The following is a 72,089-nucleotide window of genomic DNA, read 5'->3' on the forward strand; positions in this document are numbered from 1 at the left end:
CATACGGTGTCCGATTTCAATTATTTTTGGATTTTTGGGGTTTTTGCACCCAAAGGCCAAATGGGTTTTAATTTTTTTTTCAAAATTTGAGGTTTTTGCCTTGTTTTGCGTGCTGCCCTATTTTCTCGAGTTTTCTTGGCACAATGTGAGTTGTGGATTTGGATGATTAGTTTGGATATCCATCACACCACTTTTGCACTTTAGTTGCATTAAGATGCATGTAGCATCCATCATCTCAATTATGTTTTCAATTGATTGACTTCTATTTGTGTTCTCATCTTGTCCTCGTGTATGATCTTCGTGATGGTGGTGCGCCACACACATGTACATCTGTCGGGTGACCTGTGGGGCCCGATCTTCTGTGGTACTTCTAGAAGTTGTGATCATTGGGGTTGGGTTGGGAGTTTGCATGCCTATGGGCACTCTGGATGAGCATGGGTAGGGTAGGGTAGCATATGGAGGGGGCTTCTATCATGCAGTCTGGTGTCCATTTCCCATTTGACTGAAGAAGTTCTTAGTTAAGTGATAACTAAAGAAAATATTGGGTGGTAATAAAACCAAAGATAATAAAATGCTTGTGCCGAGCCATTCCATTGAGGGATGATGAATTCACACGATCTAAGCTTAGGATTTTTGATTCCAAGTGACTCTCCATGATGTCAACCCCTACTTAGTAGCCTTTGAGATGTCTAACCAGGACTTGTAGTTTATGCATTGTCTTTGTCTCAAGTTTAGTCATCATACTGCTTGGCATGTGTGTTAGCCATGGATGTTGTTTTGCATGTGTTTGTGGTTGGATCATTATCTCCATCAGCACAGTGGGTGTGGACCTACAGGTATCATGTGGTTGGGAGGCATAGCTACCTTCACCACTATTAGGGACCGATGTACAATGACGATCTTATATCCTAGTGTGACTATTGTTGGATGTATTCTCTTGGTACTTTGAGTTTCGAAGTACGCTTTCTTGTGATTTATGCCTTCATGTTTGTTTATCATGTTAGATAATCTTAGTTTTGACGCATTTCTTATTATGATGTTTAGCATATGATAGATGATGCATCTACCAACAGGATTATCTTATGCTCTTTTACTAGCATGTTAGATTTCATTTGCTTTTGTAGCATGTTTAGTAGTGACATTTTCGTTATGATAGTACCGTCAATCTGATCAGTAGCTTGGGAATGTTATGCATGGGGGGATGGTTAGGGCCCACAATGGTCTGATGATGCTATTATGGTTGGGAGGAACCGTGTACATAGTTTGGTTATTTTTCTCTTTGCAATGTTATTTATGTTTTAATGCAATGTTGCTTTCAGTATACTGCGATGTTTCTTTCTGTTGTTTCCTTTGATGTTGATTAGATGGTTAGGTTCTAGCTTTTTGTTTTTCTATTTATGATGAGCATTATTGCTTTGAAATGTGGATCTGGTACTCCCCGGTGTGGAGGAACTTTGTTTCGTAGTTTCCTTAGCTTTCTATTGTGTTTTGTGTTTGCGTGATGATTTAAGATCTCGCGTAAGATTGCATTTTCTTGTGCGAGAATGCAAATCTTTAAGTGACACGGTAGGGTTTCTTCACATAGCTTTGCACTTCTTCACATGAGAAGGCACTTCTTTGCATGAAAGTTGGCATCAGTTTATGTTGTTGGAAATGCACTTCTTCATGTAGCACTATGCACTTCTTTGCATGAGAATTTACTATTTTTTTCCTTCACGCAAAAAATAGGGGCTATTTAGGGTTGTCAAAGAAAAGTTTGGAAATCATTTTTGGACACCCTTTTAGGTTTTACACCTTCCTAGTTCAAAATAGATTTCCTAGGGGTTTAAAATATATCATTTAAGTATAAGTTGACGTATATTTAATTTCATATACTTAAGATATATTTTAATGTATGTGACGATTCATTTGAGATAGGTTCCAGACCTCTACGGGCTAAGATAAAGATTCTAGGAAATTTCAGGGCTTCAGAAATTCAAACTTAGCCAAATTTCAAGGCTTCAGGATTTTAGTCTTAACCAATTTTTAGGAATCCACTTTTGTCTTTCAGCTCGGTTGATCTCTTATGTTTTATTGGTTATGTTTTAGTCAATGGGGACTTTTGGAGATCCGTTGGTGTTGGATGTTTGTTAGTCTTCTGTTGTAATCTTTTGATCTATCTAGGTTGTTACCATTTAGTAAAAAAAATAAAAATTCTTGCTATATTTCATCCTTGTTCCAACGATCTCCGAGCAGGGCATTACAATGCTAGTCATTTTTGCATACAATGTCCGAACCCAAATATTATTAGAATTTTGGGGGTTTTGTGCCCAAAGACCAAATGGGTTTTAATTTCAAAGTTTTCTAGTTTTTGGGGGTTTTACCTCATTTTACATGTTGCCCTATTTTCTTAAGTTTTCTTGGCATGAGTTTGGTCGTGGACTTGGATCATCTGTTTAGATGTTGATTGGACCTTTATTGCTTTTTTATGTTGCATTAGGATGCATGCCACATCCATCCTCCCGAGTCTATTTTTGGTTGAGTGACTTTCTACTTTGTGTTCTCATCTAGTCCTTGTGTTATGATCTTCATGATGGTGGTGTGCCACACATGAGTATGTGTGCATACATTTTTTGGGTGCTTTGCGAGGCTCGATCTTCTGTGGTACTTTCAAAAGTTATGATCATTGGGGTTGGGTTGGGAGTTTGCATGCCTACAGGCACTCATCGTTGGATGAGCATGGGTAGGGTAGGGTAGCATATGGAGGGGGCTTCTATTTCCCTAGCCCAGTGCCTATTTCTTGAGGGTTGGTGTGTAGAAGCTTTGTAAACAAGTGATTACTAAATAAAACATTGGGTAGTAATAAAACTTAAAAATAATAAAAAGGATTCAGGATGTGCTCCTTCCATTGGGAAGTGGAGAGCTACCAGTGCCAGCTTGGGCTTGTCAATGCCAAGTGACTCTCCATGATGTCAGCCCCTATTGAGTAGCCCATTGAGTGTATGACCAAGACTTGTAGTTTATGCATTGTCTATGTTCTTGGTCTCAGTTATCATACTATCTGACATGTGTATTAGCCATGGACATTGTGCTCTATGTGTTTGTGGTTGGATCATTATCTTGATCAACATGGTGGGAGTGGGCCTACGGGTTCCACATGGTTGGTAGGCATAGCTACCTATACCACTACTAGGGATCGATGTACATAGATAGTCTATTATCCTAGTGCGACCATTGCTGGATTTTTTCACTTGGTACTTTGGATTTCGAAGTATGCTTTCTTGTGATTTATGCTTTCATTAGAATGTTTTTATATCATGTTTAGATGATGTTAGTTGTTGACGCATTTCCTTATTATGATGATTAGCATGTGATAGATGATGTTATCTGTTTTGTAGGAGTATCTTATGCTTTACTTCTAGCATGTTAAATTTCTTTATGATTATGTTGTAGCACATTTTATTAGTGATGTCCTCATATGATAGTACTAGTGATCTAATCAATAGCTAGGGATGTTACGCGCAGGGGATGGCTAGGGCCCACAATGGTCTTATGATGCTATTATAGTTGGGAGGAATCACATACTTAGTTTGGTTGTACTGTCCATTGCGATGTTATTCTGTTTATTGTGATGTTTTTTTAGTTCATTGCGATGTTACCTTTTGTACTTTCCCTTCACTGCTATGTTTACTCATTAGGTTCAGATTCTGAGTTTCTGTCTTTTAGTTATTGTTTGAGTGTCCTTTCCTCAAGATGTGGATTTGATACTCCCCGATATGGAGGAACTTTATTTCTTAGCTTTCTACCTTTTTGTTTTCTAGCTTTCTACCTTGGAATCTCATGTGAAATTGTACTTTTTCGTGTGAGAATGCAAGATCTCGCATGGTGTGTTGGGTTTCCTCGCATGGCCTTTGGCATTTTCTTGTGTGAAACTCGACACCAGTTTTGGTTGTCTTGGCTGTTTGTCCAAGTACATTCTCATGTTATTTTGTGCACATCCTTGTGTAGAAGGCATGTTCTCATGTGGCATGTTGCACATCCTCACATGAGAATCTATCTTCTATTGGTCCTCACACAAAAAATAGGGGGCATCTCCATTGGTTTTTGGGGATCAATTTTTGATGATTCTAGTACCCTTTGGGTTTACTTAATTTTCCATGCTCTAATAGATCTTAGATTCTTCGTGTAGTTGTCATTTTGCTTTTATGTTTCATGTTGTGTGTATGTCAGTTCGGGTAGTGGCATTTGGAGATTCGTTGGTTTTCGGGATGGTGGTTAAGACTTTTGTTGCGATCCATGTGATATGTGTATGATGTTGTCATGTGCACTTATACTTGTTCAATTTTTTTTAAATCTTGGCTTGTATTTTATCCTTGTTCCAAAGATCTCTGAGGAGGGCATTACAAGAGAACCTTATTAAGTCTTGAGAGAAGAGGAAAAAATCAACATTACGATTATTCATATACTTGGATTTTAGGATAGAAATCCAATCTTAATCACTTACCATAATATTCCATCCAACTTTAGATATAAGATATTTGTTCATATTTTTAACACTCCTAAACCTAAGGCTACCCATATATTTAGGCATGCAAACCTTTTCCCAACTAACCTATGCATTTCTCATATCCTGACCAAAAAAATATCTCTAGATTTTTTCAATGGAATTTCTTATCAAAGTTGGGATATAGAAGAGGTACTAGAAAAAAATTGGAATACTTTATAGGTATTTGTCTTCTTTTAAATATTCTATTCAATTGACCTTATCACCCTTTTGAAGATAATATAAGTTCACAATAGTTGGGTACACATATTTTTATTACTTCTCTCTAAATTGCATAAGGTACAAATCCTTTGTTGGATTTATAATGAATCCCTGTTCTAAATAAACATGTATACTTTTAACCTAAAATTATAAAGGCAACCTAACTTATTCTTAGATAAGTGACTTCAATAAATTTAATCTCAATCCAATCATAAGAACTTAGAGAAAGAACAAAGTTTTTCAGATTCTCATGAAAATCATTAAAATGTGCCACTAAAAGATGTTAGTTGAACTTCAACCATAAACATATTCACAACAATGAGATAGTTCAATAAATGAAGGTGAATATTCTCAAAAGAAATATCCTATTCATCGATATGAACACAAAAGGTTAAGATCACAACACTATATTCTATTATTATCAAAGTTCAAAAGTTTAAGATAATTTAATTCATAGCATGTAGATTGTATTAGGTTCAACTTGTCCAAGTAAATAGAAATTAAAATTTCTAACTAAAAACCCATATATTATTTTTCCTCAAATATACTTCTAACCATAACTACTTTTAGTTCTCCTTATATATAGTTTTAGATCGTCAGTAGGTCTCCCCGCAAACTCAACTTCCTGGGATAGTTAAGAAAATATTTAAAACTAACAATGTATGAAGGACAATTGTCCTCATAGTTCAAATATGTCAAGAAGCATAAAATAGAGCTAAATTAAACATGTGAATCACCCCTTTCTTCTTTACTTTTCTCATCCTCTCTATTGGCTCCACATGTCAGCTTCCAACTCTGGTATGCATTAACCAATTCTTGAATGCCATGTATGTGTTTGGGTGCTTCAAGCTCAATATTCTCATTTTCTAGGTGTCCCTATCCCATCTCATCTTTGGGATCTAGTCCACATAATTGGAAAGTTGAGTTGTACATAGACTCAACATAGACTCAATATGTGTGCCCTTTGTAAAATTTATCATGGTTAGGTTTACCTCTACTTTGATTAGTTTCATGGTGTCTTCAAAGGCTTTTACCACTATCTCATAGTCTAGATTACCTTTTCATAATGTGGAAGACTAACTAGATTAATAATTTCATATCTTTAATCAGATTGTCATACATATTTTTTATTTCATTTTTTATAACCTGAGCATGAGCTATCGTAGATCCATACATGGAACATTTCCATCCCATGTTTTTTCTTTAGGACATAGAGCATTCTTGCATCCATTATCTTCATGGGGTTCTTGGCTAGGAACTTAGTGACTCCATATTGTTCTATATTGGAAATTTGAGTAACTATTTCCTTCCATTTTGCTTTATTTTCCTCTTAGAGTGGTATTTGGGTTCGATCTTCTCCCAGCAAGGCCTCTGCATAATTAAAGACCATGATGGATTCCTAAATGAACTTTACCCCATCTTTAATTATCTCATCAACCTAGTTATCCATCATAACAATGATGATTTTCCCTATGTACAATTATTTCAATAATTTTTTTCTATTAGGAGAATTTGTGTCAAAAGCATGTGGTGCCTATGCTAGGGGTAATGCTCCAAAACCACCAAAAGAATCTATGTACTCAACAAGTGCTTTGATAATATGTTTAAGTTCCAAACAATGTTCTTTGGTTTCTCTATTGAGCAGCCCTAAATCTACTCTAGTTATTTCAAAATCACTAGTACTTAAGTCAACATAATCTCCTTTTGGTTTATATTGAGCAATATCAATAGTGACCTCCCCTATTTTTGAGTCAATGAACATTTGGTCGCATTTATGGTTCTCTTAGTTCTATGAGTCTTGAAAGTGTAGTTGCTCATAATATCCTTAATTAGAATAGACACTGGCACCAAGCTATATTTTTTAGTTATTTAATTAGATACTAGTTTGGTACCACTTTGAAGGTTTCTTTTATTGATGTGTCCTTAACTGAGATGACCAGGGTGTCAATCATTTGAGAAATGGTATCCATATTCCTTGAACCTAGATTTCATTGTCCATGGATCCATCGTCATGTTCCTTACCTTGATCCAAATCCACTATGAAAAAGTCCTAAGATGTCATTCATGTGTGCTTCTTAACTTTAGTATGGGACTAGGTTTTGTGAAGTACAAGCTGGTTACTAGTTTATTTACGGTTTGTCCCACTTGAACCTTCTTTCTCACCTATATAATCATCTAAGGGAATTTTATTAGCTAAAGGGGTAGGTTATGAGATTTTATTTAGTTCTTTAATTGTATGTTGGCTTCTTTCTCTTTTATCCTTTACTTCAGTCAAGAACTTGTGCGCTCAATAATAGGCTTGATCCTGTGGGTGATATCAACCTCTTCATCCTTTGTCCAATCTACAACAATAAAATTCACTTCTTCTTGGTTCAAATACTTTGGTTCAATGACCTATGAACCATCTTCCTGTAACCTGTGTATGTTCCTCTTCAATTGGAAAAATACAATTTGAGATAGTGGTAATCTCAAGTGATCTCGTTTATCAAATTCTCTCTCATTGAGGCAATCTTCCCAAAAACCTTCAATGTGAGCGGAAGATGATATATGTCCTTCCAATTCGTCCTTGTGAATCCTTTATTATCAAAACATTCCTTTCCCTCATAGAACTTAAAATCAGAATTACATAAATCACAACCAATAGTGATTGCATCTTTCATTGATTCACATGAGAGTCTACCCAGTTTGACATGGAAAATAGTCTCCCATTATTCCTTAGGAAGGTATCTATTTACTAAAAAATCCAAGTGTCCACATACCTTTGCTAGTACAAAACCATCTGCAAAGTACCTAGGTAGCCTTGTGGGTTCATCATCAAAACCTCCTACTCTAATATAGGTGAACCTGGGGAATTGAATGTATACACTACCATAGGTTCAACCAGTTAATGAGCTTCAGGGGAAATCCTCATTGACATACCAACTAACTCAAAATATAGTTTTCCCATGAATACATCATTTACCCTTGTATAATTAGTAAGGACATGATCATTTTGTAACAAGGGATAGTAATCATAGATAATAAAGTCACTAGTCCAAGGTTCATGTGGGATTTCTTTCAAGTTGTGTGTAGGTTAGGTAGTACACTAGATATGAAGGCATGAAGAAGTATTTCTTAATTATTTAAGTAAGCTTTAGTTGTTCCCTTAGTGATCTGGAAATCAATTCATCTTATTCCATGTATTTTTTCCATCCAATATAATATCTACATATCCATACAACCTATCTTAAAAAAGATAAGCTTTGACAGACTCCTTAACCCTGGGAAAGAGCACCACCAAGTCATGTATATAGGGATTCATGTGATCCTTTTTCAAACTCCTAGGTAGTCACAAACCTCCCTTATAGAATTTCTCTATCCAAATCATAGCTATGAAACTACGATTCTTCTTAGAGGCTTCATTAAATACAACTAGGGATTAAGTAGGAGTATAATCTGAGAAGGTCTCATTATGGATTTTGAAAATTGATATGATAGTTTCCTAATTTACCTAGAGAAATCATTTGAAATCATTTCCCCTACTACATTTGGAATTTATATCATATTTCCTTATGCATTCCAAAATTAGTTAAGGGCTTACAATGGCTAGCAAGAAGGTTGCATCTGACAATAAACCACTATCAAGAATTTCACCAAAATAGGGTTTATCTACCCGATTCCACAACTTGTTTAGGATAACTTCTACATCTACTCATTTTTAGTCTAGATACATAATCAAGGGCCCATTACACTTCATATCATGACCACTACCAAATGAATGCAAAGATGACCTCATATCTTTTTTAACAGAGAATAAACACCTGGCTTCTATACAAAGGAAACAATAAGAAAAAAAGAGTAGAGATATAGAAAAATTACCTTGAATTAGTCAAAAAAGTCCAAAGGAAACTCCCTTAAACCTCTGTACTTCACTCTTTAGTCAACACCTTTGAAATTTAGAAAGTTGTTACCTTGGAGATGCAACTTTTAAACTAAAGAGGCAATTTATAGCAAATCTCGACAACAAAAAGGAAAGATTTGCATGCCATGAAATTTTAGTAGATTTGACATCTTACTGTTAGAAATAGAGAATATTGAGAAGGGTGGAGGGGGGTGAATCAGTGATCCATAAACTTTTGCCCAACTATGGATATTATTAACAATATTTAAAATTGCATAAATGATCAAACTGTAAAGTAAGTATAACCATAACACAATACAACTCATAACACCATTATTTATTAACTAGGAAAACCCGATCCAAGGTAAAACCTTGGTGGGGATGGTACCCACAATATGATCCACTATTCATAAGTATCTTGTGAAAGATACTAACCTTGTTAGGAGTCTATTACATCTGTATAGTGAATCTATCCTTTTTAGAGAACCAGACCTTATTAGAAGCCTCAACCCTATTATGATTTGGTATTACAACAAAATTAGCAAGATGATCCCATTACTCAAGAATGCATATACAATAGTACACCATGTATACAAAAGGTATAGATGAAAAAACCTTTTTGAGTGCATTGATATCTATAATATCTAATTTTTCCTTTGTAGCTCTCTCCACAAAAATGATTATGCATCCATACTGTACTATGGTATCATCAAGTTTGCATCAATATTGATCATACAAAGTGTATATGACAACATTATAGCATTACATTACAATGTCACACTTATTACAAACAAAAAGTGTCTTCCTTTATACCAAACTTCTTGACCAATTGGTCTTCAATACCTTGCACATTTCCCAAAAATTAGAATTATTTTTTGCTAAGTGAGGGTTAACATATAAGATGTCATATCATCCTTTTTAATTCATTATTTTGGTAAACCAAAATTATTCGTACACCAAAATACCTTTTCTTTGTTATCTTCATTGTTCTACTTTTATAACCAGTATCTAGAAAATTATCCATAACTCTATTCGTACGTTGAATATTCTTAAGTTCTCTTGACCATGTTTTAATTACATTACATACTTCCTTCCCTTAATTGTGCATAAGGTCAAGCGCTTCTAGTAAACCACACGAAAGAAAATACTTTGATTGTTCACCATTTTCTTGAATAATACGTAGACAATTTTCTAAGTCCAAGTATCCAAAACTTTGTATTATGTTTTTCCTTCTTCATAGAAGGTATATGTTACCATAAATGAAAACCCTATATCATTCAATATCCCCCTTTGGCATTAATGAAAACATGTGAGAAAATTGGCTAAGTTACAAGATTCTTTAAAATTGTGACCTTGTGAAAATTTCAAAATTTGCGAATCATCTTCAAAAATGTGTACCATCGTATACTCATATTTAATCCCTCTTTTAATACATTTTATCCTACTTATAACTACTTAAAATAAAGTATACATAATAGTTTACAATTTTCCTTAGTACTCTCCCCTTTTAACATCAATGGAAAAGGTGCGTAAAACTTATACACGTCAAAATTTTGGCACCTTCCTTCCTTCATCAAGCTTTTTGATTGTTAATGAGTGTCATGCACTCTCCAAATTTTTGCTTCAAGTTTGTGAACTCTTTCTTCCAATTATCCTTGACTACTCTTGATACGTTTATCAATGCACATAATCCATAGGATGATAATCCAATTACATTAAGATTAGAATAAAAAAATCTAGTAAAGGAGCCTTTTGTGTTTGTACACTCCTTAAGCTACCTTTGTACATGATCAATTTTCAATGTAAGGTGTTTCCTTAAAAGTGAAAATTTCTTTATTGTCCTTTCCTTTCTTAACTGGTTGAACTTCTATAATAGATGGTATAGAACTAATAGGTTTTACAAGGGTAGGTGTTGCTGGAGGTGGACTAATAGGTGCAATAGATAAAGGTTTCACTAGCAATATATTACTTTGACCTACTAGTTTCATTTCAACTGCTATTTGTTTAGGCTTAGTGTACTCTTCCTTAGTCATCCATGTGTCCTTCAACATTTTCGTTACCAAATGCTCAACTTTTTTCTTAGCTGCTTTGGATATCTCTAATTGATGTGCTTTATCTATCCTTTCTTATGATGTGCCTCATCTCTCACTATCATCATCCATATCTTCCTTCAATAATTCCTTAGCATATTCATTATTTTTCCACTTTTGTAACCTCATAACCCAAGGGGTCAACAAACATAACTCTTATGTCAACTGCTTCCATACATGTTTTATCAATTCCCATCGTAAAATATATTATTTCTTTATACTTTTCAATAATTGTTCTATGAATTCTCATTCTTTTCTACAAATTCTCATTATGTTCTTCATCTCAAACTAGAAATTTCATGTTAGATTATTTATGTTCATAATAATATAGTCCTCAAATTTTTTTCTATAATAATAACTGACCAATTCTATTATACACATGTTTAATTTCAATTATGATTGTGGCATGTTTGGGAATCTTTTCATGACATGAAAGAATAGGTATGTGATTAGAGACCCAAATCTAAAAGTTCTATATTTATTCTTCTTAATTCTCTCAAGATTTTCTGCAAGTTGTTGTCTTATAATCTCACACAAATTGACTTTATTTCTATCAATACACATCTTATATGCAACATTTATGAAGCTTGTAGAGACTTCATCTTCTGTAGAGTTAGAATTCATCTTGTATGATAAGATTTTTCTAATAAATCTTATATCGTCTTGTTTTATCAAACTCATCATCATGCCTCTACCATTCCACTTTGTGTTATTGTTAGCTTGCACTAATTTCTTCTTACTTTTCTCATTGATAGGAATTTTTCCCTTGTTGCATAAACCAATCACTTCATTAATTAGGTCACATGTAATTTCAACTACTTGATCTCCTCACCAAAATTTGTTGTCATGAATTCTAGTTAGGATAACTCTAGCCCATTCTTCATTATTAAATTCATGGTGAAGTATGTATTGCACAATCTTCAATTGCCCTAAATGGTTGAATTCATCTTTGAAGCTCATGTATTGTTTGTAAACCTTCTCAAATTCCTTGGAAATATCTTAATATCCTAGGGTTTCAAACTTATAATTGATGTATGAATGTACATATTCTACAATTCCTACTTTGTCTAGAATTTGCAAGAATGCCCTAGCAGGGTCATATCCCAAATGTGCAATTGATGTTATCTTTAAATTATACCTAGGTTTTTCCATAATTTTATGAAAAAAAGAGTGATCCATCTTAAAAATTTAAAATGACTTCACATTTTTTCTTTATCAATGTAGATAAATACCTTGAAATTGTAAAATTAGGAATTTTGCATAAACCTTGTTTAATTTGCTTCTCAAAAACTTCAAATTTCCTTTAAATCACTCTTCCATTTCCTCCATAAACTTCTCTTGACTCCAAATTCTCTAATGATGTCTTCAAATTCTATGATCCCAATTGTTAGAAATAGGTGATACTTTTGGGGGGGGGGGGGGGGGGGGGGGTGGCGGCGGTGAATCAATGTTCTACAAATGTTTTCCCAACTATGGATATTATTATTAATCTTTAAACTTGCATAAATGATCAAACTGAAAAGTAAATATAACCATAACAAAATACAACTCATAAAACAACTATTTGTTAACTAGGGAAACCTTGGCCAAGTGAAAACCTGGGTGGGGCTGGTACCCACAAAATGATCAACTTATCAAAACATCTTGTGAAGATATTGACCCTTTTAGGATTCTATTATATTTGTATACTGTATATTTCTTTCTTATAAGATTAGGCCTTGTTAGAAGCCTCAACCCTTTTAGGAGTTGGTATTACAACATAAGTAGCAAGCTGACTGCCTACTCAAACATGCATATACAATAGTACAATCTATATACAAAAAGATATAGATACAAATGCCTTTTTGATGTGCTAATATCTATAATATTTGATTTGTCCTTTGTAGCTTTCTCCACAAAACTGATTATGCATTTGTACTATACTATGCTATCATCAAGTTCACATCAAGTTCACATCACTAAATGAATAGACAAGTATTTATTTCACCATACATATGTATTGTAAATTTGGTTAGGAGGATATGTAGCGATGACATAGGGTTTTCATTTATGGCAACATAAACTTGCTATGAAAAAGGAAAAAGATAATACTAAGTTTTGAATACTTGGATTTAGAAAATTGTCTAAGTATTACTCAGGGAAATAGTGAACAGTTAGAGTATTTTATTTAGCACAATTTACTAGAAGTACTTGAGCTTATGCACAATTAAGAAAAGGAATTACATAATGTAATGAGCATGTGGTTAAGAGAACTTAATAATATTTGATGTACGGATAGAGTTATGGACAATTTTCTAGATACAAGTCATATAGGCATAATAGAGAAGATAATAGAGAAAAGACATTTTGGTTAAGAGATTATTTTGGTTTACCAAAACAATGACTTAACAAGGTTGAGACAACATCCTAGATGTTAAGCCTCACTTAATAAAAAGTAATTTCAAGTTTTGGGAAACATGCAAGGTATTGAAGACCAACTGGTTAAGCAGTTTGGTATAAAGGAAGACAGTTTTTGTTTGTAATAAGTGTGGTATTGTAATGTAATGTTATAATGTTGTAATTTGGACTTTGTGTGATGCATTTTGATGTGAACTTGATGATAGCATAGTATAGTATGAATGCATAATCAATTTTGTGGAGAGAGCTACAAAGGAAAAATTAGATATTATAGATATTAGCACATTAGAAAGGCATTTGTATCTGTACCTTTTTGTATATAGATTGTACTATTGTATATGCATGTTTGAGCAGGTGGCTCAGCTTGCTACTTATGTTGTAATACCAACTCCTAAAAGGGTCGGGGCTTCTAACAAGGCCTAATCTTCTAAGAAGGAAATATACACTATACAGATATAATAGAATCCTAAAAGGGTCAATATCTTTCACAAGATGTTTTGATAAGTTGATCATTTTGTGGGTACTATCCCCACCCGGGTTTTCACTTGGCTAAGGTTTCTCTAGTTAACAAATAATGGTGTTATGAGTTGTATTTTTCTATGGTTATATTCACTTTTCAGTTTTATCATTTATGCAAGTTTAAAGATTAATAATAATATCCATAGTTGGGAAAACATTTGTAGAACATTGAGTCACCATTACCCCACCCACACCGCACAAACACACCCCCCCCCCCCCCCCACCCCCAAGTATTACCTATTTCTAACAATTGGTATCATAGAATTTGGAGACATCATTAGAGAATTGGGAGTCAAGAGAAGTTTATGGAGGAAATGGAAGAGTAATTTAAAGGAAATTTGAAGTTTTTGAGAAGCAAATTAAACAAGGTTTATGCAAAAGTCCTAATTTTACAATTTCAAGGTATTTATCTACATTGATAAAGAAAAAATGTGAAGTCATTTTAAATTTGTAAGATGGATCACTCTTTGTTTCATAAAATTATGGAAAAACCTAGGTATAATTTAAAGATAACATCAATTGCACATTTGGGAGATGACCCTGTTGGGGCATTCTCACAAATTCTGGACAAAGTAGGAATTGTAGAATATGTACATTCATACATCCATTGTAAGTTTGAAACCCTGGGATATTAAGATATTTCCAAGGAATTTGAGAAGGTTTACAAAAAATACATGAGCTTTAAAGATGAATTCAACCATTTAGGGCAATTGAAGATTGTGCAATACATACTTCACCATGAATTTAATAATGAAGAATGGGCTAGAGTTATCCTAACTAGAAATCATGACAAAAAATTTGTGTGAGGAGATCAAGTAGTTGAAATTACATGTGACCTAATTTATGAAGTGAAAATTTTATGCAACAAGGGAAAAATTCCTATCAATGAGAAAAATAAGAAGAAATTAGTGCAAGCTAATACTAACACAAGGTGGAATGGTAAGGGCATGATGATGAGTTTGATAAAAACAAGATGATGTAAGATTTATCAGAAAAATATTATCATACAAGATGAATTCTAACTCTAGAGAAGATGAAGTCTCTGTAGGCTTCATAAATGTTGCATATAATATGTGTATTGATACAACTGAAGTTAATTTGTGTGAGATTATAAGACAACAACTTGCAAAAAATCTTGAGAGAATTAAGAAGAATAAATATAGAACTTTTAGATTTGGGTCTCTAGTCACATACCTATTCTTTCATGTCATGAAAAGATTCCCAAACATGCCACAATCATAATGGAAATTAGACATGTGTATAATAGAATTGGTCAGTTATTATTATAGAAAATTTTTTGAGGACTATATGATTATGAACATAAATAATCTAATACAAAATTTCTAGTTTGAGATGAAGAACATAATGAGAATTTGTAGAAAAGAATGAGAATTCGTAGAAAAATTATTGAAAAGTATAAAGAAATAATATATTTTATGATGGAAATTGATAAAACATGTATGGAAGCAGTTGACATAAGAGTTATGTTTGTTGACCCCTTGGGTTATGAGGTTACAGAAGTGGAAAATAATGAATACGTTGAGGAATTATTGAAGGAAGATATGGATGATGATAGTGAGAGATGAGGCACATCATAAGAAAGGATAGATGAAGCACATCAATTAGAGATATCCAAAGTAGCTAAGAAAAAAGTTGAGCATGTGGTAACAAAAATGATGAAGGACACATGGATGTCTAAGGAAGAGTGCACTAAGCCTAAACAAATAGCAGTTGAAATGAAAGTAGTAGGTCAAAGTAATATATTGCTAGCGAAACCTTTATCTATTACACCTATTAGTCCACCTCCAGCAACACCTACCCTTGTAAAACCTATTAGTTATATACCATCTATTGTAGAAGTTTAACCAGTTAAGAAAGGAAAGGACCATAAAGAAATTTTCACTATTAAGGGAACACCTTACGTTGAAAATTGATCATGTACAAAGGTAACTTAAGGAGTGTACAAACACAAAAGGCTCCTTTACTAGATTTTTTTATTCTAATCTTAATGTAATTGGATTATCATCCTATGGATTATGTGCATTGATAAACATATTAGGAGTAGTCAAGGATAATTGGAAGAAAGAGTTCACAAACTTGAAGCAAAAATTTGGAGAGTGCACGACACTCATTAAAAATCAAAAAGCTTGATGAAGGAAGGAAGGTACCAAAATTTTGATGTTGTACATCAAATATTCTTAAGTTCTCTTAAACACATTCTCATTACATTATGTAATTCCTTTCCTTAATTGTGCATAAGCTCAAATACTTCTAGTAAATTGTGCTAAATAAAATACTCTGATTGTTCACTATTTCCCTGAGTAATACTTAGAACAATTTTCTAAATCCAAGTATTCAAAACTTAGTATTATCTTTTTCCTTTTTCATAGCAGGTTTATGTTGCCATAAATGAAAACCCTATGTCATTGTTACATATCCTCCTAGCCAAATTTACAACACATATGTTTGGTGAAATAAATACTTGTCCATTCATTTAATTGCTTCCTAACATTATTTCTTTTAACCTAGATGTGAGAAGCCCTTTTTATGACTTGAACCACCTGAAATGCATTAATTATCCATTACCTCTCAAATTAATTTTTACCCTTAAAGGCTATCATCATCTAAAATGTCATATTTTTTTATGAGATTTTACCATGTCATTGTACTCTGTCACACATTGCCCTGAGCTTTTGACCACTTCATCTCATGATAATGTCATACTTGAGAATTCAACTTAGATTACGGTGTCCACCACCATCAACAATTTGAAACATTCTTGTACCACTTGAATCCATTTGAACCATTTTGAACCCAATTTAAAGTGGTTCAAATAGTTCAAAGAGGTTTGAAGGTTTAAGGCCTTTTAAAAGATAACTCAAAGTACCAAAGGTTCAATATGAAAGGAAAAGACCGAATCAAAGGGAAGGTTCAACAATAACCAAAAATGAGGAGTGACTAATCTAAAGGGTATTGTAAGATCATGAATTAGGTGAGTGGTTCCAAACTATGAGTTATGAAGAAATTAAAAGGTGACTAATAATAGTGAGACTAACAATAGGAAAGACTTCAATAATTGGATTTCACCTCCTAAACTAGGAGTTTAGCTTTCCACCCATACATTTCTTTTCTAAAACTATTTAATAAGATGATTTCAATATGTAGAATGTGAAAACTTGGTCAATAATAGTAATCCTAGGTATGTGTCTAGAAGGGAACAAATATTGCAATTCATGATTCTTGGAATTTTATTCTGAACTAGTTTAGTAGTATTAAGAAAATATATCTTACTTTTGTTATAGTTAATATTTTGACCATTGATAGAGGTATAGTTATGTAGAATTATTTTCTAACACTTGCCCTCGTAAACATAAGCTTGATATTATCATCCACAAATTATTGGTGGGTGGACGAGAGGACAAATAAAGCAACTTTCATTCCCCTGTAGGACTAATTCTCCCTAAGTTTTTTTATGTTCCTTCCAAACACTTTATCTATAAAAATAAAAAGTTAGGGATACATAGGGTCTCCTTGGTACATGACTTTCCCAGAGGAAATGAAACCAGTAGAGGAACAATCTACTAGAACAATAAACTTAGTATTAGTAACACAACCAAGGATAAGTTTTAGAAATTTCCCCTTGAAATCATATTTTACCAAAACTTCTTCTAGGAATTGCCACTCCACACGATGATAAGCTTTAGAGATATCTACTTTAAACATCATTCCATCTTTTTTGTTGAGTCTATAGAATGGACAATTTTATAGGTTAATATAATAGCATCCAAAATATTCCTCACTCTCACAAAACCTTTTTTATTCTTAAAACTAAGCTTGTCTAGGACCCCTTTTAGCCTATTAACCATATCCTTAGAGATTATTTTATACTAATCATTATAGAGGATAATTAGATGAAAATCCAACATGGATTTAGGGTCACTTTTATAAATTTTCCCTTGAAACTACATTTTACCAAAACTTCTTCAGGAATCACCATTCCACATGGTAATAAACTTTAGAGATATCCAATTTTAGCATCATTCCAACTTTTTTATTGGAGTCCACAAAATGGACAATTTTATGGATTAATGTAATGGAATCCAAAATATTCTTCCCTCTCACAATTTTTTTTTATTCATAGAAATAAGTGTGTCCAGGACCCCTTTTAGCTTATTAACCATAACCTTATAGACTATTTTATACATGGTATTGCAGAGGTTAATCATATGAAAATCTAGCATGGATTTAGGGTCATTGATTTTAGAGATTAGGGAAATGTCAGTATAGTTCAGCCTCAATGTCACCATGTCTTTTCTAAAACAATAACTCACAACATTAAAGATATTCCACTCCCACAATATTCTAGAAAACTTGGAAGAAGGTGGGGGGGACACATTTAGGTTTGGGGACTTAAAACCTTCAAAAGAGAAAATAATATTTTTGACTTCTAGGAAGTTCACCTTGTTGGACATGGCTTTATTATCTTCATTGGTAACTAAGTTTGTAATAAAATCCAAGAGACCATCTGGGTCTATGAAATCATTATGTCCACCTGGGTTTTGGTTAAAAAAAAAAATCATATTAGCTCTAAAAAATCTTCCTCCTCTTCTACTATGGAGCCATCCTTGAGACTAATAGAGTGGATTGTGTTCATGCCCTAATGTTTAAGAGTAGATTGATAGAATAAATGTGTATTTCATTCCCCTTCTAGAACCCATTGAACACAACAATTTTGTTTCCGTAGAACTTCTTCTTGCCTACATAGAGTAGCCCACATGTCTCTTTATAGGGTTCTTTCATTTTGGAATACACCTAAATTTTGACATCCCTTCTCCATGCACTCCTAAATGTAGCCTAGTTGATATGTAAGCAATTTTTTCCTTTCAAAAACATTCCCAAAGGAGATTTTGTTCTGATATTTTACTTTATCCTTAATTAACTACATTTTTCTACAAATTATTATTATAGATGAGTTGTTAAATGCCAACCCCCACCACCTTTTGACCAACCCTTTTAAGTTAGGATGGAACAACCACACCTTTTCATGCCTAAATGAGGCATAGAGTCTCCTACCATCATTCCAAGTCACAACCAAAGTATTATAGTTTGACCCAATTTTAAGGGTGGCTTATAGAAAGAAATCGACCTAGTTATTCCAATTATAAGAGAGAATGAACCTATCCATCCTAATCTAGATAAGGCTATTCCCTTGATGAATATTTTCCTAGTAAACATTATATCAAAAAAATGTATTATTAAATAAAATACTAACACTTCTATAAACCATTGAATCTAGGATGCATCTAAGTAGATTAATGAAAACCTAGAAATTGGCTTATAGCTTCCTATCCATAACATGTGAACTCTATGCTATATCATTCTCTTAGAAACCAACAATGAGGCTCATAAGGTGTTTTATGGAATGGAAGATTCAAGGAGGAATAATGAAATATATTTTCAAGAAATTCAATATGCATATGCAAACTAAGATAAAATTAGAGATTAAACTATGAAGAGTCATTGATTTTTAATCATTAATTAATCTATGTGAGATTAAACTCGCATGTAAATGTAATATTCTAAAGATATTGAACAAAGATAGAATGCTAAGATGCTATAAATTCAAAACAAACACATGATAGTATGTCAAAATTAAGATCCTTTGAACTAAGGTAGAAGCCTCATTTTATAGTTTTTAGAAAATCAAATGAATGATCAAGATGCAAAGTTGAGAAATGGTGGAGATATTTCCTCATTTGAACTGTGTGCTCTTGTTTTTAGAAACTTCCAAAATGATGTGCACTTTCATTTTATTTATTTCTTTTAATTTGGTTTTAGAAAGTTGGAAATTTCCAAAATGATTTGCAATTTAAGCACAATTAATTTTATTTATTTTAGAAATGGTTTTATGTGTGCAAGTTTAAGTGGGGTCTTTTATTTTATTAAAAGGTAGATTTTCTTTTAATTAAATGTGTTAGGAAATTATATGAATATAGGTGGTCAAAACTTATGATATGATTTGATTTGAAGATTTAATTATGTAAAGTTGATTTTTATGCATAATATGGTCTAGTATTGATTTAATTTAATGATTTTAGAATAGGGGCACATAGTTTACTAGACCAAAATTATATGATTACATTTTCCCCTATTTGATTCATTGTGCGGGAAACATTTCGAGTCAAAGAATGTGTTGATGTCAAACAAATATTTTGAAGAATGAACTATCCTTAGAGGAACTAACTTCAAACTTGATTGAACAAAGAGCGTTGAGCTTGATTTGAATTATACTAACTTTGAACTTGATCAAATGAAGGTTAGAGAGATTGATATGAAAAAAATTGATTATGATCTTAATTGCACTAGAATCGATGAGGAGAAGCTTGAATACATAACTTAATGTGAAGCAATGAAATTGAACATTGGCACTAGTTTTGATTGCTTAGATACTATGATACTGATGTGATGCAATGAGAGTGATATGGCCCTACTTTAAATACCTTCCCCAAGAAATTTAATGTGAAGTGATGAAATCATTTGTGTAAGAGATCAAATAATCTCAACTTGATGAAGCTAAGATGCCCCTAGCATTGAAGCATTAATTTACTTACGATTTCAAGAACTTGATGATAGAATATTCCTACCCCTTCAAGATTGAAATTGAAATGAGGTCAATAAGATGAATTAATGATGTATATTTGATCATTGGTTGATCAGATTGGGTCAAAAGTGATAGAGAATCAATTCTAAAAGATTTGGAGAGTATTTTGACCAAGTTTGACCACCTAGTGATGACAATTCACCCCAATTTAAATAGGACTAAACAAAGCTTTTAGAAATTATATTTGGTCAAATTGGAAGAATTGGAAGATATTTTATTTATTTTGATTTATTACGTGTGATTTAGAAGGGTAGTTAATTATATTATGCTAGAAAAGTTGATTGGTCATTAAATGATGTCAAATTTCAAATTTGATCCTTAAAAAGGGTCTAGGACATTGAATTAACCCTTGGATGATTAGATGATGAGATGATGATTTAGATAATTAACCCCTTTTATCTTTCAGGATGAAGGAGATTGATCTTGAAGATTCAATAAAAGATTTGATTAGAGGCAAGGAAAGATGATTCACATAGTTGATTGTTGAGAGATGAATGAAATCGTGCTTCTTTGATTATGTGAATATTTAGGTGTAGCTTAGCTCATCTAGATGCAAAAAATATAATGTGAACCTAAGATGAAATGTAGATTAAGATTCCAATGCTTGTCTCATTATTTTTTAGTATCATCATCAAGCTTTATATTGGGACATTGTGAGATCATACAATCAACACAGGTGCCACTATAACTATGAGGGTATGAATATAATTTGCATCAGATAAGATGTAGGAAACTATTATATGCATTGAGGCATAGACACTGAGATGGTGTTGGTTAAGTTTCTAATTGTTATTGTAAGATTACACCAACATCAAGGCATGTAGCACTCAGATAACCATGAGTGCAGTCTTGCATTAACAAACACATTGATAGAAATTAAGGAGATAGCTCCAAAATCACTTAAATGTCCAAATGAACTAGGTGTATATGAAGCATCCCAATCACAATATAATCTCTTAGCATAGGCACTTATTTCATCAAACATCTAGGATCATTGAAACCATACCCACAAGTAGAAGTCAAACAGAATATCATTCCCCATGGCCCCAGTCTTCTATTTGAGTGACATCTTAGAGAGACTAAGGATGGAACATAACTAAAAATCAATAATAATAGATAATAAAAAAAGAAGATTCATGATCTATCCTCTTGTGAAGGAGGTGTGATCAGACATAGCTCAATCATTTTATTTTAAGCCTTGTGTTGAAATCTACATATGCATTTTGGAGATGTGTGCTTGTGAGAATGGGTAGATAGGCAATATCGAGAGAGACACTTGAGTGATATCTATATACTTTACCTTGTATAATTTATTTGATAAGTGTTAATAACCATTGATGTTCCAAGGTAGCATTGAGAAACATTTATTGTGATGGTGTTGAGAAACACTTGTTTTGTCTTGAGATAGATGTGATACAAAATTTCCCCATAGTAAGACTTAGACAAAGACTAATTCCAGACCATAGAAATGTTGTGATATTTAATTGGGTCATGGTCAAGGCTACAATTGATAGATTAAGTGCATATTTTACAAGTGACACTTGTTCACTAGGTTTTCACCACTTTGAAAGAATGTTATTTTTGCTACCAGGATGCCTGCTTACCAAGTTTTTGCCAAGGCACTTTTCTTATTTTTCAATTTTTTGCTTTAAAAAAAAATCAATTTTTTTGATATATATATATATATATATATATATAATATTGAGATTTTAAAATATTTTTTAGATTCATCAAAGCACTTATTTTCTAAAATTTCACTATGATGATAATTTTTCAGGACTTTTTCTGACTTTTTGGTATTTTCTTAGAATGATATTTATTGTACACGAACCCTAGATAAAGAGTGTCAGCATATAATATATTCAAGTGGATGGTGTTGATGGCTTTCAGGAGTTATTCTCCCTCTGGTGTTGGGAGTTGGTAGGCTCTTGAGTAAAATAAATCCATGATGATATAGGGACCTAACTAATTTCAAACTCAACCTTTTGAGCACATTTTGTTGATTTTTAGGGTTCTCTAGTAGTATTAGATCACCAACCATGAATAATTTGTATCCTACCTTCTTATATTATCCTTTATACATCCTCTTCTAATATACTTTTAGGTAATCAAATGTGTCATGTCTATGTTCATTCAGTAGTTCAAGTTCTTAGACTCGAGATATGAAAAAATTCTCGTCTATTACAAGCCCTTTTAAGGAGACTTTGAGTGAAGGTATTCCTACCTTAATGGCTAATACTTCCTCATCCCCATAGACTAGGGAAAATAGAGTAAGCTCCTATTGGTGTTGTTGTACTTTTTTTGTAATCCCATAAAGTACGGTTGAGCTGGAGATGATAGTCTCTTCTAGACTTAGTAACTATTCTATGTAGAATCTTTGAAATGGTCTTGCTGGAGGCCTCAATTTGTTTGTTACCTTGGGGGTAGTAGTGTTGATGCTAAATGAAATCTAGTATTTTCACTTAATTCAAATCACTTAATCATTTACTAGGCAGAGTTATTCGATCAATAGTGTGCCAAGTGATTCTATATAGGCCAAGCAATCCTATATAAAGAGGGAGATGTATATATCAATTATTGACAAGTAGTAGTTACTGTTGAGCAATCCAAGTATTGCTAAGTACTCTAGTGATTGCCAAGTTATTTAGAAGAAACATAAGACAAATGTTATAGAGGCCAAATAGTTCAGTGAAAGCTAAGCCAAATAGTGAAGGCCAAAAGACAACAAGAAGAATTAGTTTGTGTCGAGTGTCAATATACTATATGTACCAAGTAACATAATTTTGTATACCTTTTAGAATGGAACAAACATTGAGGTAAGCTATTTTTGTCGAGTTGGAAGTGTGTTTTTATGATCGAGGAGATAATCAAGGAATTGATTATGCATATAACTAAGGATCATTAATCCCTATGAGAGGTGATTAACCAATCAAAAAATTAGAAGGACTAAGCAACTAAAATGATGAATCTAGATCATCGATCATGATCTAGAAGCTTCACCAAACATCTATTTAAGGAGGTTTTAGACCTAATTTGTAAAAAGATGTGAGTTATTAGTTTGGATGTGAAGGTGAAGGTGAATTTAGTGTAGTTAAGTGTTGAGAAGCAGTGAGGAGATTGAGCAATGCAGAGAAGAGATAAAGTATATCTATCATAGAGAGGTGATATTAGATTGGAAAGAGGTGATCTATAATCAAAATTCAAGTGAAAAATAAAAGATCAAGGTAATGATTCATTTTATTAGGTTTCTTAGGGTAACACTAGTATATTTGGGTTCAATTTTTGACCTTTATTGGTCGAATTTTTGACGCAATATTTGACCAAAATCGACCAACCCATTGGTCAATATTTTTCTGGTCAAAATTTTGACCAACTCACTGGTTGGTCAAAAATTTGACCAATCTATTGGTCAAAAACCCACCAAAGCCATTGTCTAAGGTCATACAAGAATTGGTCAAAATTTCGACCAATGAAGGTTGAAAGTTCAACCAACAAAGGTAGAAAAAAAATTACACATTGGTGGAAATTTTGACCAACAAAGGTAGAAAAAAATTTAGGTGTTGGTGGAAATTTTGACCAAAAAAGGTAGAAAAAATTTAGGTGTTGGTGGAAATTTCGACCAATGAAGGTGGAAATTTCGACCAACAAAGGTAGAAAAAAATTTAGGTGTTGGTGGAAATTTCCAACAACAAAGGTAGAAACAAATTTAAGCGTTAGTGGAAATTTCCACCAACAAAGGTCAAAAAAACCCAAGCGTTGGTGGAAATTTTGACCAATGAAGGTGGAAATTTCCACCAACAAGAAGGTGTAAATTTTTTTTAGGAATTCTATAAAACAGTTCACATGTCTTGCCTATGATACGACATTTTACATGCATCCTACACTCTCTCATCCAGCTGATGATGGATTACATAGAGTGATCTGAAACCATGATTCTAAAAAACACACACAATCAAATCCAAAATAAACTTTCACTACAAATGGATTATGGAAATCTGATATTGTTAATTTTGCATGCATGTCTACCAGGACAAATATATGTTTAAGTTGTGATTGTCCTGGTAGACATGCGTGCAATTTTACCAATATCATATTTCCACAATCCATTTATAGTGCAAGTTCATTTTGGATTTGATTGTGTGTTTTTTAGCATCATGGTTTTAGATCACTTTGCGTAATCCATCATTAGCCGGATGAGAGAGAGTGCAGGATGCATGCAAAATGTCGTATCATACGCAAGACATGTGAACTATTTTATAGAATGCCTGAAAAACATCGACAATAACTAATATGAAGAATATATAATTAGTTATATGATTGAGAAAAATCATGTACCAGTGAGTTGGTCAAAATTTCAAGCAAAAAATTTTCACCAATGGGTTGGTCGAATTTGGGCAAAAATTGGGTCGAAAATTTGACCAATAAAGGTCAAAAATTGAACCCAAATGTACTAGTGCAAGTATGCTCACCAAGTTGACTCTTTGAGTTCGGTCATCAAGTCACCCCACCAAAGTGCCTCATCGAGGTCAGTCTTTAGGTCTACTCATCGAGCTTGCTCACCAAGTTAGCTTGCCATGTCAACTCGCCAAGTCAACTTGCCAAGCTGACAATTGAAGTACGCTCGCCAAGTTGACTATTCAAGTGCACTCGCCAAGTTGACTCAGAGTTCGTTCATCAAGTCACCCCACCAAAGCACCTCATCAAGGTCAATACTTAAATTTTCTCACCAAGTTGCCTCACACACATGTCCCACCAAGTCCCCAAGTTCGCTCACCAAGCCGACAATTCAAGTGTGCTCACCAAGTCAACTCTTTAAGTTTGCTCACCAAGCCCATCCCCTGGTCAACTCTCCAAGTGAGCTCACCAAGTCACTCCCACCCAGTCACCTCAATGAGTTGACTCTTTCAGTCAGCTCACCAAGTCTATTGTTCAAGTACGCACGCAAGTCAGATCACCAAGCCAACCCACCAAGTCATGTCACCAAGTCGACTATTCAAGTACGCTCACAAAGTTGACTCTTTAAGTTCACTCATCAAGTCACCCCACCAAAGCGCCTCATCAAGGTTAGTCTTTAAGTCAGCTCGCTAAGTCACCGCACCAAGTTGACTCACCATCTCACCTCACCTAGTGGACTCGCTAAGTTGGCTCACCAACTTGCCCCACCAAGTCGACTGTTCAAGTATATTGGCCAAGTTGACTCTTTGAGTTCAGTCATCAAGTCACCCCACTAAAGTGCCTCATCAAGGTCAGTCTTGAGGTCTACTCATCGAGCTTGCTCACCAAGTTAGCTCGCCATGTCGCATCTCTAAGTGGCCTCGCTAAGTTAGCTCGCCAACTTGCCCCACCAAGTTGCCACTTTAAGCGCACTCACCATGTTTAACTTTGAAATTAACGTCTAGTTACCAAAAATTGACATATTATGTCAATGATTAAATGGAAAACAGAGTAAGAATAGAAAATACCTTTTGTCCTCCTATTGCTTTGATACTATGCAGACCAAAAAATTTAGCGATCAATGTGCTTTCATAAGTATGAACATGATTATAGTAATTTGGCAGCATACGAAGAAGTAATTGTAAAATGGTCACACTAGTAAACAATGAAGAAAAGAAAAATAATAGGATGCTGAAACCCTGTGGAACATTAAGGAAAACTGAGGAATCCCACAATATAAAATTTGTGTACCTTACAACTAGCATTAGTTGGCTACCACACCTAAATTTATAGCTTAAAGGACTCGTTTAGTTACAGTTAGCATCTTAAGATACAAAGATGCATCAATTTCCAAGGATGCTAACAAAAATTGCCAAATAAACTAAGAACAATAACTCCCACTTTCTTCGACTAATTGCAAAAATTGCATAGATGAGACTAAATTAGTATGCATGGTGTTTAAAATGTAAATCTCTTGTACACCCAAAACCAAGTGTGGCAAATTCAAAATTTTGTGAATCCAATATGTCTAGGGACAAACACACAAACTCACAATATATTTCAATACAGTCTTCTTCAATAACAAGAAATTGACTAAAAATAAATACACATTTTAAAATCATATTGTTTTCATCATTCAAATATTACACATATACATTTTTCATTCTCTTGTTAGTCTGACTTTGAATTTCTTGTTAGCAAAATCAATAAACATTACAAGGTATATCCATATAAATGTAAAATATTGAGCAAGTTGCTAGTCATATGAGTGAATATGCAAGTAAATATGCGAACCTGATTCCCAATTATAGATTGAGCATTAAGTCATAATTTATATGCCCTTTATAGATAATTTCACCCTGTCTCTTACTTTCATTTGGCTACCATTTATGCCCTCTTTTCACAGCCTTGGAAGGCACATTTATTTTGGATACCTCATTAATCAAAACTCCTTGAACATATTCTCTCTTGACAATAGATTGCACAGGAAAATTTTTGGGATCACAAGTTCTGACACCCTCGTCATTATCATCAAATTCCTCACTACTTGAGCTTCTTATCCCATCAAAGGAAAAGGTTCTTACTATTCTAGATTCAAGGGTTTTTGAGGATGTTGTTTCGGAGCTAGGGGCATAAGAAGTATTCAAATAAACCTCAAAATCAGACATAGAAGAGCTTCTCTCCTTCCAACAAGATTGGTCATCAACGGAGAGATCGTCATGTTGATCCACATTGGAAGGCGAGGATTGCAAAAGGTGGCATAGCCTAGTCTGATTGCCACATGTAGGATAAAATGTACCTTTCCCATCTTTGAGCCCCTTACTCAAGGTCCCCATATAACAACTCCCATCTGCCCATCTGTAGACTCCATGGCCATGCTTCAACCCATCAAGTCATTGCCCACCATATTTATCCCCATTGGTCTGACTCATAATCCCCATTCGATCATGGGTTTCCACCATATCTTCTAACTTATCATAAAAGGAAACAATTTCAAGCTTGCTAAGGTTGGCATGAAAATCTAGCTTATCTTTTTTTTCCTTGAAAATAACTTCTTTGAAGGCATCATAGTATACAATCTTCATCCTCACACATCTGTTTCTATAATCTCTTAGTCTTGCCATGTGTCTCGCTTCCTCCAATTTCACCATTTTTGCCTTTAGCTTATTGATGTTCTCCATGAGCTTTTCCTCCACCTCCCCTACCGCTCTCAAGAAAAGACTAGCTTGGTAAGAAATAAAAAGAACAATTCTCAGTATATATTAATTTAACAAACAAATTGTGCATCACAAAGCTTTTCATAGTTAAACTCAGTTTCATATGTACCAATTTACTATGGACTGATGTTTTCTACTTATGTATATGATGGGGACACAACCCACAACAGAATAGACACAACAAAAAAGGGAAATTGTATTAACTGAGAAAATAAGCTAGTACAAATAGTACTGAGAAAATAAACTTCAAAGCATGCCCTAAGGGCTTACAATAGCATAAATCTAGAGATAATTTCTCCTTTCAGTACCTCCTCTCAAACTCCACTCTGAACTGCCTTTTACAATGCCAGAAATCTCCTTAAATAGACCCTGGAGGGTTAAGGACTAGGAGTACATTCTAGAAAGTGCTAGTAGACATCCACCGACCAAATAGAAGGTTCTAGAAGCTGCATTAGAAGTTGGTGCAAATCTAGAAGAATCCAGAAACAGTAACCAAACTTTCGAGAGGCATAACTTTTGAACCGTAGCTTTGATTGACGAACCGTTTACATTTTCGGAAAGCTCTTGAAGCGCTCTATAGCCCTATGGACCAGCTTCACTCATCCACCATTTTTGGCCCTTTTTGAGGTCATTTAATGCCCCTAAACTGACTTTGAAGCATTCTTAGGAGGTCTCCAAAACTCAAAAAATTGCAATAACTTTCAAACCGTGGGGTCTATTGACCTGATTCTTTTTCTGGAATGCTCTAAATCACGATTACATTCATTTGGCCAATTCACACCTTCTAGTTTACCAAAATGATGGCCCAATTACATGTTCCTATTTTTTTGGGATTTTCAAACACACTGATAGTGGAACTGTGAGAGTTGGAACTTTTATTTGACCCAAATGGGTATCCAAAAATGAAAACACATGAAATAGAAACTAAGTCTAAGTATATTTTTTTGGGTGACACAGGATTGCCCTTATACCTCTGGATGCTCCTGCATCAGTATAAATATATTCCAACTATAAGACAATTATTAGGATTCAATTATATAATTTTTGAATCCAATCTATTGATTCATTTACATGAATAAATGATCGGCTGTATATAAAAATCTATGACTTTTTAGTTGAATTTATGAACTCATTTCTCATTAGTAGCTGTATACAAGAATCTCTCTCATGAGAATGATGGTAGTAGATGGATGCAATAAAAAGACAAATAAAGAGGAAGGCAATAAATGGAAAAGTTATTATGGATCAGTTAAGTGGGTTCTTATCACTAATTACTTATGAAAAATAGACCAACAAATTTAACTGAAAAACTACACAATTAAATTCTAGTTCTAGAAGTATCATAATTTAACTTGCTATGAAAAAAAATCAAAACTTTACATACTAAACAGATAAAAGTAGTTTTCATTTTAGAAATTATAAAAAATAAATTAAAATATAGATCAAAGTCTAAATGCTAAATCTGCCATTCACTCTTACAGGTTACATCATGGATCCAATGATAGGCTTCCAAACCTGATTGCTAAGTAATCTGTAGTTCTCTTCAGCTAGCTGAATTAATAATTTAACACTAAATTCTATTCTTCTAGACCCAATTCTACTCTTCTATCAAATCAAGCAAGTGAAAACTAAATTCTATTTAGGAAATTGCATTATGAGTACAATGAAGGATAAAAAAGTTCTTAAAAAACCAAGCAAGATGACAAATTAGAGGGCATTTTGAAACTGGCCTCCATCTTTTCTTTTTTGGCTTGCAAATAATTAAAAAGTAAGATGAATAATGTCAAGAAGCTTAATTGAATTCCAAGGCCAAGAGCATCTAGTTGGACTTCCATGGCAGATGAAGGTGCACCTTGTGATAAGGGAAGCATAGAAAGCCCTTCCAAGTTAACACTGCTTGTGTTAGTATGGAAGACTGCATCATATCTAGTGTGATTTGAAATATTAGCCTGATCTTGGGTAGTAAATAGGGAATTCAACAAGAATGGTTGCAAACACAGAATTCAAGAAATGAATTTCATTGATATGTGTAACATTTTAACTGATGATAAAAAAACTCTATAAAATTACCAAGAGTAAAGGAACTTCCTCGATAGGAAGCTCTGCTCCAAGATCCCCTTGAGCTACCATAGCCTAAAGAAGAGGAAGGAAGAGACAACTGTTAGAATCCTAAACAACATACAAATACCATAAAAAATTCAATACATGCATAACTTGAATGAGTGTGGCTAAAAATGAAGGTGGCTATGACCATTCGCATGCAAGCAGTGTGTAAATGCTTGTCATAAATAAACTAAATGAAAGAAACCATTCAATAATGTCCAAGGGACCACTAGCATATAAATATCAAAAAACCTCCAACGAAGTACTTTCATAAGACTGTAAGCTTATACAACTGTATATTGTAGGTAGTAGCAGATAGAAGAAAAGGGAATAGAAACACATGAACAAGGATCCAAGAAATTTTTTATTCTGTAGAATCAAATGAAGCACTAGCATTCAAGATGGATGTTTCTGCAGGACAGAGACTAGGACAAAGACACACAATTTATATTCATCACTACAAGTCACTTACACAATATCTGGGCGCTCCAACCTTGTATGGCCATCAGAAATGGACACTTGCATTAAAGAATGGTGCTCTTCCCTCTATAAATCACAAAACTAGACACATGTACTAAAGAATAGAGATCCTACAGACCGAGAACACAAACTATTTTGTAGAAACACTATTGCACGATAGTTCTACACTCTGACACTGGTGTCTGGACAAATAGTGGAGCCCTAAATACTAAGAGATGCATGATCATTCACAATTTAATCAGATTGACATATAAACTGCTATATGGACTCTGGACATCTGGAAAGCTAAATATTTACCTGAATAGGGACAAAAGACAAGGGTGTTTTTGTTTGGGAGACTATCTTGGTCAGTCCTCTAGGTGGTATCTTTCAACCTCAACTGAGACGATTGAATATTTGGGTGTGTGAGATATGCTAGAGACTAGCCAAATACTGTTAAGTGGTGTTTACAGAGACAAAACAACAAATCTTGGATACCAAGTTCAAAAGAAGGTAAAAATTAACAAAACAATAAGATCATTGTTTCTTAGCTGTTGAAATCTAACTTGTAAGACAATGTTTCTTAACTTTTAAAACCTAGCTTGTATCCTATGTATTCAAAATCTGGCATCTCATACCCAAACAAAAGGTGACAAGATGGAATCAGAGCTAGAATGAACCTAAAGCTAACCCTAAATTCTTCTCAAGGTAGCACTGACAAAAATTATGGCAAATAGAAGATCTTTTCCCATGCATGGTATGATAGCTGCACAAAAATACCCATAGCCCTTGCATGCCACAACATCTCTGTTAGGAATTGGAAAAGTGCATTTCCTCTCACAGAAAAATGTTTCTTGACAATTCACAACTTCTAAGACCTTTGTTGTGAAGCTAAAAGATGGAGAGGACAAAGATAACAAAGGCATAATTTATGAGATTGAACTAATGTCAAATTTATGAATTACAACAGTAGAATCTAAAGAGAATGCCATGTTTAAATACATACACTAAAATTTCATAAGCATAAGATACCAAAAAGTCTTGCATGGGAATGTACCTAGTACAATCAATTATGAGAAGTTGTGATGACATAAAAATGCCCATTAGAAGCAAATAGTCTCAGAATGAGGAAGATGTCAAGATTTTCACAGTTCAGAGTTATGCCATTTTAACCAACTTATGTTGCATTTAGAAAAATCTCCAAAGGCTATATGGGCTCACAAATTTTACTAACACAGGAAAAAAATCATATTAATTTATTTCATGTGAAAATTATAGCATAAAGAATATATCTATCCCTCCTTTCAAAGTGTCAATTTAGATATTACTGTCCACGTTTAAGTTTTGCTCTCTCGTTTCTTGACAGAAACATCTTGAGCTCTATGAGGAAACTACAATCTAAAAACTCAATAGCTAGGAATCAGTCAGGCAGCTAAATGATGGTCTCATTCTAGTTAACTTCACTGAATGATAGACAATCAAAAAAATTGATTTAAAAACATCTTTATTGAAGCTCATAGTCCTTGCCAACAATATAAAGAAGATTATAACATATTCACAAGTAAAGCTTTTATATTTTGTATTTTACATCAAAGCCATACAAAAACCATCAAAAACCAACAATGGAAAAGCACGAACATCCAAACAAATACATGCATGACTAAACAGTAAACAAAGTAGCATGTGCATTTAAATATCTATATAATGCTTGACAAGCATGACTTCACATAATTTATTGACCCCATTCAAAGCAATATCACCAATCATAAAGTAACAACTTATCCAACTAAAACCTCTGATCTGGGGAGACTGTACTTACCTGATCTGATGCAGAAAGAATTGAATGGAGATTTGGTATTGAATCAACACTTTCAATCTTCACAGTTACATGGATATCCACACCACAACCTTCACATAATTACAAATACAAATGCATTGATATTTTATCACATTTTAAATTTTGATTTAAAATATAAATTAAGGGAACATGCTATATCAAGCCCAATACTGTTTGCAAAGGATTATATTACACTGGAAAGTTAAAATTTTGCTTCAAAGGTTTACTTTTAAGGTAATATTTCAACTCATGCACCACCTCAGCATCTTTAACTAAGGAAACAACATAATAGTCTATGCCATTCTCAACTCCAAATTTAATATCATCCCAATCTTATCTACAAAAAAAAAAGATAAGAAATATATTTTATCAAACACCAAATTAAGCTATCTCAGATGCTGTGTTGGTCAAAACAACTCATCACATATACAAGTAACAAAAAAATACAAATATTACACATATTTCAAGATTGATAAACATATCATTCAACTATATTCTAGGTAACTTCAATCAATCAATATTAGGTACAAAAAAGGGAAATCAAAATGAAATCAAAGTCCCTAAGAAAGAAGCAGATTGAGATGTACATGTCAATAAGCAACAAAAATCTAATTTGCTATACATGCCTGAGAGTTGATAAAATGGACTTAACCTGTAATGGAAGGCAGGGTAGCACTTTTTCCACGCATATTTAAGTGTCATCGTGATTTAAGCTCTCCTCCATCGATTACTTCACAAATTATAGAATTTGATGTTTTTGACTTCACTTGCAGTGAAATCATCCCCCCTAGAGAAATTCAAATAACGATAAGAAATAGAAAGCTATGAAAATGTTGCGAATAACATTAGTAACTCTGTTCTTTTCAGCTAATAAATGAATTTTCAAGCCAGCACAAGAGAATGTACCATCAACAAGTAGTGTGTCTCCTTTCTCCACATCATTCAATAAATCATCATAATTCATGCTTACACAATCTTCAGAGCCCACTCCTCTTTTGATTGTGAAAGTAAACTCTTTGTCCTTTGTGAGCATGATAGGCTGTGGTAGATCTCCACTTTTGACTTCAGGGCCCTACATTAAAATGATCTTTTAATTTATTGTTTCAGCAAAGGACTAACTCAAAAGACATATCAAAAAGGGGGTTATCTGATAAATTGCACCTAAAACACAAAAAATAACTATTAATAATGTAGATGTATTTTAATTTAGGATGAAAAAAAAGTGAAACAAATTTCAAATCTACATCTTTTCTGATTGGCTAATAGTGTTGCAATATGAAAATAACCCACATTATGATGTTTTCAAACAGTTAGTTCCAACAACAACCTGTATATGATAAAGGAGTTTCAACACCTATGCAACTCTAGATGAATGAAAATCTTGTATGATCTTAAAGATTTCATGCATATTGATAATATTCTCCTATTATAAGATTTCATGCATATTGATAATAATAAACTTATATATAATTTATAAAACAAACTCTCAGACATTAGCAGTAGAAAATGCTTCCTATTTAAATTACCTTCCAACAAAATAAGTGTCTCACATTGCAGATTAAAGCCCAGAAATAGTTATAGCAAATGCATAGAAACAGATCTGAGCCTAGATCAAGATAGCTCAAGTCCATACAAAATGTCTCAATGATTGAGTTTCTGTATATAGTTATCTTATTTTAGGGCACCAAAATGGGTTTTATCCCCTCACACAAGTAAATGATCTATTAAAATATCCTAGACTTGTAATTATAAAGCTTTTCTTTGAACAAAATACCACAATCAAATTGTGAACTAGAGAATAGTGGAAGGCCACACAGGTAATTACTTCCCACAAATACTATGATAAGAAAAGATAATGCTCACACACTACTTGAGATCTGAAATTGAACAAGCTTCAACAATACATTGCAATATGTGTGTGTGTGTGTGTGAATCTTTTGGCACTGTTACTAAAATCGTTTACCTTCTAGGTAAGAACATAAGTTTGTTTCAATATACAAATCTTCAAAAGGAATTTCATATCAGAAAAAAAAAGTAACAATAAATAAATTAAATTGCAGTGCACTAGGAATAATATAACACATAATGAATACTAAACCTCAATTGAACAAAAGACTATACAGTGGCTTCAATAAAACTGATGCTACACCTAAACCATCACTTGTAGCAAGCTACTTGAAGATATTTAGTACAAACCATCCCAGAGAACAACCTCTAATTTTTAAAAACTTTCACTTTTACTGGGTGAAGTTTTACTTTTTGCCTTGGCAAAGTCAACCAGGTCTTCAAACAGCTTATCTTTAGGTTTAACTTGTTTGCTGGAAGTTAAAGATTGTTGTGGATATGCATCATTGTAAGTTCCATCATGAATGGAGATGAAAGCCAATTTGCCTGACTAGATTCTTATAATGAATATATGAGAGCACTCCAATTTCATTTTTGAATTCTACTGCACCATGCACTTGTAGAGATCCTTTCTTCTTCCTCTTTGTTCCCACCACTTAGCCCACATTATTGAGTGTCCTATACAAGAAATTCTTATAGCAAGCAATTTACCCAAGATTCTTGGAGTTGTTCCACTATAAGATATGATGAAATCATGAACTAATTGCCTATTATTTAAGAAAATGAGAAACACTATAAGACACTTTGTAGTGCTGCAATAATAGCCAAATCACCAAAGTAGTCATGCTTTTTGGATCATATTCTCTCTTAGACATAGATGTAACATGCATTTTGGTTGCAGGTGATTTCTAGGAGCTTGGGGTTCATTATCAATTCCAACACCTTCGACTAAAATTTTTGAACAAGTCAAAAGTTGTTCTACTATAATGATTAATAATAAAATTTATCATTGCTCAAGTCAAAAGTTTATCATTAGCAAAAATGGTAGATAATTTTGTTCATGGTCTCAAGGAAAACAAAGACTGCTTGGCAATAGCAAGAAACAACACAAATGACTTAGAAATAGTCTATCACAATGAAAGACATATTTTGCCCATCATAACACTAGCATTGCTCTACTGTCTCATTTTTGGCAGCATAGACACCCCCCAAAAATGAAGGATTCACCCCCCAAACATCTTCAAACATGAAATGATCCACTGTCTATTAGACTGGTGTCTAATCCAAGCTAAACCTCCATCAGCAATTACCATCCAACACTGCACTTACACCAATTTTTCCCACTCTCCTGAATTTGGTTAATATAGTACAAATAAATTATCACAACCTCATTGTCTCCCACCAATAACAGTGACTACAGGTGGTAGGAGAGAATCTACATTGGAAACTTCAGAATAAGTATAGTTGACTGTGCCTAACCAGTCACTGGTTTGAATGCACCAGTCTATTATTCCTTACTCAACTCACAATGAAAATTAAAAGAATGCATGGACAATATAACAAAAATAATAAAATTTTCTCACATTAAATATTAGTCAAAATGCATTTGATACATCATAGGAACTCACTCTTCCATGGGATAGAGATTGAATTGCAGAGAACAGGATTATTTTATTGATTAAATTTTTTTCACAATGCCTTGTCTCACCACCCCAACTCTACTTCTCTCGCAAACACTCAAAAAATCCCTTCTAAATAACCAAACAACAGTAAACAACCACTACTGTCTAACTATTTGACTATTACCAGTTAGTTATAAACTGAAATTTGTTGTCTAAGTTGACACAAAGTGTCAACTTTGACAACTTACAATCATACATGCCTTTAATATATTTCACTAACCTTTTCAAAGGTTTTATAACTTCACTAACCCTTCCAAAGACACCTAAAACCCTTACAAGCTTTACTAGGTCTAAAGACACCTAAAACCCTTACAAGCTTTGCTTTGCATTTTTTCTACATTTGATACTTTTCTTATAGGTGGACATGTCTATCACAAACATCCAACATGTCTAGCCTTAGACTTCATGGCAAAAACTCTACAAACAACACAAAAAAAATAAGGACATGAACCATCCAAACATCTCTAATAGCTTGTGGATATCCCAAAGATGCATAAGTGCATGACTTGTGAAAACCAAAAAGATAAGACTAACTTGTATAACAAGCAAATAACCAAAATGATTTTATGTCTGTGTTATGTTTGACAATGATAATGATATTTGGATTCAAGTATGAGGAAATTTGTATCAATCAATTCATTAAATATCATTTGAATAAAAAGAAGATTTTAAGAGATTCAAAAGCATAATTATAAGCCAAATTTGTGGAAGACCTAAATCAGACCTAAGTGAACAGACATGTGAAGGCTTATTTTGAATATGATGAGCAGATCTAAGGCAGAATTTTTATGAAGGTATATTCCAAGTTTAGAGTATTTATTGAAAAACACTATTTCAAATCTTGGTGGATTATTCATAAGTACAAGGCAGATTTGTTGAAGACCTTGAAGGAGATCTAAGGCAAATCTACCTACATTATAAACACTTTGCATTTCAAAGGTTAGTTCTTTTTGCATTGCAAGATTTGAGGTTGGTGTCTCTTGCTAATTGAGTCTACACATTTTTTTGAAGTTATATACATACATACATATATGTGTGTGTGTACATAGACACACAATTCACCTACAGGGTTTTCCATGCTAAATAGTATATGCATCTTGTCTTCTTTTGTTAGACATCAACTATGTGAATGATTTCTACATTGCTTTTAGTTGATTAAATATATATAATAAAATATGCAGGTTTCTATGCCAAACTAACTCCAATGTGGACAAATATCTAATAATTAGGATTTAAACTAAGCAAGAACTATATGTTGAAGGAACCAAAAGATGACTGCAATGAGACTATTACAAGTGAAAAAACTTTAGTCTCGTTAAAGAGGATTGGGATGTGTGTTTGAAGACTTAAAAAATTTGAGCTTCCTTTGGTTTCAAGAATACTATAATATTCTCTACTTAACAAGGCCAACCACGTGAAGGTGGAAGCTCATCTGGCCTCACCCCTCTCCCCCTAACACCAATCTAAAGTACCCATTATCATTTAATTACATACTTCATTCATTCATTCATCCATTTATGAACTATAACATTCAATCAATACACTCACATAACATTAATTAATATGATATAAAATTCATTAATACATAATACTAATCAAAACTTCATTAACACATAACAATATTCATTAACATAAACTAAAAATCGCTATTAATATGCATCATTCATACAAAATTAATTAAAACAAAGTTCTTTCATTATCCAACAAGGTTTATCAAAGAAGATTTTTAAAATATCATTTCTTTTTGCTTTTGTTTTTCTGAGCTCTCTTAAGAAAAGCACTCATAGGAGCATCCATATCTGCTTCATTCTCCTCCTCTTTTGGCACATGTAATGTCAAATTATGATGGCTCCTTCTTTTTGGAGGAGCAAGAGGTTGCCGCACTAAAGGGGCCTCTATTGCAAGAACAAGTGAATGCGATAAATTGGCATACTCTTTTTCTTTTTCTAACTGTTATAAGTTTGTAATTAAAGTGTTAGAAATAAATTAAACATGGAGGCATATGCTCTGCTCACTTATTGTACACACACATACTTTTCAATACATATATATGTATATTATTTTCAAGATACCTTTTCTCCCTTTTTTGATTAATGACTAATCCTTAAAACATGGATTTATATTTTAGGATCTCTTGATCACTCCAGTTTCAAATATATTTTTTGACATTTCATATTCTGTTGCTCTCTCATCCTGATGATGGATCATGTAGTATGATCCGAAACGTTGATGCTAAAAAAACTCACACAATCTAATCCATAAACATTGCTCACATATTTTTTATCTCTTAAGGTCAAAGGTGTCCTTAAGATTGGATCTCTTTTTACTTTTTGGTTTTACTCTTATAGAATAGAATATTCTTAAGAGTGAATCCTTGATGGTTTGACTAGTGAGTAGCCACATTCACTAGGCAGTTCAATTCCATCTTTCCAGTTGTGTAGTTTCATTGCGTGGTTCACAATGAGACATAAGTTTTCATTGTGTGAGATAATCACACTACTTTTCTTTTCTCTTTTATCTAAAGATGTTTCTCTTATCGCGATCTTAGAGTTGACAGACTTAAGTCTCTAGGGGCTTGAGGATCTCTTTGTCTCTTTGATTTTAATAATATTATCTTTTCATTATGATCTACTTTACCAAGAGTTTGCATGGATTCCATACTCTTGCTAAAGTGGGCACTAAATGTATCATCTTAAAATGGAAGTACTTCTATGTTAAGAGTGTTTATTCATCTGAGTAAGTGGTCTGGGGTCATATCAAGTACCTTGAATGGGTCTTTGCATGGATTTGGTTGTTTTCTCCTATTCTTCTTCTCTCTCTCTCTCTCTCTCTCTCTCTCTCTCTCTCTCTCTCTCTCTATTTCTAGCCTATTTCTGACAAACTACTCTATGAAACTGAGGACATTGACTTCTGGGTCAAGGATGACTTGGTGGGTCAAGGTCAACCTCAACCCTAACCTAGGTCAAGGATGACCTCGACCTTGATCTAGGGTAGGGTTGACCTCATCCCTGACCCCAAGTTCATTTTCAATTTTCAAATTTTTTGGGATCTTGAGCTTTGGAAATTTCTTTTCCCACTTCCAGGTTGGCTATTTTAGGTTTTGAAAAGGTAGAATCTTAAATTGCATTTAATGTAGGTCCACTTCTAAGGGTTAGGTTTAAATGGGATTTAATGCTCCCATGTCAGTCTTCTCTAGGAGTTAGTGCCCTAGATCTCTATATAAGGAATCCTTCTTCCCTCATTTTGATTTCCACTCTTTATGAGAAAAGTTATTATCCATAATTCATGAGCATATCCAACTAGTATGAAGTTTACACATGATTATGAAGTAAAGATCTACTATCTATCTATCATTCAAGCATTCAAGTGTTCAAGCATCCAATTCATCAAGGAGATCCATTATTAGCCACTGAAGGATTCAATCTCTATGGAGGTCCCTTGTTGAAGATTTCTCCATCCATATTCATCCAAGCTTTTCCCTATGCAAAGATACATTCAAGATTGGTGTTGAAGATCTAATACCATTGATTTGAGACATCCTACATACATTTCTACATACATTTGGAGCACCCATACTTGTGAATCCAAGGATTCAAATCCTTCACAAGGATTTCAATATAAGCAAGGTGAATTGTTTCATTTACTTTGTTTACATTTATTACAATTTCAGTTACAGTTCAAGTTTGATTCCAAACTAGGGTTTGACTAAGAAAAATCCCCCATTCAAACAAACAAACCATTTTTCTTATAGATACAGGTGTATAACAACAAATTGAAGAGCAAATTTGGATACCCTTTTCATCAAACTTGCAAAATCCATGAATAGAATTTTTGTCGGAGCTATGCAAGTGAAGGTCAACTTTTTGGGGTACAATTGTGCCCTAGGGTAAGATTGTGCCCTGCTATCAGGGTCAAGGTTGACCTCCCTTCAAAAATACAAAAGATTTTTGGGTTTTCTCCATCTCGACATTTCTAGTCTTGAATAGGTGCAAAAATCCCCAAAACTGTATACAAACATCAAAAATAGCCCTTTCCAAATTCAAGGTTAGTATTTATCTTTTGTCTATTTCAGGATTTAAGCACATACTCCCCATAATAGAAAGATCATAGAACCTCCTTTCTCCCTATTCTCTGTCACATGATCCATTTATGCACTGATCACTTTCTTGAGATTAATCAATTTGGATCATTCCTTTTAGAAATTTAGGTTAAGAAAGAAAACCTTATTTTCTTTCTATTCAATTATTAGTACTTGTGTACGTATAATTAACTTTCTCATTTCTATTTTTAGTTGTTGAAAGCTATCCCTTTTTCATATTTAGGGAAAGGATCCTGATAAGCCTTATGATCAACATAGTTCATATGACCATCCACTTTGATTTTACCATTATTAATTATTTCCTAAATGAAATTTTCTAGCTTTATACATTCATTGGTTTTATGGCCCTTATTCCTATGTTAATCTTGGTAGTGACCATCATTCCACCACCTAGGATTTACCTCAAGTTCATAGGGCTTCGAGTTGTCTGGTAATGTGATGATTTTTTTGGATAGTAATATCTTTAGGATAGTTTAGGGGGAAAAGGGGGACCCTTAATATGATTTTAGGTTTTTGCTTATCTGAGCCACTAAGCCATTCATATATTTTTGTGAGGGAAATAAGAGAATTTCCAAATATGATTCTACTTATAATCCAAATTAGATTAGCTAGAACCCAAGGGAAGAAGGGCCCCAACACCAAATTGAATTATAAAGAGGAATGGAATAGAAGGAAATGTACTCTTTGGCCCTTATAGGATAATGTGTATGCAAAATTGAACCAATTTCTTAAATAATAAAAATCTATATGCTATGTGTATATAATTAGCCCAATTAAGATATAGATCTAGGGTAAATATATGAAAAAATATATATATGAAAGATTCACCTTAAAATACATAGAGTAAGATGTATTTTAGCTTTGAAAGTTGTAGATTTGAACCTTTTTTTGAATATCCAACTGTGGATCTCAAAATGAAATGATGAAAGGAACAAAATCTAGAAATCTTTCAGCAAGAAGGAAAAAAGGATTAGGTCAACTTGTCAGAAGGACATCTTAAAAAATTGTTGATATAGTTTGGCAATATTACAAAAAAATTCTCTAGAAAGCTCCCATAGAGTTATTTCTAGATATGCATGCAAATCATGATATCCTGTTTCTCTATATAGATGAGAATGGTTTTTATGGTTGGATTGGATGAGGGCCTTGGTCAAGACCTAGGTTAAGGAATTAATCATAAATGAGAAATGTAAATGTAAATGACTAAAAAATAAGATAAATTTTAGGATTCACCTTACTCAAAACCCTTGTTGATAAGTATTTTGTTTGTAATGTCACTAGTACATTTGGGCTCATTTTTCAACCTTTATTGGTCAAAATTTTGACCCATTTTTCGACCAAATTTGACCAACGAATTGGTCAATAATTTTTTGGTCAAAAATTTGATGAACCTACTAGATGGTCAAAATTTTGACCAATATGTTGGTCAAAAAATATTCGAGTTGTTGAGCCATTTTCTACCATTCATTGGTCGAACTTTCGACCAATGCTTGGTAGAAATTTGTGGGACATTCGTCGAAATTTTGACCAATGCATGGTAGAAAACTAGATGGCATTGGTTGAAAACTTTTTGGTCAAAAATTTGGCCATCCAGTAGGTTGGTCAAAACTTCGACCAATACGGTGGTTGAAAAATGTTGGCATTGTCAGCACATTTTCTGCCATTCATTGGTCGAACTTTCAACCAATGCTTGGTAGAAATCTGCAGGGCCCATATCATGGACAGTGATATCATGGACCCACTTCTTGTGTACTAGGTACAAAGATTTTTGATCATGAGATCAAGCCGGGATCAAAGGGTGGCGTTGACTCGCTATAAAGAAGTGCTCAAAAGTTAAGTATAGCGAGTTAGTGAGTGTGGCCCACCACTATTGAAGTGAAATTACTGTCCACAAGATCAAGTCTGGATCAATGACGCTCATTGACTCGCTATAAAGAGATGTGCAAAAATTAGGTATAGTGAGTTAACGAGCAATGGACCCACCATCGTGTTCTTAAAGGTTGTTTCAATTGTCTACCACACGATTAAAGTAAGATCAGTGATCATCGCTAGCTCGCTGTGGAAAGGTGCTCAAGAATTATGTATAACGAGTTAGCGAGTTGATGACACGTGTCCATAGTCATCCATGGGCCTGGTTTGAAGCGCCAGCCTTGAAGGAAAGGTAGAGGTGGAGGTGTTTTATTGGATTGACTACCAATGTGTTAAGAAGAAAGCTGAGTCATCTTAGTTGTCATTCCCAGATCGTAGGATTTTTCAAGGATCAACGGCACAAGTTTAAAAAAGAAAGTGCGATGCCACTCTATTTTTTTGTTCGACGCATTTATGATAAGTGAAAGCTTCGTGTGTGGGATAAATAGAGTATAACATAGAGATTTTCATTAATTCTAGTCCCACGTGAACAGAGATTGAAAATTTTTTGAGCACAAGAGCTTGATTGATTGTGTCGTGTTAAGCCTGGTAAAGATGTGAAACTATTCTTCTGTCATTCAAGAGAAATTTTAGAAGTTCAGAGAAGAACAAGTTCAGCAAGTCAAGTAAGTACTCATATTATGACCTTTGTGGCATTCCAATTCTCTCAATACTATAAAAATGCCTCCTAAGAAACTATTCTCTGGGCAAATTAATTATATGGATAGGAATGTCCACGATGATTTATTAGAATTACTCCCAAAATCTACTATACAGCCTGCACAAGTTAAAAAATTAATTTCCTTAAACCCTAGGCTTAAAATTGGTGATGGCCTATATGACAAGGGGAATTGGGTTAGGGATGCAACAACTACTCAAACTTGCCTTATCTTGTTTAAAAAGTGGTTTTCAAAAAGAAACTTGTTTGCCCCGCATGCTAATGTCTGGAATTTTGATTTGGGAAAGTTAGTAGTCCCAAGTATTTTCATGGATTATGATTTTCTTGAAACCATTGCTAAGAATTATGACCAAGCCATTAGGGTTGTAAGAAGAAAGGATGGTGTGCCTCTGGTCTCGATTACTCCTGAAGAAATTAGAGAGGTTATTCACCTGGAACCATTATCAGATTACCATGTGTAGATCAATCCGCTAGAATTAGAGAGTGAATATAAAGCAAAGAAGGATGTAATTAGGGGAGGTGCACTAAGGGCACATATTGGTACAATAGGAACTTTTCCAGTAATTACTGCAGCCTCTTGAGAGCCTTTTAAGAAGAGTCTTTTCACTTCCCGGGCTGTAGAGATATACAAGACCTTATGCCAAGTTTTTGGTGAAGATGAGCAAGAATTTATGCCCATTGGTTTCATGTACATGATGGTTTAGATTGTTTCCTTTGGTGCAGATGTTATTTTTGATTTTGCTTCCTTTTTGGCTGAAGAACTTCACATTGGTTTAGTTGGGATTGCGAAGGGCAAGGTGGAAAAAAATTTTGGTCACTACTCTCTATTAATGCTTATGTTTTTGTTCAAAGGAGTGACATATTTTGGTAATGAGATGGAACTAAACAGAGAGGAGAATGGGGAAATACTGCCAGTCCAGTTGTGGAGTGCAAATATGACCTGGGATGCAAGTAATGCTAGTTTTGTTAGATTTGATAGATATTTTGCTGCTAAATTGAGATGCCTCATATTGAGTGACAATCCTAGAATCCCTAGGGTACTAATGAGTCTCATCAAGCCTATGGATAACCCCCATGAATTGAAAGTTTCACATAATTAGGGAGATATCATCCCCTACCCTGTTTCTACTATTTTTAGAATCTATGGTTTCAAGGGGACCCTCATGTTTTGCCTTACCAAGTTCCTTTGAAGGTGGGAATGGCTGAAGTTTTAGGCAGTTAGGGGGAGTGGAAGAAACGTTTTTGTTGAAAAGGAAATTAGGGTCAATTTTCCCTACCTGCATAGTGGCCCATCAGTTTGTGATTACAAAAGGGGGATAAATCTTTTTGGATAACATTTTGGAGCATTATATGATGGCTGTCTCTCATCCCCATTTTTGTGATTCTGAGGGATTTTTCAATCAGATGTTGAGGCATAGAATCAAGTTGGGATCGGTCAAGCACGATTCTTATTATCCAGAGGATATTATAAGGAATGAATTCTCATTGCAGGAGTAGGAAACTAAAAAGGAAAAATCAAGAGTTTATTCTCGGGTCTTAGAATTCATTCATTGTTATGATAATAAATATGATCCTTTGGATAATGCTATTACAGAGGCTGACAAAATAAGTAAGCTCATGAATACCTTCCTTGAAATAATGGAGGTCATGAATGAAAAGAAACAATTTTTTATTGATTCATATCCTAATAAGGTCAGAGAGGTCATGAGGAGGTTGGCTTTCACTCCAAATGTGAGAACTGATAAAATAATTGTACAAAAGAGGCCCAGATATACTATAATTCAGAATAAAAGGGTTCCCATAGATAAGGGCAAACAAATAATAGGATCTACCAGTATAGCCCAAGAGGAGAGACCTGAAGAGCCTAGTCCTAAGAGGCAAAAGGTAATGGTAGAAGAAAGGCCTCAAGATGAGGAATATTCACCCACCCAGTCCCCTTTGAGGATTGGAGAAGAGCAGCTCACTAGTGAACAGGTTGAACAAATGGGATCACAGGGAGTTATTTTTATTACTCAAGAAGAATTAGATGAGGGTAACCCTCTAGAACTTCCTCTCCCAAGTTTGGATCTAACAATAGCTGATTATAGAGGCAGGGAGTTGGACCTTGGATTAGAGCAGGCAAGTCATCAATTTTTGACTGATGATAGTTTTGTGAAATCAAGGGCTTTTCAGCAGTTTGCATGGAGGACAAAAATGAACATTTTCGAGGAGAAATGTAAAAAGATGAAAATAGAGCATCCATAAATGGATGAAACTTCCATGCAAAACCAAATTAAAGAAGAAATGATGAAGGAATTGTAGAATATAAGCCCTGAGGAGGGGAGGAAAATGATAAAGGCATCTAACATTTTATTATTACCCAATTGGGATATTGCAGATGCATTCATTTTCAATTCTGTTTCAAGTAGATTGGAGTTGCAAGACCCAAATAGAAGAGACTTCCAAGGCACTTCATTCATTGAAGATCAAGCTACATTGGTCAGTTGGTCATTGAGAAAGGGATCTAGAGCCACACCATCACAATCAGATGAGTCTAGGTTGATGGGAAATATACTTGTAGGAAGGGTTGTTGACACTTCACATGTACAAGCAACATATTGGAATGTGGATTCTTCTAAGTTTGTGTTGGCCACTACTAAAAAGGAGGAACGGGTTATGTCTGAGTTACAAAATAAATATGAAACACTTCTTGAGGCTTATAATAGGGAGGTAAAAATGAGAAATGAACTTGAAAACAAGGCAATGGGGAAATCCACAAGGCCAAGAATAACATACCCCATCCTCCAGTGGAACCTTTTAAATCCACCCACCTTGTAGAGATACCAGATACACCTCAAAGGCCTGAATATTATACAGCTGAGGAATTTGAAGAAGGGAAGAGCAAACTATGGGCCTTACATGTAGAGTTAAATATGCAGTATGAGGATAAGCTTAGAAAGGCTCTAATGTATTTAGTGGACAAAATTGAGTGGCCCTTATTCTTTGATCAGTTGGTAAAAGTAATAGATATATGGGAGGAATTGAAAACTCATGATGATACCTTGAAGCCTATTGTTAATAAATGGGGAAGAAGGGAAAAGGAAATCACCCTTCTATGTTATTCAGTTATAAAGTCTTCCAATGACCATGTTGAAAAATTGTATGATATTGCTAATGACTTGTTAGATATTGATAATAGGAGAGTTGCTCTGCAACTGAAAATTGTTTCTTATTTGAATAAGTACAAGAATAAAAAATTTCATCTATTTCCTTGTGCCTTGGATAGAAAGAAGAAATTGAAAAATAAGGAAGGGTGGAGTAAAGAATTGGATGACCTTTTTTGCACAAGGATAAATAAAGTTATTAATGAAAAGGGGCATGCCTGGTGGGCCACCACGATAGAGGAATTGGTTAAAGTCCAATTATTTTTTGATTCTTTGAAGCAAGAATTTGTTGGTTTTGAAAAGGAGGCTGGTTATATTTTAAAAAAGAAAAATGATATCCTACAGTTCAGCTGGCCAGACGATATACAATTTGACACTTGGATGGCAAATTTTCTATTGGACAAGTAGTTAGAGGAGGACAGTTCAGATGATGATGAGAAACAAGAAGGCGAGGTGCAGGTTATTGACACCTCTGCACCAGAACTGAAAAGGAAGAAGGGAAAAAGGTAATAATGCCTGCTCAAGGTGAAAGTAGTGAGAACCCACAGGAGAAAAACGATTTGGAGGTATCACAAGATCATCCTTCTTTTGCCAGCTTGGTAGCCACGTATTCTGAGGAGCCAGAATAATGAGAGACAAATCAGAAGTTGATGATTCATAACAAAAACTAGAATGGGCCTACCTGAAGGAATATTTGATATGCTTGGCATTCTATTGTGATTATTTTTGTCTTTTGTATGATGCTTTGTTCCTTGGACATTTGTCAGATCATAATTGCCCTTTGCTTGTTGCAACTCATGCTATATAAATGAGTTTTCAAGGCATTGTGATGGTCTGAGACTTGTGCAATTTTTTGTTTCTTTCAAGAAGAGTACATATTCAGTTAATCCAATAGTATGCAGAGGTTTTGAGTTTGCTTCCATTGTACTTTCTGATAAGCAAATTGAAATGACAGAAATGGCAATCTATTCTAGGCATTCAATTGGTTTTCTATTGGTTATTGTATTAGTCATATGAAAAGGATAATACAAAGGGGTATTTACACTATATCTGTGGATCATCAATTTCTATCTCCAGTTTATGGGTTTGTTTACTTTGAAGTCATTTAAATAAGGTTTATTTGGCTGAATGCAGTCTGGATGGGTTGTATGCTGGTTTTATTGTTGCTTTTAACTCAAGCAATTATATAAATGCTTCAGTAAATCAGTAGGGTTTATGAGTTCATAAAAGGGATATTGCATAAGAATGGAGATGGGTGATTGCAGTTGATTAATTCTTATACAAGTTATTTGAATCAGATCTCCCACCAATAGTCAATTTCTTGCCCAATGGATAAGGCACTGGTCTTATAAATCAGAAGTAAACAAGGATGAATTTTGCTGCTGCATATCAAATCATCTTACAAAATAAAAATTATTTTCAATACTGTTCAAGAATTATAAATACGGGTCTCAACTCATTTATATCTAATTCCTGAGTCTTAGGTAGCTGCTATTTCCAAGAATATTTGTAAATTTTAGGAGAATTATGACCAGATCTGCTAATAAGGGATGTGTATAAGTTTGAGAGCATTGAAGAATTGAAGTGAGCTGTGCATGTATGTGACGGTAACAGAGGAGAATCAGAATGAAACTAAGATAATTTCATTTTTGAATTCTACTGCACCGTGCACTTGTACAGATCCTTTCTTGTTCCTCTTTGTGCCCACTACTTAGCCCACATTATTGAGTGTCCTATACAAGAAAGTCTTATAGCAAGCAATTTACCCAAGATTCTTGGAGTTGTTCCACTATAAGATATGATGAAATCATGAACTAATTGCCTATTATTTAAGAAAATGAGAAACACTATAAGACACTTTGTAGTGCTGCAATAATAGCCAAATCACCAAAGTAGGCATGCTTTTTGGATCATATTCTCTCTCAGACATAGATGTAACATGCATTTTGGTTGCAAGTGATTTCTAGGAGCTTGGGGTTCACTATCAATTCCAACACCTTCAACTAAAATTTTTGAACAAGTCAAAAGTTCTTCCACTATAATGATTACTAATAAACTTTATCATTGTTCAAGTCAAAAGTTTATCATTAGAAAAAATGGTAGATAATTTTGTTCATGGTCTCAAGGAAAACAAAGACTGCTTGACAATAGCAAGAAACAACACAGATGACTTAGAAATAGTCTATCATAATGAAAGACATATTTTGCCCATCATAACACTAGAAGTGCTCTACTATCTCATTTTTGGTAACAGAGACACCCCCCAAACATGAAGGATTCACCCCCCAAACATCTTCAAACATGAAATGATCCAATGTCTATTAGACTGGTGTTTAATCCAGGCTAAACCTCCATCAACAATTACCATCCAACACTACACTTGCACCAAGTTTTCCCACTCTCTTGCATTTGGTTAATATAGTACAAATAAATTATCACAACCTCATTGTCTCCCACCAATAACAGTGACTACAGGTGGTAGGAGAGAATCTACATTGGAAACTTCAAAATAAGTATAGTTGACTGTGCCTAACCAGTCACTGGTTTGAATTCACCAATCTATTATTCCTTACTCAACCTGTAATGAAAAATAAAAGAATGCGTGGAAAAGATAAAAATAATAATAAAATGTTCTCACATTAAATATTAGTCAAAATGCATTTGATACATCATAGGAACTCACTGTTCCATGGGACAGAGATTGAATTGCAGAGAACATGATTATTTTATTGATTAATTTTTTTTCAAAATGCCTTGTCTCACCACCCCAACTCTACTTCTCCCCCAAACACTCAACAAATCCCTTCTAAATAATGAACAATAGTAAACAACCACTACTGTCTAACTATCTAACTGTTACCAGTTAGTTATAAACTAAAATTTGTTGTCTAAGTTGACACAAAGTGTCAACTTCGACAACTTATAATCATATATGTCTTTAATATATTTCACTAAACTTTCAAAGGTTTTATAACTTCACTAACCCTTCTGAAGACACCTAAAATCCTTACAAGCTATACTAGGCCTAAAGACACCTAAAACCCTTACAAGCTTTTCTTTGCATTTTTTCTACATTTGATACTTTTCTTATAGGTGGACATGTCTATCACAAACATCCAACATGTCTATCCTTAGACTTCATGGCAAAAACCCTACAAACAACACACACAAAATAAGGACATGAACCATCCAAACATCTCTAATAGCTTGTGGATATCCCAAAGATGCATAAGTGCATGACTTGTGAAAACCAAAAAGATAAGACTAACTTGTATAACAAGTGAATAACCAAAATGATTTTATGTCTGTGTTATGTTTGACAATGACAATGATATTTGGATTCAAGTATGAGGAAGTTTGTATCAATCAATTCATTAAATATCATTTGAATACAAAGAAGATTTTAAGAGATTCAAGAGCATAATTATAAGCCAAATTTGTGGAAGACCTAAATCAGACCTAAGTGAACAGACATGTGAAGGCTTATTTTGAATATGATGAGTAGATCTAAGGCAGAATTTTTATGAAGGTATATTCCAAGTTTAGAGCATTTATTGAAAAATACTATTTCAAATCTTAGTGGATTATTCATAAGTACAAGGAAAATTTGTTGAAGACCTCGAAGGAGATCTAAGGAAAATCTACCTACATTATAAACAGTTTGCATTTCAAAGGTCAGTTCCTTTTGCATTGCAGGATTTGAGGTTGGTGTCTCTTGCTAATTGAGTCTACACATTTATTTGAAGTTATATACATACATACATATATGTGTGTGTGTGTTTACATACACACACAATTCACCTACAAGGATTTCCATGCTAAATAGTATATGCATCTTGTCTTCTTTTATTAGACATCAACTATGTGAATGATTTCTACATTGCTTTCAGTTGACTAAATATATATAATAAAATATACAGGTTTCTATGCCAAATTAACTCCAATGTGGAAAAATATCTAATAATTGGGATTTAAACTAAGCAAGAACTATATGTTGAAGGAACCAAAAGATGACTGCAATGAGACTATTACAAGCGAAAAAACTTCAGTCTCGTTAAAGAGAATTGGGATGTGTGTTTGAAGGCTTAACAAATTTGAGCTTCACTTGGTTTCAAGAATACTATAATATTCTCTACTTAACAAGGCCAACCACGTGAAGGTGGAAGCTCATCTAGCCTCAACCCCCTCCCCCTAACATCAATCTAAAGTACCCATTATCATCTAATTACATACTTCATTCATTCATTCATCAATTTATGAACTATAACATTCAATCAATACAATCACATAACATTCATTAATATGATATAAAAATCATTAATACACAATACTAATCAAAACTTCATTAACACATAACAATATTCATTAACATAAAATAAAAATCTGTATTAATATGCATCATTCATACATAATTACTTAAAACAAAGTTCTTTCATTATCCAACAAGGTTTATCAAAGAAGATTTTTAAAACATCATTTCTTTTTTTTGTTTTTTTGAGCTCTCTTAAGAAAAGCGCTCATAGGGACATCCATATCTGCTTCATTCTCCTCTTTTGGCACGTGTAATGTAAAATTACGATGGTTTCTTCTCTTTGGAGGAGCAGGAGGTTGCTGCACTAAAGGGGGCTCTGTTGCAAGAACAAGTGAATGCGATAAATTGGCATACTCTTTTTCTTTTTCTAACTGTTACAAGTTTGTAATTAAGTACAAGTACAACATAAAATGCATTTTTCTTACCTAACAATGCCAAATCATGTACATTAACATAATGATCTGCCATCGTGTCAACATGTTGAACACTTGGAATATGATGTTCAACATGCTCTGACATATTAAAAAAAAGGATACATGTCAAATTCCAATTGAAGATGTTAAATTGTATTCATAATTGCATAATTAATTTTCAATAGCAAATTAATATCTTGACCACTATAATGCACATCATGGGCTTCGTCAGGAGTAGGTTCTGTGGTAGGATATGAAGGCTGTAGTAAAATGTTATGCACATTGTTATGTAGTCAATTTATGTTTAAAACTAATACCAAAAAAGAATCTTCTCAACTATTTAATTTCATTTACTTTTCATCTGACCAATTTACCTATGAGATATCATTTGGTGCACTAGATTCTTGGGCAAGGCTTATAGATTCTTTATGTAGGCGTGCAACCACAACTTTATAGCCTTTCTTCAAGGCAATTTTTCTATCTTCATCTGTGACCTCCACATTCAAATATGTGCCCTGTGTTTTTTTCTTGATAACATCAGTTTTCCACATATGGTTTCATTAAACAAAACTGTTTGCAACATTATATTAAAAAAATAAATACAAAATTCATTGCTCTACTTACAAGTCAAGACTGCAGATTCATATAGCCACTAGAGCCAAGTTTGTGTTGGCCAACCTTTTCTATTCTCGCTTTTGTAGCCACAGATGTGTCCTACAATCTATGAACAATTTCAAACATCTTAGATTATATATTTACAAATATCAATAATTAGTGCATGATTACAATGTACTTAATACTATAATGACATACCTCTTTTTGCCCTGTGCTGCTTCATTATCTCTATCTTCACATAGCCTTTTCTCCTTTGCATCTTCTATTATTTCATTCCACTCCATCGGTGGAATCATAGGAGGATGGTCGTACTTTGGGTTATCCTTAAGAGCCCTTCTATATTGATCCCTCATAGTCTTTATATGCTTTGCTACTCTTTTCAGATGTAGGCCAGTGTCAAAAATGTTTTTCTCAAATTTCTCCTCAATGGATGCAATCAACTGATTTTTTAATTCCACAGCTTGTAAATTCCACCTTTTTAAAAACAAATAGATTGTTGGATTAATAACTTTAATATATTACAATACATAGAAGAAAACAAAAATTATGTAGCAATGATATGAAACTATGTACCTTTTACGTATGGTGGGTCCAAATAGTCTCAATGTCATATGAAAAAGATGTTCAAAGAAAGCATTATTACCTACAAAAACATAAAGGATTTATCAGTCCAAAATGAGTAATGTAAAGTAAACTAAATTTACACTTTAAATAATATCAATTTTAAAGCACCTATAAGCTTTCATTCTCTTAATAGAAACACAATTTTCTTATTCAGCAACAATGTCCCTCCATACGAACCAGTACTAATCACACGAACTGCTCCAGGAAATGGATCAGCTTTAGTAGTACTGCTCTCTATTGCTCTATCAACTGAAACATCATACAATTAAATGAAAATTTTAGTACTGCTCTCTATTGGTCTACCTCCCTGCCTATGTCCATGTCTCTCTATGTGTGGCTATATATATATATATATGTGTGTGTGTGTGTGTGTGTATGTATGTATGTATGTATGTATGTATTTATGTATGTATGTATGTATGTATGTATGCGTGGTGTGTGTATGCATGTGTTTGTGTGTATGCAAGCTTTTGTAGACATCATTTAAGCACTAATATGCTACTTCATTTTTCATCAACTTGTAGAAAGACATTACAAAATATAATACATTACAAAATATAGAAAAACAAGGTTTGACCAGTTCTACTGGGCATAGATGATGATGTTTGCATGGTCCTTGTTGCCGACAATGCAGTAGACAATAGTGGACTGCCAATTGAAGGAGGAGTCCACACTTCATCATGAGCTGAAGAATAGAATATTGTTAGCAAAGACATTTGCAATGGATAAATATCAAATGGGATACTAGCGAGAAACATCCACAAAAAAAAAGGTAAGTGTTATAAATTTGATCAAAATAAACAAAGTGTCACTTACACGAAGGTACTACGCAACAATCCTGACCATGTTCACCATGTGACCTCGCAACTGGCACATATGTCTATACAAGAACACATAAAATTAGAGATCATGATCCATAAGATACTATAAAAGATTAATATCTATTGAACTTCTATTACTGCTTACTTTCAAAGTTTGGATTCTGCGGTCCAATTCTATTCTCAGTGCCTCTTTCTCCTCACTTCTATCACCCTTGATGATAATTTTAACAAGCTCATCAGTGTATCTTTGCATAATTTGTTGGGTGATGAATATAGGGTCAGTACTAAGGCCAATGTCATGTAGATATGATGCCGATATTTCAGATTGCATTTGATTAGTGATCATTGTAGCTTTTTCCTATCATTTGTGACATCAAATATTCGTATACTTTCATCAAAATAACTCCAAAGCTATAAAGAAAAGAACATAATAATAGGACATTTGTTTCTATATTAACATTAAAATTTACAATAATTAATGTTTACCTCTATTGAAGGTGTCTGAGATGGTGCATCCATATCGCCTTGTGAAAAAAATTCATAAGTCTTAGAAATCAGCAGCGAAATTAAATTAATAGACTTACCAAAAAAACTGTTAATAATAAGGTAGATTGTATATGTAAATCATTTGTCTTAAGTTAAAAATTTAGCGTAACTAATGTTTATATCTAAAAAAATATTTGACATGTTCTACTTAATGTTTATATGTGCACATATGGTTTGGAAAGAAATATTTGGTCATACAAGACCCTATCATAGTTGACATTGATCGTGTTTGAAAATTTCATTGATCATCATGATCTTCATGCATGTCATCATCATCATCATCATTGAACTTGTCACTTTGATCGTCGTCGTCTCCACCACCATCTTCATCACCATCATCATCCTCTTGATCACTATCATCATCATGACCATCATCTCCATGATCATCACCATCTTCATCACCATGATCATGATCATCATCAGCATCATCATCATCATTATTTCCATTATTGTTAGCATGACCAAAATCATCACCATCTTCTTCTTCTTCATCACTGGGTAACTGTCATTCCATATAATCATTTAATTCCTCTTGCGCTTCTTCAATATCTTCTTCTTCGATCACATTATACTTTACTGGCCTTCCTCTTGGGTCATGTCTAACAAAAAATGACCAACTTGGTTTTTCTGAAACACCAAAGTAAAACACTTGCTCACATTGACTTAGAAGAACATAGGGCTCATCTCCGACTGGCTCAAATGACCTTGTATTAATCATAGTAAATCCACTGTCGTGTTTAATAACAGTCCTATTGAGATCATTTTGATTCAGTCGTAACCTAAACCATTTGACAACAAATAGAACTATTTTGAATGAATCAAAGTTGCACTCAAGTATATCATCCAAAATTCCATAGTATCAATTTTCAGATTGTTGAGGATGTATGTCAGTTCTAGATGAAATATTGGTGACCGCAAAGACAACACTTATCCCAGAATCACATGTTTTCTTTGTTTCATCTAACTTTTTTGTGCAGAATTTATAGCCATGGTAGTACATAGCTTTGTGGTGTTTGACCTAAAATTATTCAAACATTTCAAGAATCTTCTCATTGATCTATGAGTTGATATTAAACTTATGTCTCATGATTAGTAATCTTATGCATACCTTTGTATCTCTTAAGCCATATATTAGATCAAGTACCATTGGCGTAACATTGGGGTCTCCATTACGATGAGCTTCTTTAACCAACGATGCAACACCATCCCATGTTAATGAGCGACCATTTTCTTGAGACTGTTCAATCCACACTATCATCCAATCAAGATTGTTTGCAATATACAAGTGTAGTGCATCCCACTCACGACCAACTATAAAGAAGACAATTACACCACTTAGAAATAACTTATATATATTGATGATGGATAAGAATTGTTAAATTACAAAAAAAAACTTATAATTACCTCTCACCCTCCTCAATCTACCTTTCCCCATCAGGTACTCCCCTTTGAATTTGTCATTACAGTTGGGATCCCAAATGTGATCTAGATGGATACCTACTGCAAACTTTGGAAGATATTCACTGATATACACCATGGTCTGGTATATCATATATCCCTCTATCATAGAACCCTCAGGACATGCTCTTTGTTGAACCAAGCCCTTCATAAATTTCAAATGCCTCTCAACCATCCACATTGATCTAGCTTGTACAGGTCCACACAATTTAATCTCCTCAACTTGATGTATGAGGTAGTGTTCTTGAGCATTGAAAAATGTTGGAGGTAAACACTTTTGTGTTTCACACATAAGCTGTGGAATTTTTCTCTTCCAATATTTTATATCTTTTTTATCAATTTTTTTAGATGATAACCACCTAAATGAGATTCAACACGCAAAAACACATAGAGGAGATTTCAAATAAAATTATACAATAGATTTCAAATAAAAAGCTACAAATCTAAGAAAAAACACTCTTCTAACCTCATGTATTTTCCAAGATCATATATAACTTGTTTAATACTATTGTCAAACTATTGTGGAAGGGATAGAGGTAGGATGAACTGCAATCATTAAAAAATGATCATTTCAATATATTATTAAATAATGCAACTGGTACTACATTCAATCTTACAAATATACTGTAAATAGAAAACATGACTTACCTTGAGGAAGGTATGCCAATCATTTGTCTTCAACCCTGGCCCAAAATCACCTTTCTTTGATAGAAGAGTGCTAATGTTTGCAAAAAATTCTGTTGGAAATTTTGTTTTTTTTATGACTTCTTTTAATGCATCACTTTGTTGCTCCGTTAATAACCAAGGAAGGGCACTTGTATTTATGCGATCTCCATTCCTATTTGATTCAATGAAAACTTTTAGTGTATGATTAGATTCATGAATGTCAGTACAAATTTTAGCAATTTGTTCTCTATCACGCCTTCCATCCAAAATTTTCCATAGTGTCTCTATTACATTCTTTCCAATATGCATAGCATCAAACAAATGCATGATTGGGAGATCCTTCTAGTATGGTAACCTACTAAATTGAGTAGGATAACTTTTCATTCCTCTAGGAAGTTGGTCATTGATGCCTTGACGACCTTCACAAGCATTAGTTACAACATTAGTAAATATAAGACAATATCGAAATACAAATTGTAAACTTCAGACGACAAATTGAACATTACCTCGATGATTTAGTCGATCGTATTCCAACTTCCATAAATGAGGTGTCATTCTTTGTGGCCTTGATGATGTCTCTTCTTTCCCATTGAAAAGATGTTTTTCGGCAATTCGATACCTATGATTATTGTGGAGAAAGTGTCTAAACTCATCAAACACTTGCTTTCCTAAACTTCTTGAATGACAAAATTTCATCTTCGAACCAAAAATTGGACATGCAAATTTTCCCTTTGTCTGAAGACCTAAAAAATCATGTATAATTGGATCATGTACAATTATCATGCACAAATTAAGCATTTGATAGTAATGTGTAAGCACTATAACATACCAAAAATATGTGATCTTAACAATATAACATACCACAAAAATGAGTTAGCCCAGGGGCATCATGTATTGTCCATACAAGCATTTTATGGAATTGAAATTGTCGATGTCCTATCAGTCTAGAGATGTCATACATAGTGATGCCATTCCATAACTTCAACAACTCATAAATTAAGGGCTCAATATACACATTCATATCTTTAACTTGGTATTTACCTAGAAATTGAATGAACATAAACATTATGTAATTATTATAACCATTTTCATGCACTATTTATAAATTAATTTAGATAACTCTAAAAAAAAAAATACCTCACACAGTCATTGACAACATTATGTGCTCCCTGTTTATGGACATCCAAGGAGCAATGTTATTGTTAATAACAAAAATAGGCCATACTGAGTAAACAAATCTCATATCTCCATATGGATTGACACCATCCGCCACCAATGAAAGTTTCAGATTACGAGGTTCTTCTTTAAAGTGTGACCATGTTTCTTCTATCTCTTTAAATGTAGAACCATCCGCAAGCATTCGCATAATGTCATCTGACTTCTATTGTGTGCATGGTAATCCATAAATTGTGCCAAGCTAGCGCACCTGAATAACCGTTCCAGACGTGAAATAATGGGAATGTACTGAAGAACCTTGTGAAGCACTTTTTTTGTTATTTGATCTGACCGATATCTACTAACATGACAATCAGGACATTCTGTTGCAAATTCATGTTGTTTATGATATGGAATATGATCATTGGGACATGCATGTATTGTCTGATACTTCATTCCAATATGATCCATAATGTTAGATAATTCTCGGTACGAACAAGGAAAAATATTTGATGGTGGTAACAAAAACTCACTAATCAACCTACAACAACAAATATGCATTGTTAATATAATGAATAGTAATTGTATGCTAACATTGAAGATTACAAAAATGACATACCTTATCATACGTGACATTGCTACATTGGATATGCTATTCATAACCTTTAAGTTCACCAACAACACTATAGCCGACAGTAGAGTTGTTTGGGAGCCTGGGTATAAGGGCTGGTGTGCCTTCTCAAGTAAAGGTATATCAAGACCATCTTCATCATTATTATCAAATTTGCTAGTACCATCATTGTGAGCCTCTTCATCACTTGCCCCAATACCATCTTCTTCAATCATGTCCTCTGGCACATTATCATCTTCTTCCATGGGAGTGTTATCCTCAGCTTGGATATTCACACCTCCATGTTCCTCCAGTAGGAAATCCACATTCAACAATGGACGAAAATCATGGCCCCCTTCAACATGACCATATTGCCTACAATGACTATGGGCTATTGTGATTAGAATTCTTTGATTCTTTAAACCCTTAAACTTTTTGCAAGGACAATAACATTTATCAAGTTTTCTTCGAAATTGAGCCCACAATGTAGCCATTGTCTCATTATTTTCTTCTAGATTCATATTGTCAGGCGTGGTCTTTCTTCATAGGAAAATATACCTACAAATAAATTGGACATGTTGTGATTAATGTTTATATCTTCACATATGGTTTTTGTTAATTAATGTTTTCAAATGTAACTAAAATGATTACAAACATACCAAAAAGAACCTTCACAGGGTCTTATTACATCAGCTGTTCTAATATGGTCATGTTGGTTATCTTGAGACCTTAATGTCTTCTCATGCCTTCAACCTTGACCTTGATGCTCCTGCATCATTCTCCTAAGGATCAAGGAAAGTTGGATCATCATGGAATTGAGTAGGCAGACCTTCTAGGAAGTTGCAATACTTCAACCTTGTAAGTGTCACGTCAATGCAATGGGTAATAAACAAACAATTTAAGTTGATGAGAAATGGTTGTTATGAATTCAAATTGTAAGCATCACCTCAATGCATTGGGTATTAAACACACAATTTAAGCTGATTAGTATGGGTTTTTATGAACCACAACTCATGAAATATGCATTAAGTCCATACTTGTTGTTTACAATGAGTATGGGTTTTTTTTCTAAGAACATACCTATTGTTTATAGTCAGTAAGTTTCGATATCCTCTAACAAATTTGAAGCAATGAGCCAAAGTCACATGGTTGAAGATGATCATTGTCCCCTCAAAGCGCCATCATTTGATAAATTGTTGCATTGAAATATGATTTAGAAAGGGCCTTTCCACATAGTATGTTGGCACTATTTGGCAATCATCGATCATGTGGTTATTGCAAAGAGGCTAAGGACCAAACATGGAATCATGGAGATAGTGCATGAATGTACAAGGAAAATTTGTTTCTCTTTAGCTACTAATCTTGCTTTGTGCTTGTCAATTAAAACATTATTTTAAAACTTGATCTTAATACTTTTTTATAATCAATGGCTTTCTTTCCAATGTCTATCTCTCGACTCAACACATTTTTTCATTTTTCTTTCCTTCTTGCTTCATCATAAATACTTGGTTCACAAGCACTTATGGTGTTCTTCTTGCTAAGATTATGAAGTGGACAATGACTTTCAATCTAGATAATCAAATGTTTGGCTTAACTTTTTTGGGTAAGTGTGATGATATGTAGTGCACTATAAATTTTATCTTCAATGAAAGGATTAGCATCTCTAATTTTCAAATGGCGATCAACCAGAACTAGCTGACAATCTAACCTAAAAAATACATTTTATGCCAAATTCCAATCACAGTTAAAGACATTTAGCTATTGTAAAATTGCAAGATTATGTCTTATTTCAGATATGCAATAAAATGGGCAAGAAATGTGGAAGAACGTTAAGTTTTTATCCACTAAAACATGAGTAAAATTGTATAAATTGAATGTATTTTTAAAAATAATGTCAATTCCCTTCAAAATAAATATTTTGCATGCAACTTACTTGCTGAAGATATTTCAAGTTCAGCAACTCTTTAATCACAGGATCCATAATAGTTGGAAGCTTTGAACTGTCTGTCAGTTGTGGCTTGGCCTGCAGCAACAAAAAATTCTTAGTATATGCATCTCAACATTTAAAAAATACATCAAGTAATTCAGGTCAGTTACAGTTTGTAAATTAACTGGCATTTGTTTCTTTTGTAACATATTTGAAAATCAAGTACAATTAATAGGAATACAAGAGAAAAACCATGAATTCTACTAATTTCATCAATGTTAATCTTGGGTACTAATACAAAGCCAGTAAGAAATCTGCAGTTGTACCAACCAAGATATTTACAAGGCTTGATCACAAAATGTTCATTTAGCACAAAACAACTTCAAAAATATTATATATATACAGTCTTTGATGCTGTCAAAGGGAACAATTATTTTAGTGATGTTTTACGTAAGAATTGCTAGAGGAAATGATAAGCATGAAATATATTCAAGTTTTGACACTAAGGAATTGAAACATCCATACTCAGGAATTGCCTGGAGTATTTAAATTCACTCGAATTATGCCTTATAGCTTCTTTGAAAAACAATGATTTAGATATTCAGTGGTATCTTAAGTACTATATACTAGTGCTTGCACCAAGCATAGGTGCAAGAGTATAGTCGATAGTGGCATGCAGTTGATCATTTTAGGAATGTGGTAGCTAGTAGCATTGTTTTATAGAAAAACCCTATACTATTATTTGGTAGGAAGATAATTAGAACCAAAGTAAACATGGTGTACACAACTAGCATCATTTGATTGTTTTCTATTTTGAGGTGTAGAATATTTGGTGGACCTTAATTTTTGTGGAAACTATTTTGAGCAAGGATATGCTAAAAATGAGTTCTTCTTCTACAACCATAAAAACATTTTCAGATTATCCAAACTATTGAGTTTCAACCAAATATCAATATGTAGTTTATGAACAGTTGGCCTAAATGGTTGTTGTTATAATTGAGAATAACACTGAGCTTGATTTGATGAGTTTTTTTTATTGACTCGTAAATTTTCTAATAATTCAATAGATTAACCCATTGATAAAAAAACATGGAAACTCATTAGCTATTATTGTGGAGTTAAATCTCAACATTGGCTCTAGTATTTCTTTAGTTGGCAATCGTGCATTGGTTACATCTGGATTATCACCAGCTATTGCAGATGATGGAAGTGATACTATGTATGAAGCTTCTAATATAGGAACTCCATGAGAAGCTAGAGATCATTTAATGGAGATTTGGTGATGAAAAATGGGATCTCTAAAGATGAATAGAGCTTGTTGAAGTTAAGAGGGCTCGTCAAAGTGTTTGTTGAAGTGTCTTATGTGTTTTTTGACAAGTAGGATTGGTTATAAAGTGTAATGTCCTCATTTTAGCTCACCATGGTTTATGTTTGGATTGACCTATTATTGGCCCTCATAGGTTAAGGCTGATGGCTAGAGGGCCCCATCTGGCAAAACAAGAGGATCTTTCGCTTCTATAGTACAGAAGTGTTTATAATTGCTCCTCTTTTGTTTTAGTTAGGTACACTTACAATTTATAGTAAGTTATGTATCCAACATTTCTACATTTGGCAAGGCACTTGGACCGATCTCAACGCAGTGACGACCCTTGGCACTACTAATTTTATCAAATATTTAGGGAATTACTAGTTATAGTAGGTTAGGAGTTAATAGAGAGAACCATTAATATTTTTAGTAAGGCAGTTGGTTGTGCGATGGAAGCAATGGTTGACCAACTGGTTTAGATGAGACAGAGAGATGATGAGTAATCAATGAGATATTAAAATTATAGTAACAGTAATAAAGCTATTTATAATGGTTATATTGTAAATTTATTACTTATCTTCATAAAGTATTATTGAGGAGCCATTATATTTAATGGAAAAGTATGCCTTTAATAATGACATAACTTAATTCAAACACAAAAAATAGTTATATAAGTCATTAAAGTGACATATTGGTGAAGCCTCATGAGTCAAACTTTATTGAGGAATTATAAAAGCCCTAGAAATGAAATTGATTGATTTTTTGTTTATGAGTTTTGACTTTTATATTGGATGTTCTAGGGAAGAGTGCAATGTGACCTAGGGTTTTATATTGGATGTTCCAGGGAAGAGTGCAATGTTGAGTTACAAAACATTATATGACTACTCTGAGTCTTTATTGCATTCAAAGCATGACATTTAGTACTGGTCCTAAGTTTTCATAGCAATCAAACCATGGATTTTTTATTGATTGATTCTAAGACTTTATATTATTCAAACCATGGATTCTAATGTTAATTCTAGGTTTTTATGGCATTCAAAACATGAACTGTAGAAGAATTTATATGGTCTAAAGGGATGCTGCCCCACACTTCTCGTCACCACCCTTGTAGTCAAATGTTGTTCTTGGACTCCTGGGATATTATTATTGGGTAAAGCTTAAACGGTCTTGAATTTGTTTGTTTGCTTTTTCTATTTGGGGTTCTTTGGAAAGGGAGGAGATCCTGGCAGCGGCAAGCCCAAACTTTAGATTGTTGTTCCTTCTACAACTTTTGGTGGAGCATTAATAAGTTTTGTTCATTCTATGAGAAGAAATACACATAAGAAAATAAATTCATTCAAAAAACCTGTGACAACTTATCATGACAGAAAAAATGGAGATGATACCTTCTATTTGGAAAATAAGTAAATATCTCCAAGGAAATACCAAATTCAAACAAATGCTCAGGTTGCATGTGTCAACATTCCCCATCGACCTTAGTCGCAAGGCTAACTAACTTATCAAGAGTGTGTATCCCACAAATGAAATTGGTATAAATTCAGTCATTACTATCCTATGTAGTATACTTAATTTCATATGTTGGAATCATTATGTGACTTGTACACATGATAGTCCAATAGTTTTTAATGTCATCTTCATCACAATTTTTCTATGATAGTCTAATAGTTGCAGGTGGCATCTTCGTCACAATTTTTCCATGATAGTTTTGTTGGTCTGAATTTTTACATAATCGAATTCCTTTGTCCAAGGTATAGAAGAATTCATATTAGGATCCACCTATGGTGAATAGGGTTTCTAGCCAAGTCATATTTTTTAGATCTTTGAAGCAAATTTTTGTTGAAACCCTAGGTCTTGTTTTCTTTTAAATTTTTCGGGTGCGAAACTAAAAATATGCGAAGTTTCCCATCCTTTTCAAACTTTTCGTGCCCTGAGTCACATCTTTTCTTTTGTGTTTTTGATCGCCCGATCCCTAAAAGATCTACGAAAATTGCTATCTCGCTATGAAAAGATACAAGTATTTTACCCTTAGCGACATAGCGACCACCACTAAGTTGAAAAGCAATACTGTCAAGTGGAAATACAGTGACCGAAGATTGTATTGTTTAAGAGATATTTCATCATGTTTATAACAGACATGTCAGAACCTGAAAAGGAATTACAACATTGAGGTACAAAAGGCATCAATAGAAATCTTAGCTTTTTCAATTAGTTGCTTTGTCACTATCGGAGAAATTGGGCACTTCGCCATTAGTGACATGATGCCTTCACCAAAAATAATGGCCGGCAGTCACTTTTAAATTTTTCGACGATCATAAGTTTTTTTAAGCTGCATGGTGCACATGCTATTTTATTATGTGTCAGATGCATTAATGAGGGTAGTTATGACTTCACTCGGCTTTATCTTTTTGACCCTGAATTTTGATGAGTCACCAGAAATTGCTATGTCGCTATTGGAGAATTGGTGTCTCTCGCCGTTAGCGACATAGCACCCAGATGAAAAGTAGTACTGCAGAAACTTTTCAGAGTAAGTGGGTCCCAGAAAGTACTCCATCAGATATCAATATAAAGCTTTGGAACATGCTGGCATCTAATGGGCTGCATGTATACGTCGAGAAAAGAAAAGACACCGAGATTCGCTATGTCACTATTGGGAACTTGTTCTTCTTGCCATTAGCGACATAGCGCCCAGTCGAGAAATAAAAAAATATGGGCCCCAAGCAGCAGGTAATATAGCCAGGATTTCATCACGTCATTAATGATTGGACCCACAACCTAATCAAAAAATATATGAAAGACTCTGATCGTCAAATCTATCTCAGATCCATGATCGTCACTATCTCGCTATGGCGAGTTGCACAAAGGTTACGATAGTGACATGGCGACAAGGGGCCCACCATATTTCTTTTGAGCAATGCATCAAATGTCATCCACATGATCAAATCAGGATCAATGACGGGCGCTATCTCACTATGGCAAGGTGCTCACTCTTTATGTATAGCGAGATAGCACCTACGTGACACGTGTCCTCAGAGTTCTGTGGGTCCAGTTCAGAGGCACCAACAATGAAGGGAAGGTACACGTGGAAAATTTTCATTGGGTTGACTGCCAGCTTGTCAAGAGGAACATGAGTCATCTTTGCTTGCATCCCTAGATTGTAGGATTATTCGTAAATCCACGGTGTAAATTTGAATATAGAAGGTGATGCCACCCTATGCATTTATGAGAGATGAAAGATTCACGTGTGAAGAAAAATAGAGTATAACACAGAAGATTTTCTTAATTCTACCATACTCAAACAAAGATTCAGAGCATTTCTAAGTAGAAACAGTTGTTGAGAAGACAGTGCTGGATTCAGTAAGATTGTGAAGCAGTTTGTTCGCAGAAAGATTGCAGTAACACTGAGAAGAACTAGAGCGAAATTCAAAGTAAGTATTTGCATTATAATCCTTCTGCTATTTCAATTCCTTCGATAGTTAATTAAAATGGCTCCAAAATAGAAAGTGTTTTCTGGTCAAGAGAACTATTTGGATAGGAATGTCCACGATGATTTTCTTGAACTGCTCCCTTCTTCCACTATTGAAACTGTAGAAGTTAAGAGGCTAACTTCAATAAACCCTAGGCTGAAAATAGCAGATGGGATGTATGACAAAGGAAACTGGGTTAGGGATGCAACAACTTCATAGATTGGTCTTGTTTTATTCAAAAAATAGTTTTCAGAGAGAAATATTTTTGCCCCACATGCCAACATCTAGAATTTTGGTCTAGGGAAATCGGTGGTTCCCAGTGTTTTCATGGATTATGATCTTTTGGAAGCTGTAGCTAAGAATAATGACCAAGCCCTTAGGGTAGTGAGGAGAACTGATGGTGAAGTCTTGATTAGAATCAACGCAGAGGAGATTAGGGAAGTTTTCAGTTTAGGGCCTGTCACTGATTATCATGTGCCCTTTGATTTGAAAGGGTTAGAAAATGAGTATATGTCTAAGAGAGATGCAGTTAGGCAAGGAGTACTGAGCGCACACATAGTTAGAATTGGAACACTGCCAGCAATAACAACATCCTCTAGGGAGCCTTTCAAAAGGGCATACCTCAATTCTAGGGCTATAGAAATATATAGGTCCTTGTGTAAAGTTTTTGGGAGAGATGAAGAAGAGTTCATGCCTGTAGATTTTATGTATATGATTACTCAGATTTCCTCTTTTGGTGTGGATATAATTTTTGATTTTGCTTCTTACTTAGTTGAGGAGATTCACATTGGACTGATTGGAATTGCTAAGGGTAAGGTGGAAAAAGCTTTTGGCCATTATTCTCTGTTAATGCACATGTTCTTATTCAAGGGAGTAACGTATTTTAGTAAAGAAATGGAATTAGACAGAGAAGAGAGTGGGGAAGCATTACCAGTTCAATTATGGTTTGCAGATATGACTTGGGATGCAGAGAATGCTTGTTTTGTCAGGTTTGATAGGTATTTCGCTTCAAAGCTGAGATGCCTCCTATTAAGGGACAATCCCAGAATCCCCAAAGCATTAATGAATCTCATTAGGCCTATGGACAACCCAAGTGGTTTGAAAGTTTCACATAATTGGGGAGATGTCATTCCATATTCTGTTTCTACTATATTTAGAATATATGGTTTTAAAGGAAGCCCTCATGTACTACCCTACCAAGTGTCTTTGAAGGCAGGAGTTGCTGAGATATTGTGGCTATTGGGAGGAGTGGAGGAAGCCCTTCTATTGAAAAGACAAAAGGGGTCAATTTTTCCTACTTGCACAGTGGCTCATCATTTTGTAATCACAAAAGGAGGTTGGCTTTCTTTGCACAAGATTTTGAATCCTTATAAGATGGCCACTTCCCATCCTCGTTTTTGTGATTCTAAAGGATTTTATCATTTGGCTCTGAGGCAGAGAATTAAGATTGGTAAAATTGACCATGAATTTTATTTTCCTGAAGACTTAATAAGGAATGAGTACTCCTTGCAGGAGCAAGAGACTGGGAAAGAAAAGTGGAAAGTCTTTTCTAAAATTTTGGATTTCATTCATTGTTTTGATCCAGATTATAGTCCTTTGGACGATGCAGTTACAAATGTAGATAAGTTGAGAAAACTTATGAATAATTTTCCTGAAATAATAGAGGCAATGAATGAAAAGAAGCAATTCTTTATTAGGTTCTACCCAAATAAGGCCAGGGAAGTAATGGGAAGATTGGGTTTTACTCCCAATATAAGGGCAGGTCAATTAACTGTCCAAAAAAGGCCGAGATATACTATTGTTCAAGATAAAAAGAATATAGTGGACAAAGGCAAACAAAGAGTCCACTAGTAGGGTTTTGGAAGAGAGGCCTACTGAGCCCTCCCCTAAGAGGAGGAAAATAATAAGAGAGGAGGATTCTCATGTTGAGGAGTATTCACCTTCACAGACCCCTTTGAGAACCGGGGAGGAGCAGCTCACTATTGAGAAAATTGAACAAATTGGATCACAAGGGGGAGCTTCTATCACTCAAGCAAAGATCGATGAAGTGAACCCCCAGGAACCTCTTGTGCCAAGCCTCAAGCTGAATGTAGCTGATTTTAAGGGAAGGGAATTGGACCCTATTTTGGAACAAGCCAACCAACAATTTTTGTCAGATGACAGTTTTGTAAGGTCTAGGGCTTTCCATCAATTTGCTTGGAGGGCAAACATCCACAATTTTGAGGAAAGATGTAAGAACATGAAAACAGAGCATCTAGAAATGGATGAAACCTCCATCCAAAACCAAATAAAGGAGAAAATGATGCAAGAATTCTAGAACATTACCCCTGAGGAGGGAAGGCAAATGGTAAAAACTTCTAACATACTATTGCTGCTTAATTGGGATATTACAGATGCATTGATTTTCAACTCTGTTTCTAATAGACTGGAGTTACAAGACCCAAATAAAAAGGAATTTGGAGGGACTACTTTTAGTGATGATCAAGATGCTCTTGTTATGTGGCCATTAAGAAGAGGATCTAGGATTGTATCAGCACAACCTGATGGTTCAGGATTGATAGGGAATATTATTGTGAGGAGAGTTGTTGATACCTCACACATACAGGTAGCCCACATGAATTTGGATTATTTTCAGTTTGCCTTGGCTACTGCTAAAAGGGAGGAAAAGGAAATGTTTGAATTACAAAGTAAATATGAGGCAGTTGTGGATGCCTAGAATAAAGAGGTAAAAAGGAGAGTTGAGCTTGAGAACAAGCTACTCGAAAAATCCACCAGGCATAAAATAACATACCCTCGCCCCCCTGTTGAACCTTTCCAATCTACCCCCCTCATTGAAATACTAGACACACCCCAAGGGCCACAGTATTACACTACTAAGGATTTTGAAGAAGAAAAGAGTAAAATGTGGGCCTTACATGTAGAGATGGAATCTAAATATGAAGATAAACTAAGAATAACTCTTACATATCTAGGAGACAAGGTTGAATGGCCACTAATCCATGATCAATTAGCCAGGGTGATTAACATCTGGGAAGAGTTAAAAGCAGATGATGAGGCTCTAAAGCCTATTGTGAACAAATGGGTGAGAAGGGAGAAAGCATTAACCTTATTGTGTCTATCTGTTATAAATAATTCTTGTGAGCAGATTGATAAAACCTTTGAAATTGTTTCTAATCTTGCTAATTTTGATAGCAAAAGGATACATTTACAGAAGATAATAATAGGCGACTTAGACAAATATAAGAGCCAAAAATTCAATTTATTTCCTCATGCCCTAGATAAGAAAAATAGTTTGAAAAGCAAAGAGGAATGGGTGAAGGAACTTGATGATTTATTCTGTTTAAGAATGAATCAAGTCATAAATGAAACAGGGCATGCACGGTGGACCACCACAATAGAAGAAATGGTGAAAGCCAAAATATTCTTTGATTCTTTAAAACAAGAATTTGTTGATATTGATAATGAGGCTAATTATATAATAAAGAAATAGAAGGATATTTTGCAATTCAATTGGCCAGATGACACATTATTTGATAGGTGGATGGCAGAAATGGCTTCTAGTGAACAGTTTGATGTAGATGAAACTGACAGTGATGAGGTGCAAGGTGAGGAAGTCCAAATCATTGATACCATCGCTACTCAAACCCAATCAGAAGAAGAAGATAAGAAAAACCTGTCACTTTCAGTTGCAGAATTGGGACCACAAGATGCCAATACAATTAAAGAAAAGGAAAAGGTAGAAGTTGTCCTTACCATGCAGAGTGAAGGTGGTAGAAGCCTAGAGGTGGAGGTTAATGTGCCCTCGTCAGAACAAGCTTCATCGTTGGCTAATTTAGCAGTTACGTATGAAGATAAATCAGATCAATAGCCAACTCAGCAACATTAGAACATGTAATAGAAGCTAACCCACCGAAAGGAATGATTTGATTTTGATATCTTTTGTTGCCCATTGTTTTGTCATTTTGTGATAGGTGTGTGTAGATATTCCTTGTAAAAGACACCTGCCAATTTCTCTTAGCCTAAAGCTTGTTGCATTTCACACTATATAAGTGAAATTCCATGGAAAGAGAAAAGGTCCGAATTCTATTTGCTAAGTGATATACTTATTCTATTTTTGGTCCACCATTTTTGAGCAAAAATTCATGATATGTTTTCTCTGTCAGATCTTGAGAATACATAAATATAGAATGATCTGTGTTTCTTTCTGAAGGTCATTCTGAGTCTATTGTAAATTGTATACAATTTTCAAGGAAAATGAATACAAATTATGAACTGTCCCCATATCATTTCTTTTTGAACTTTGTCTCCTTTTGATTACTTGGTTATCTTGATGTTGTATAAGTAAAGGCTTGTGCAATTGAATGCAGTTCAATTAGGTTGTATATCTGTTTATCATGGCTGTTAATTCAATGGATTAAGTAAAATCTTTGATGAATTTGATAAGGTTGCTACAATAGTGGAAAGGATTTTGAATGACGATTTCTGATAAGAATTGCTGATAAAATTTGTTGTAAGGCAACAAATTAGATCTAGAGATTTGTAGTAGACTCTGAGCCCCAATGGATTAGGCACTAATCAAATTTAATCCAGCTGAAAGAGAAATGTGTCACACATGATTGTCAAAATGCAGAATTATAATCAACTTTACTTTTATTTCCTGTAGATCTTCAAAGTTGGCCTCTACTTGTTTGCATGGAATGTTTTAGATTTAGTTAGCCATTATTGCTGAGAATATCTGCAGACCTATAGAAGATTTTTAGCCATATCTGTTATATGGGATGTGTTTATTAAAGTATCAAGAATTGTACATGTATTGGAGAATTTGAGATGAGAATTAGAATGAAACTAAGGTAATTATCATAGAGTTTTTCCAGTCTTGGATCATCCCTGGGTATACCCACCCTGGTTTTATAGAGCCAAAAGAGTAGAAAACCACCCTTGGTTTTGTAGAAGTTTGGCCCAAATGGTGTGCACATACAATTGATAATAAGAATTGGCTAGTCTTTAGACTGTGTGAGTATTGTCATCTTGGTATTAAGCATTTTGTTGCTTAGTAGTTTTAAAACACCAACAAGTTTGTTATTCATCCAAATGGAAACCCTTGTAGGAAGACCTAATTGCAATGCAACAATTAAATGTAATGTTGAAATATAGGAGAGATATTCTTTTGGTTGAACTAGAAGATAAATCATCTTCTAACAAAATGATAGAGACTTTCAGTGAAGGATCCAAAGTACATCAATTCAATTATAGTCTAGTAAATTTAGGTGCCATCTTCATCATAAGTTTTTGAAGATAGTCCAATATTTGTAGGTGTCATCTTCATCAAAAAATTTCCATGATAGTTTATTAGTTTGAGGAGTCATCTCCATCACATGTTTTCCATGGCATACTTGTAGTTAGATGTGTATTGAAGACCTTTTATCACTACATGAGCTAGTAGTAGATGGTGATTATTCATTATCATCATCATCATCTAACATAGAATCACATGAATATCATATTTTATAGCCCACATGGCCTAGGTATTGAGGGTACAACTCCAAGCACTAAACACACCAGATTTCAAATTATTATCTTTATGTGTTGATGTTTAAGTTGAATGTTCTAGAGTTGAAGAGAGAAACACACTCAATTTTTTTTTCTTTTTGTTCTTTTTTTGAATATGAAACTGTTGTCTAAATGATACAATATAATTATGTATTATTAAAAAAAAAATACAAGAAAAATATGATGCCAACACAACTATATTTATAAAACAAAAAAATTGCCATTATTATTTCTTCTAAGCTTTTACAACTACAGCTTCTGCATATACATTTCCTTTCTTTTCTTTCATTACTATAACAAAAAGTATAATAGTTGTTACAATAGACCAACATTCCAATGATAAATCTGCATCTACACACTTTCAATAAAATGAAACAACAAGTACATTACATTCTTTTTGCAACTAGACTCTTTTTAACACTCTTCATCAAAACATCACTAAGAAAAAAACACTTGAGTGGAGACTCTCCCATTTATATTACACAACAATGGCTGAACTTTGGCATAAAAAATAATAATGATAGTAATAGTATTCACTTCCATCTTCAATATTACCATAAAAACCTACAACAAAAATACACATGTACCTATGGAAATATGCTCGAAGAGAAATCCCTCTCCTCAAGCACCGAAGATGCAGGTGTGATTGGAGGTCGTTAATGGAACAACTTTTGAAGTCGAGCACATCAAGAAGAATGAAAGAAAGACAATATCAAGAGTTTTGAACTACTATTCTGCCCCCCCTATATTGATGCAAATTTAGGGCCCCCTTTCATATTATTCCCAGGACTAGCAGGTGTCATTAATCAAGTGGGTGGAGAAAACCTGAAACAAAACTGGGCTCAGAGAAAACCATGCGAAAATGCAAAGATAACCATGCGAAAATGCTCCAAAAATGTCAAATGAAATCGGGCGCGAAAAACATAATTGGGAAAATGCTTTTTGAACTTTGCGGATGTATAAGCCCTGTGTTGGTCAAAATTTTGACCAACACGGGTCTTATATGTAAAAAAATGAAATTTTTGCCTATACATTTCGACCACCCTAAATTTATTTAGTTGATGGTCAAAATGTTTGGTTGAAAAATGATGTTAAATGTAGTAGTGTGTGTTGTACATCTTGAATTAGTTATAGGAATGTAGGGTCTCTCCATAATTCACAACAGATCCACCATAATCGTATCATGGTACCATGGATGTAAGTGTGCATCAATGAAGAAAATGATGTATTCTTCAATGTAGATCTCCTCCCTTCATGTCCAACAATAAACTAGAACTTGAAGAGGAAATACCCACAAAGGATCCTTCAATGCTAGATTTAAATCTCCTTGCTTGAATGCTTGAAAATGCTTGATGATATTGAAATTGTTAAACTCCTTCATTGTAAAAGGAAAAAATCTTGAATTGAGAGCGAGAGCTTTAGATTTGATCACTTGATTATGAAAATGAATTCTCCAAGCTCCCTTATATATGGTTTTTCAAGCACGAAAATAATGCAAGATGACTGAAAAGTGTAATGAAACTAATTAAATCTTCAAGACCTTTTGGACCCCGAGTCACAAAATCTCTAGAAACTAGGTCAACTAGGTCAACCTAGTATTAGACTAGGTCAACTTGAGGTTGATCTAGTCTAGAACAGGTTGACCTAATTCAACTTGGTCATAGAGATCAAGTCTAGGATGCTACAAAAAGAAGAGCCAGATACTAGAAAAAATAGGGTGAAAAGTAGAAGAAGATAGGAGAAAAGAGTACTAAGCACAGGTACATCCATGGTCTAAAGAAGGCATGATGGAAAGGGTGATAAAAGTTATTAAAAGGAAAGTGCATATATTTTAAGACTGTACAGTTAGCCCCCACTTTAGTGGGAGTGTGAGTTTCCTCAAACTCATGGTAAAATAGATCAAGAGCAAAGAGCTAATCTTATAATGATCTAGGAGGCAAAGAAATCATCAAGCCCACAAGAGACTTGAGTCTTTGTTACATCTAAAATCATAATAAGATATATAAGCATTGTGAAGGGGTGTAGTTACTTGCCTAGTAAGGTTTGTATGCCTTATTGTGAACCACACAAGGAAAGGAAGAGGAGGAAAGGTCTTTGCAATAGGGTATGACATTGAATGGTCTAGCAAGTGTATGTGGCATGCTAGTGAACCCATAAAAGATGAACCAAGTGGTCTAGCAATTATATGTGGCATGTTATTTAGTCCATCAGAGGATTAAACTTCAAGGGAGCTTGATCTCCCAAAAAAGAATAATCAAAAGTGACCTAGGTATAAGCATATATGTGTCCTTAAGGGATCAAAATAAGACTAGGATTTTGAGACTATTAATAGTCAAAAGAACGGTTCAAAACAATGATTAGACCTTCCAAACTATCAATAGCTTAGAGAGGTCCAAAAAGAGACCAAGCCCCTAGGAAGTATCAATAGTTCTAGGAAACTAGAATGAACAAGAGAGAGTTAAACATGAAATAACAATACATAGATTTGGGAATAACTTAGAATCATACCACTAGTAAATTTGAACTCAATTTTTGACAAATTTTGGTCAAAATTTTGACACAAGTTGGTCAAAATTTTGACCAGTAGTTCATGGTAATTTTTCTCATCGAAATTTCGACCAACCTACACATTGGTCAAAATTTTGACGAATACATTCATTGAAAATTTTTAATTTTTGCTAGCTTTGATTTGTCATTGTTGGTCAAAATTTCCACCAATGTTTGGTCAAATATTTTATAGAATTGGTAGAATTTTTGACCAATTCTTGGTAGAAAACTATCAGGAATTGGTCAAAATTTCCACCCATGTTTGGTCAATTTTTTTAATATAATTGGTGGAAATTTCAACCAAGTCTTGGTAGAAAACTATCAAGAATTGGTCAAAATTTCCACCAATGTTCGTCAATTTTTTTTAATAATTGGTGGAAATTTTGACCAATTCTTGGTAGAAAACTATCAAGAATTGGTCGAAATTTCCACCAATGTTTGGTTGAATTTTTTTATATGTTGTATTAAGCAATTGTTTCTTATCCAAGCCATTTAATTTGCAACATTTTAAAAGGTTGCAAATTAAATGGCTTGGATAAGAAACAATTGCTTGATACAACATGGAACAAAGAAGAACATAAACATATAGCATGGACATGTATTCTTTGAAATGAAAGCATCGAAGAATGTAAGAAAAAGCAGAACTATTGAAGTGTAACATGCCTCATTATGCACTCTTGATATTGCCAAAGCTAACATAAATTTTTTCAACTGTGAATAATGATATATTATATAATCAAAGTAACAAAGGAATTTCATATTCATGACAGTCAATTTTCAAAGTATAGTATAGTACAATACATAAGTTGAAGAAGAAAAGTATCCTAAGCTGAACGCCACTATATGAAAATTATGCATTTTATCCCACAAGAACTTCA

Source organism: Cupressus sempervirens, chromosome 1 (genome assembly GCF_028749045.1).
Source record: "Cupressus sempervirens isolate cs-2001-9-10 chromosome 1, ASM2874904v1, whole genome shotgun sequence".
Lineage (NCBI taxonomy): Eukaryota > Viridiplantae > Streptophyta > Pinopsida > Cupressales > Cupressaceae > Cupressus > Cupressus sempervirens.